This window comes from Procambarus clarkii, chromosome 41, assembly GCF_040958095.1.
Source record: "Procambarus clarkii isolate CNS0578487 chromosome 41, FALCON_Pclarkii_2.0, whole genome shotgun sequence".
NCBI classification, from domain to species: Eukaryota; Metazoa; Arthropoda; class Malacostraca; order Decapoda; family Cambaridae; genus Procambarus; species Procambarus clarkii.
The window spans coordinates 5,602,995-5,675,083 of record NC_091190.1 but is presented as its reverse complement, the minus strand read 5'-3'; the positions used below and the strand labels follow the sequence as shown (position 1 = coordinate 5,675,083).

Sequence of the window (72,089 nt, the reverse complement as noted above, 5' to 3'; positions counted from 1 at the left end):
TGGGGTGTGAGTTTTCAGTTGCATATTCTCCTGGGGACCATTCAGGCTTGTTCGCATTTGTGTTCCTCACGTGTGCCCCAAAGAATGAGGTGATTTGGTAAAATGCTATGCCCAAGATTACTATCCGAGTGCCGGCGGTGGGGTGGTTCAAATAGCCTCGGCTATCACCTCATTATGTCCGGTCGTGATGGTCAAGTGGATTAAGGCGTCTTGTACATACCAGTTGCGTGGCATCTGGGAGTATGGGTTCGAGTCACTTCTGGGGTGTGAGTTTTCAGTTGCATATTGTCCTGGGGACCATTCAGGCTTGTTCGCATTTGTGTTCCTCACGTGTGCCCCAAAGAATGAGGTGATTTGGTAAAATGCTATGCCCAAGATTACTATCCGAGTGCCGGCGGTGGGGTGGTTCAAATAGCCTCGGCTATCACCTCATTATGTCCGGTCGTGATGGTCAAGTGGATTAAGGCGTCTTGTACATACCAGTTGCGTGGCATCTGGGAGTATGGGTTCGAGTCACTTCTGGGGTGTGAGTTTTCAGTTGCATATTGTCCTGGGGACCATTCAGGCTTGTTCGCATTTGTGTTCCTCACGTGTGCCCCAAAGAATGAGGTGATTTGGTAAAATGCTATGCCCAAGATTACTATCCGAGTGCCGGCGGTGGGGTGGTTCAAATAGCCTCGGCTATCACCTCATTATGTCCGGTCGTGATGGTCAAGTGGATTAAGGCGTCTTGTACATACCAGTTGCGTGGCATCTGGGAGTATGGGTTCGAGTCACTTCTGGGGTGTGAGTTTTCAGTTGCATATTGTCCTGGGGACCATTCAGGCTTGTTCGCATTTGTGTTCCTCACGTGTTCCCCAAAGAATGAGGTGATTTGGTAAAATGCTATGCCCAAGATTACTATCCGAGTGCCGGCGGTGGGGTGGTTCAAATAGCCTCGGCTATCACCTCATTATGTCCGGTCGTGATGGTCAAGTGGATTAAGGCGTCTTGTACATACCAGTTGCGTGGCATCTGGGAGTATAGGTTCGAGTCACTTCTGGGGTGTGAGTTTTCAGTTGCATATTGTCCTGGGGACCATTCAGGCTTGTTCGCATTTGTGTTCCTCATGTGTGCCCCAAAGAATGAGGTGATTTGGTAAAATGCTATGCCCAAGATTACTATCCGAGTGCCGGCGGTGGGGTGGTTCAAATAGCCTCGGCTATCACCTCATTATGTCCGGTCGTGATGGTCAAGTGGATTAAGGCGTCTTGTACATACCAGTTGCGTGGCATCTGGGAGTATGGGTTCGAGTCACTTCTGGGGTGTGAGTTTTCAGTTGCATATTGTCCTGGGGACCATTCAGGCTTGTTCGCATTTGTGTTCCTCACGTGTTCCCCAAAGAATGAGGTGATTTGGTAAAATGCTATGCCCAAGATTACTATCCGAGTGCCGGCGGTGGGGTGGTTCAAATAGCCTCGGCTATCACCTCATTATGTCCGGTCGTGATGGTCAAGTGGATTAAGGCGTCTTGTACATACCAGTTGCGTGGCATCTGGGAGTATGGGTTCGAGTCACTTCTGGGGTGTGAGTTTTCAGTTGCATATTGTCCTGGGGACCATTCAGGCTTGTTCGCATTTGTGTTCCTCATGTGTGCCCCAAAGAATGAGGTGATTTGGTAAAATGCTATGCCCAAGATTACTATCTGAGTGCCGGCGGTGGGGTGGTTCAAATAGCCTCGGCTATCACCTCATTATGTCCGGTCGTGATGGTCAAGTGGATTAAGGCGTCTTGTACATACCAGTTGCGTGGCATCTGGGAGTATGGGTTCGAGTCACTTCTGGGGTGTGAGTTTTCAGTTGCATATTGTCCTGGGGACCATTCAGGCTTGTTCGCATTTGTGTTCCTCACGTGTGCCCCAAAGAATGAGGTGATTTGGTAAAATGCTATGCCCAAGATTACTATCCGAGTGCCGGCGGTGGGGTGGTTCAAATAGCCTCGGCTATCACCTCATTATGTCCGGTCGTGATGGTCAAGTGGATTAAGGCGTCTTGTACATACCAGTTGCGTGGCATCTGGGAGTATGGGTTCGAGTCACTTCTGGGGTGTGAGTTTTCAGTTGCATATTGTCCTGGGGACCATTCAGGCTTGTTCGCATTTGTGTTCCTCACGTGTTCCCCAAAGAATGAGGTGATTTGGTAAAATGCTATGCCCAAGATTACTATCCGAGTGCCGGCGGTGGGGTGGTTCAAATAGCCTCGGCTATCACCTCATTATGTCCGGTCGTGATGGTCAAGTGGATTAAGGCGTCTTGTACATACCAGTTGCGTGGCATCTGGGAGTATGGGTTCGAGTCACTTCTGGGGTGTGAGTTTTCAGTTGCATATTCTCCTGGGGACCATTCAGGCTTGTTCGCATTTGTGTTCCTCACGTGTGCCCCAAAGAATGAGGTGATTTGGTAAAATGCTATGCCCAAGATTACTATCCGAGTGCCGGCGGTGGGGTGGTTCAAATAGCCTCGGCTATCACCTCATTATGTCCGGTCGTGATGGTCAAGTGGATTAAGGCGTCTTGTACATACCAGTTGCGTGGCATCTGGGAGTATGGGTTCGAGTCACTTCTGGGGTGTGAGTTTTCAGTTGCATATTGTCCTGGGGACCATTCAGGCTTGTTCGCATTTGTGTTCCTCACGTGTTCCCCAAAGAATGAGGTGATTTGGTAAAATGCTATGCCCAAGATTACTATCCGAGTGCCGGCGGTGGGGTGGTTCAAATAGCCTCGGCTATCACCTCATTATGTCCGGTCGTGATGGTCAAGTGGATTAAGGCGTCTTGTACATACCAGTTGCGTGGCATCTGGGAGTATAGGTTCGAGTCACTTCTGGGGTGTGAGTTTTCAGTTGCATATTGTCCTGGGGACCATTCAGGCTTGTTCGCATTTGTGTTCCTCATGTGTGCCCCAAAGAATGAGGTGATTTGGTAAAATGCTATGCCCAAGATTACTATCCGAGTGCCGGCGGTGGGGTGGTTCAAATAGCCTCGGCTATCACCTCATTATGTCCGGTCGTGATGGTCAAGTGGATTACGGCGTCTTGTACATACCAGTTGCGTGGCATCTGGGAGTATGGGTTCGAGTCACTTCTGGGGTGTGAGTTTTCAGTTGCATATTGTCCTGGGGACCATTCAGGCTTGTTCGCATTTGTGTTCCTCACGTGTGCCCCAAAGAATGAGGTGATTTGGTAAAATGCTATGCCCAAGATTACTATCTGAGTGCCGGCGGTGGGGTGGTTCAAATAGCCTCGGCTATCACCTCATTATGTCCGGTCGTGATGGTCAAGTGGATTAAGGCGTCTTGTACATACCAGTTGCGTGGCATCTGGGAGTATGGGTTCGAGTCACTTCTGGGGTGTGAGTTTTCAGTTGCATATTGTCCTGGGGACCATTCAGGCTTGTTCGCATTTGTGTTCCTCACGTGTGCCCCAAAGAATGAGGTGATTTGGTAAAATGCTATGCCCAAGATTACTATCCGAGTGCCGGCGGTGGGGTGGTTCAAATAGCCTCGGCTATCACCTCATTATGTCCGGTCGTGATGGTCAAGTGGATTAAGGCGTCTTGTACATACCAGTTGCGTGGCATCTGGGAGTATGGGTTCGAGTCACTTCTGGGGTGTGAGTTTTCAGTTGCATATTGTCCAGGGGACCATTCAGGCTTGTTCGCATTTGTGTTCCTCACGTGTTCCCCAAAGAATGAGGTGATTTGGTAAAATGCTATGCCCAAGATTACTATCCGAGTGCCGGCGGTGGGGTGGTTCAAATAGCCTCGGCTATCACCTCATTATGTCCGGTCGTGATGGTCAAGTGGATTAAGGCGTCTTGTACATACCAGTTGCGTGGCATCTGGGAGTATGGGTTCGAGTCACTTCTGGGGTGTGAGTTTTCAGTTGCATATTCTCCTGGGGACCATTCAGGCTTGTTCGCATTTGTGTTCCTCACGTGTGCCCCAAAGATGAGGTGATTTGGTAAAATGCTATGCCCAAGATTACTATCCGAGTGCCGGCGGTGGGGTGGTTCAAATAGCCTCGGCTATCACCTCATTATGTCCGGTCGTGATGGTCAAGTGGATTAAGGCGTCTTGTACATACCAGTTGCGTGGCATCTGGGAGTATGGGTTCGAGTCACTTCTGGGGTGTGAGTTTTCAGTTGCATATTGTCCTGGGGACCATTCAGGCTTGTTCGCATTTGTGTTCCTCACGTGTGCCCCAAAGAATGAGGTGATTTGGTAAAATGCTATGCCCAAGATTACTATCCGAGTGCCGGCGGTGGGGTGGTTCAAATAGCCTCGGCTATCACCTCATTATGTCCGGTCGTGATGGTCAAGTGGATTAAGGCGTCTTGTACATACCAGTTGCGTGGCATCTGGGAGTATGGGTTCGAGTCACTTCTGGGGTGTGAGTTTTCAGTTGCATATTGTCCTGGGGACCATTCAGGCTTGTTCGCATTTGTGTTCCTCACGTGTGCCCCAAAGAATGAGGTGATTTGGTAAAATGCTATGCCCAAGATTACTATCCGAGTGCCGGCGGTGGGGTGGTTCAAATAGCCTCGGCTATCACCTCATTATGTCCGGTCGTGATGGTCAAGTGGATTAAGGCGTCTTGTACATACCAGTTGCGTGGCATCTGGGAGTATGGGTTCGAGTCACTTCTGGGGTGTGAGTTTTCAGTTGCATATTGTCCTGGGGACCATTCAGGCTTGTTCGCATTTGTGTTCCTCACGTGTTCCCCAAAGAATGAGGTGATTTGGTAAAATGCTATGCCCAAGATTACTATCCGAGTGCCGGCGGTGGGGTGGTTCAAATAGCCTCGGCTATCACCTCATTATGTCCGGTCGTGATGGTCAAGTGGATTAAGGCGTCTTGTACATACCAGTTGCGTGGCATCTGGGAGTATAGGTTCGAGTCACTTCTGGGGTGTGAGTTTTCAGTTGCATATTGTCCTGGGGACCATTCAGGCTTGTTCGCATTTGTGTTCCTCATGTGTGCCCCAAAGAATGAGGTGATTTGGTAAAATGCTATGCCCAAGATTACTATCCGAGTGCCGGCGGTGGGGTGGTTCAAATAGCCTCGGCTATCACCTCATTATGTCCGGTCGTGATGGTCAAGTGGATTAAGGCGTCTTGTACATACCAGTTGCGTGGCATCTGGGAGTATGGGTTCGAGTCACTTCTGGGGTGTGAGTTTTCAGTTGCATATTGTCCTGGGGACCATTCAGGCTTGTTCGCATTTGTGTTCCTCACGTGTTCCCCAAAGAATGAGGTGATTTGGTAAAATGCTATGCCCAAGATTACTATCCGAGTGCCGGCGGTGGGGTGGTTCAAATAGCCTCGGCTATCACCTCATTATGTCCGGTCGTGATGGTCAAGTGGATTAAGGCGTCTTGTACATACCAGTTGCGTGGCATCTGGGAGTATGGGTTCGAGTCACTTCTGGGGTGTGAGTTTTCAGTTGCATATTGTCCTGGGGACCATTCAGGCTTGTTCGCATTTGTGTTCCTCATGTGTGCCCCAAAGAATGAGGTGATTTGGTAAAATGCTATGCCCAAGATTACTATCCGAGTGCCGGCGGTGGGGTGGTTCAAATAGCCTCGGCTATCACCTCATTATGTCTGGTCGTGATGGTCAAGTGGATTAAGGCGTCTTGTACATACCAGTTGCGTGGCATCTGGGAGTATGGGTTCGAGTCACTTCTGGGGTGTGAGTTTTCAGTTGCATATTGTCCTGGGGACCATTCAGGCTTGTTCGCATTTGTGTTCCTCATGTGTGCCCCAAAGAATGAGGTGATTTGGTAAAATGCTATGCCCAAGATTACTATCCGAGTGCCGGCGGTGGGGTGGTTCAAATAGCCTCGGCTATCACCTCATTATGTCTGGTCGTGATGGTCAAGTGGATTAAGGCGTCTTGTACATACCAGTTGCGTGGCATCTGGGAGTATGGGTTCGAGTCACTTCTGGGGTGTGAGTTTTCAGTTGCATATTGTCCTGGGGACCATTCAGGCTTGTTCGCATATATCTATATATATATATATATATATATATATATATATATATATATATATATATATATATATATATATATATATATAAATTGTGTCTTATGTACTAGGTTGTTTCCTTACTCCTTGTTTCCCTAAGCTCAAGTAAGATCATCTATTTCCCTAGACAATATTTAAAAATTTCATCCACCCTCCCCCCCCCCCCCCCCCCCCACCGAATTCCTAACAGAAATGGGTGGCCTGTCCAAAAGGAGCCTGATAAAACTGGGTTGCCTGTATGGGAAACCTGACATAAAAATTGTGTAGCCTATTTCTTCACTTTGACTTGTGTAGAAATTTAGATTATTTTTAATATTGGTATAATACGAGTTTATGTATTTTATTACTTATTTATGTACATTTTATTAATCTTTATGAAAAGTGTTTTAAATTTTGTTGTGTTCTCGAGTGCAAAAATTTACCAGTTGACAGGGCAGTCGAATAAACTAAGCACTGTCCTTATCAGTTTTCCTAACTAATTCTCAGCCGAAAAGTGAAAGTGTTGGAGTCTGCTGTATCTTAGCACACTAAATATGGATTTGGTAGCACAACAAATTGTCGACAATCCAAGTGTTGAGGCTTTAAAAGCGGCAAAAAAAGTATTATCCTAGTGGCTGTTGGCAAGCACTATGGACTATCATTGCACATGGGAATAGTGAAGACGGAACTGTTAAGAGAGATAATGATGCACTGGGTAGATGAGCAATTCTCCCACAGGAAATATTAGAGCAGTACCCGTCCACCAATGGTGCAAAAGTTGTAACTACAGAAAAGGTGGAGACTCAGATGGTGCAGGCAGAATTGGGACTAAAGAAGTTGCAGTTGTAGGCTGAACAAGCTCAGAAGAAGCTGGAGACAGAGCAAGCTCAGAAGAAATTAGAAATAGAACTAGCAATGAAGAGGTTAGAAGTGGAGCAAGCTCAGAAAAAAATTGAGTCAGAGACTAGGCTAGCAGTATTGGGAATTCGATTAGAAAACACTGGTGTTGTTGACTTAGGAACACCTGGGCAGTTAAAGGTTAATAAAAAATGTCAACTTTTCTCTATTCTGTGAGACAGACTCGGACCAGTTCTTCATTCATTTTGAAAAGTTGGCACAGAGTATGGAGTGGCATGAAACACAATGGGTATCCCTTCTGCAGGGTCAGTTGGTGGGAAAGGCACAGAGGATATTTGCAGCTTATGTCTTTGAGTAACAGTTTTGACTATGACAAGGTAAAGGCAGCCATCCTTACTGCTTATCAACTTGTTCCTGAGGCTTATAGGCAAAAGTTTAGACAACTGAGACGAGACCCAAGTCAAACTTTAGTAGAATTTGTACAAGAGAAATATAATATGTTTAATAAATGGATAGATGCTGAAAATTTGGGATCTAGACTCTCTTAAAAATTTATTCTTAGTAGAAGAATTTTTATCTTGTATACCTTCTAATGAGGCTTTATATTTGGCAGAGAAATTACCCAGAGATATTTATGAGTTGGCTAAATTAGCAGATGAATATGAGTTGATGCATAAAGTAACTTAAAAAAAAATAATTCAAATAGACAAGGTCGAACACTAAACTCCTCCGTTAGATTTGGGTCCCACATGTACCCAACAGCAGGTCAAGGAAACATCTTTTCAAAGGTGCCAGGTGGTAAAGAGAGTAATGTGAAACCCAAACAGGATCACACCAGTAATAAGCCTCACCCAGAGTTGAAACAGTGTTTCTACTGCCATAGGAAGGGTCATGTTGGTAAGAGTTGTTGGTTTCTTCACCCTGAAAAGAGGCCTATGGCACTCACAGTGTGTGATGGGAGGAAAACCAAATGTGTAGCAAAAATAATAGGAAAAAAAAGCTCTTGCTATTAATCATTTTGGAGAATTTATATCAAATAGGAAATTACAGTGTGCAAATGGTTTGTGGCATGATGATAAAATTTTGAGGGATACAGGAGCATCCTAATCTTTACTTGTAGAGAGTGTTACAATATATACAGTCTATAGAGACTGGGGAGGTAATAATTATACAGGGAATCACTGGAGATTTCCAGACTGTACCCTTGAGGGAAGTAAACCTTGAGTGTGATTTTATTAAAGGCAAAAGTTTAGTAGGTGTTAGTCCTAAATTACCAGTTCCTGGTATGTACAAGACGCCTTAATCCACTTGACCATCACGACCGGACATAATGAGGTGATAGCCGAGGATATTTGAACCACCCCACCGCCGGCACTCGGATAGTAATCTTGGGCATAGCATTTTACCAAATCACCTCATTCTTTGGGGAATACGTGAGGAACACAAATGCGAACAAGCCTGAAAGGTCCCCAGGACAATATGCAACTGAAAACTCACACCCCAGAAGTGACTCGAACCCATACTCCCAGATGCCACGCAACTGGTATGTACAAGACGCCTTAATCCACTTGACCATCACGACCGGACATAATGAGGTGATAGCCGAGGCTATTTGAACCACCCCACCGCCGGCACTCGGATAGTAATCTTGGGCATAGCATTTTACCAAATCACCTCATTCTTTGGGGCACACGTGAGGAACACAAATGCGAACAAGCCTGAATGGTCCCCAGGACAATATGCAACTGAAAACTCACACCCCAGAAGTGACTCGAACCCATACTCCCAGATGCCACACAACTGGTATGTACAAGATGCCTTAATCCACTTGACCATCACGACCGGACATAATGAGGTGATAGCCGAGGCTATTTGAACCACCCCACCGCCGGCACTCGGATAGTAATCTTGGGCATAGCATTTTACCAAATCACCTCATTCTTTGGGGCACACGTGAGGAACACAAATGCGAACAAGCCTGAATGGTCCCCAGGAGAATATGCAACTGAAAACTCACACCCCAGAAGTGACTCGAACCCATACTCCCAGATGCCACGCAACTGGTATGTACAAGACGCCTTAATCCACTTGACCATCACGACCGGACATAATGAGGTGATAGCCGAGGCTATTTGAACCACCCCACTGCCGGCACTCGGATAGTAATCTTGGGCATAGCATTTTACCAAATCACCTCATTCTTTGGGGCACACGTGAGGAACACAAATGCGAACAAGCCTGAATGGTCCCCAGGACAATATGCAACTGAAAACTCACACCCCAGAAGTGACTCGAACCCATACTCCCAGATGCCACGCAACTGGTATGTACAAGACGCCTTAATCCACTTGACCATCACGACCGGACATAATGAGGTGATAGCCGAGGCTATTTGAACCACCCCACCGCCGGCACTCAAATAGTAATCTTGGGCATAGCATTTTACCAAATCACCTCATTCTTTGGGGCACACGTGAGGAACACAAATGCGAACAAGCCTGAATGGTCCCCAGGACAATATGCAACTGAAAACTCACACCCCAGAAGTGACTCGAACCCATACTCCCAGATGCCACGCAACTGGTATGTACAAGACGCCTTAATCCACTTGACCATCACGACTGGACATAATGAGGTGATAGCCGAGGCTATTTGAACCACCCCACCGCCGGCACTCGGATAGTAATCTTGGGCATAGCATTTTACCAAATCGCCATATATATATATATATATATATATATATATATATATATATATATATATATATATATATATATATATATATATATATATATATATATATATATATATATATATATATACATATATATATATATATATATATATATATATATATATATATATATATATATATATATATATATATTATTAAATATGACCGAAAAAGTAAGATTAACAATTCTAACACGAATTTTCTCAATCTTTCGTACATTATGCTTCACTGTTGGAGGTAAATCAAAAATCACTTCTCCAAAATTCATTTTTATTTCTAGTCTGACGCGACACGGGCGCGTTTCGTAAAACTTATTACATTTTCAAAGACTTCACAAATACACAACTGATTAGAACTTGCGTTTCTCTGATTTTATATCTACATTTGAGTGAGGTGGGAAGGGTGATGTGGCATTAATACAAGACAGAACAATAGGGGATATTAATAGGGTATTAAAAGTATCAACACAAGACAGAACAGAAACAATGGGTATTGAATAGAAGTGTTTGTAGAATGCCTATTGGTCCATATTTCTTGATGCTTCTATATTGGAGCGGAGTCTTGAGGTGGGTAGAATATAGTTGTGCAATAATTGGCTGTTGATTGCTGGTGTTGACTTCTTGATGTGTAGTGCCTCGCAAACGTCAAGCCGCCTGCTATCGCTGTATCTATCGATGATTTCTGTGTTGTTTACTAGGATTTCTCTGGCGATGGTTTGGTTATGGGAAGAGATTATATGTTCCTTAATGGAGCCCTGTTGCTTATGCATCGTTAAACGCCTAGAAAGAGATGTTGTTGTCTTGCCTATATACTGGTTTTTTTGGAGCTTACGGAGGAGATAAGTCAAACGGAGGCTACAGACCTTGGGCCGGATTCAGGAAGGTACTTACGAAGGTTTTTCCTCTTAGCTAAGAACGAATTCCTTCTTAGCGCCTTCGTGGCGGCTACGTCCGTATTCAAAGAGCTACCCTAAGTGGAAAAATCTTCGTAAGTTCATTCCGGGATTTAAGTGTGGTTTCGACCACTCATAGCTTTACGTAAACTGGATATAAGTCATTTTTTCTCTACTACATAACACTGGGATCGATTTATGATATTGGAACATGACCAAAACATTATAGCTGGTGAATCTATTGAAGAGGAATCCTTCGTGTTAGTTATATATGCATTCTCTGCTTGAAACTTGAAGTAAATGTGTGTTTGATGATAGTAGAATTAGTTTTATAATAGCAAGATATTATACCAGTCGTTATTAAGTAAATAAACACTGGTGAACATGAAATATGAGAGAAGGTGATGAGCCCTGCCTGATGGGATCATTTACTATCACCAAATGCCCCTGTTCACCTAGTAGTAAGGGTGTACCTTAGCTATACATACCCATTTCTAATTTATTTAGTTTGGTTTTATTTTTAAATTAAATCTGGGTGAGACATAAAATAAAAATATGCTGCACAAATGATGTTAGGTAAGGAAAAGGGTAAAAATGTCAAAAACTTTATTCATTGAATACTTAAAGCTATAATTATGACTATATAGATTATTAAAAAAGAGAGAGGGAAGTAGGGGTCCAAGACCTCTTCCTGTTATACAATTTGGGTGTGGAACAAGTAATTATCAAAAGAAGGCACCATGCCGGGAAGGCTATGTAGCAGTGAGGCAGCTACTTATTTGAGAAATGCTTATTTTATTTACCTTATAAGCTGAGGCAACTTATTTTATTTGAGGAATACTCAGCTGATTCCTCTACATTTAGCATGGAACAAATTTGTGTCCAAGACCTCTTCCTGTTACTCAATTTGGCTGTGTGTAACCAAACTAGAAGTGCTCTACAAATCAAGGGACCCAGAATGTGGAATGACCTCCCGAATCATGTCAACGGCTGTACCTCTCTCAACCAGTTTAAGAGTTAAACCAAGTACTGCCTAATTAACTCCATGTAACCTAACTTACCTCCTAAATGTCAACCCATGTCTTGCTATTTTTTAAACAACGCTGTTCACCAACATGTGCAATTGCTGATTTATGCTATGTTAACCCCCTTTTTGTATTTTTTATTCCTTCTTTCAACACAATTTATACCTAATCCCGATTACTATTAAGTTTTAGTCTGTTTTTTTCCCCCCACACCTTGCCCGAAATGCTAGAGTATTAGTGGCTTTAGGTATTGTATGTACTAGCTCTGCCTATAAATCCAACATTATGTTTGTAAATCAACTGTATGTACTTTTCCTGAATAAAATGTATTTATTATTTATTTTTTAATCAGTAAGTATTAAAAGAAGGCACCAAGCTGGGAAGGCTATGTAGCACCATTGTGTGTAACAATAAACCAAATTTTTTTAACAAATAATGCACCTGTATGGGAAAACAAATCCTGTCAGCTGTAAAAATATTGATGCAGTTATTTAAATGAAAAATATAATGAAAGAAATATTACTGGTTTATTTTTTCCTATCTTTTTGTACTGTACAGTATATCCAAGGAAGTGAAAAATTGAGACATAATGCACAATTTAATGAATGATTAGCATGGATTAGCAGTTCAAAAGAAATATGACTTGTATTACATATCAACATGAGATCTTAATGATCCATGGTCAACATGATTTAATAAGGATAATACAGTACTGTATTTGTAATAATACAAACTATAATTTAAAATCTTTATTACTGATTTTTTTTATTAAGAAGATTAGGTATACACAGCAATGTGCTGCTACCCTATTCTATATGGAATATTACACAGTGTAGATAAAAAACTAGCTATAAGTTTATCTAATACTCCCATCTCACAGGATGGTTAGACATACTGTACATGGAATCAAGTTAGAAAATACCAGCCTCAATACAAAAAACAAATCAACTCTGACTAAACAACTCTAAGCAATTTTCACAAGAGGTAAGCACTGAATCATGGAAACATTATATTATAATTACTCTTACCAGTTTCTACAAAACTCCTCTCAAACAATGTATTTTTAAACATGTTTAGGTATACACAGCAATGTGCTGCTTCCCTATTCTGTCTAAAGGACCACACAGTGTAGATCAAAAACCAGCTACAAGCTCACCTCACAGGATGGCCAGTCATACATGGAATTAGGAGAGAACAAAATACTTAATGCTGATCTATTAGCCTCCACTGGCAAAATCTGGGTGCAGCACAAGAATATCTTCCAATATTCCTGAGTGTATGAAGTAATTACAGAGCTCAAAATACCTCATACCATTTGGTATGAAGTCACTGATAACAGGACAATCACAGATATAGTGTTGGAGAGTATGTTCTCTCAAGTAGGACTGAAAACAGATGTTTTTTTTCCACCAAGAGGGCTATAAACCCATGGAACCGCCTACCCGCTGAAGCCGTAAATGCCAAATTCCAGCTAAAAAATATAATTAAGACAATTGGCGGGCCCTTCAACAAGCCGCCGGCTTTCTGTCCTCTTCGAGGTCACTAGATAGTTAGTGGCCCTTGGGTAAATTCAGTAAATATATACAATAATTGTCAGCGCATCTTCCGAGCAACAAGGACAGCTACACAGTATCTCTTAGAATTACGTAGGTAAACAACAAATGTAACATATTTGTTTACTACAATGTCGGTGCTGGCTGTAGAAGTTGAAAAAACATTGTTTTACTTCGAAATATACTAATTTTATAAGAAAATTCGACGTAAATAGGAGGCAGTAGAGCTGCGATAAGCCAGCGCTAAATCTTCAATATGAAGAATGTTGCTGCTCTCTGATTGGCCAAACGAAACACAGTAGTGACCTCTATCGGCACGCAGGTGAACCAAAAATTTTTCTTCCTAAGTATACCTTATTGAATCGCACCTAAGCATCTTCTTAGGGCGCACTTAGGAACCTTCGTAGCAAACCCACTTACGAAGAAATACACAGAGCTTCCTGAATCTAGGTCCTGTCTCCTTAATATCCTGCTTTTGTAAAATGATGGAAAGGATTTTGTTAAATAGGCTACTCTACCTTGTAGGTGATAACATGTCCAGTAATCTCTTTGGTTTTATCAAAGGCAAAAGTACTGCGGATTGTCTCTTAAAGTGTTTGTCTAATGTGGATGACAATTGTAGAGTTTTTGTTGATCTACAAGGAGCATTTGATAAAGCCAATGGGGAAGTAATCTTATACGAATTAGCTAATCTGGGAATAACAGGGAGATTGCTACACTGGATAAGGGATTATCTACAAGGCAGAAAAGGTCAGGTGTATTACCAGGGATACATGTCTGAGGAACGGAGGTTTCAGTTAGGTACCCCACAAGGGGAAGTATTAAGTCCCACCTTATTCAATGTATTAATGAACAGATTAGCATCAGAGATGTATCCTCCAGGGGTCACGACGATCATATATGCTGATGACATTCTTATACAAGGCACTTCTGGGAACAAAATTCAAACTGCTCTTAACATACTTGGTACAACCTGTCACAAGTTAGGCTTAGTTATAAATGCAGATAAAACCAAATACGAGTATAGGAAACGAAGAAATATAACACTTACTCTAAATGGTGTGGAACTGAGCCGTGTTCAGAAGTACAAGTATCTGGGCATGTATGTTGGATACACATGTGAGAGTAAAAATGCTGAAATAAATCATATCAGCACCTTATGTAAAGCCCGTCTGCATCCTCTAAAAGCACTGGCTTTTTCTGGTAAAGGTGTTGGGGTACCTATCTTGCGGATGTTATACATAAGCACTGTTCGGTCCCTGATAGACTACGCAGCACCCGTATTGTCTTACACAGGCCAAGGCAGAATTCAAAAAATAGAGCTGATACAGAACGAGGCTACGAGGATTATTCTTGGATGTCAAAGAAATGCAATGATTGAAATAATGAGAATGGAATTAAATTTACAGAGTGTGTGTGATAGAGTCCGTGACATTAACACTAGAGTATCTATTCGTTTCATGCGGAGAAAAGGAGGGGATAAGCTGTTTGAGAGCGTTCAGACCTGCTTGAGTGACGTACACACTTCCAGGAAACTGAGGGAGACACGCTACACGAGAGGATTAGCCCATGACCTCAGGGAATACGACGTACTTGACTGCTGTAAACCCTTTCGACAGTGTAATATGTCTGCTCCCTGGAAAGTACAGAAAATAGACGTCGAAATTGCACCCCTCAAGGTGAAAAAGATTCATCATGAACCGGGACAATTACGGTGTTTGTATGGAAGCATGATATCTCGGTTACCAAGAGGCAACAGTTTACATGTATATTGCGACAGGTCGGTGGCGGAGGATGGCAGGGCCGGGTGTGGTGTCCTAATAAGGGATTATACGGAGTTTGGGACTGTGGACAGGATAATTGAACTCCGGCTTAGTAATTATATATCATCCACACAAGCTGAACTGCAGGCCATTCTGGCATGTTTGGAGGAAGTACGTCATGACGACAAAAATGTTTTTGTATTTGTCGATAGCCGAGGAGCACTGGAGTCCTTAAACAGTTGAAACCCAGTCTTCATGTCTATAGTTGAGGACTGTAAGAGAAGAATAACTGAGATACAGCTGAAAGGTTATAGTGTGAAATTCATGTGGATTCCATCTCATGTTGGAATAGTGCTCAACGAGGTGGCGGATGACTTGGCCAAACGTGCCACATCAAAACCACAAGTTGACATTGAATGTGAATTCACAATGAGACAAATAAGAAGCAAAATCAGAAATATTCAGGCACAGGCGGGAGTGGAGAGGAGAGAGATAATGTATGAGAGTAGTCAAACCATGCAACACTACATGTATGTGAGTCAAAACACCCATTTCACTTATGGTAAAAGGAGAAATGCTTGGAGTGACTCTGTGTACATGCGGCTCAGGCTTGGGTACAAATATTACTGGGAATATGGGATAGATGTTCATGATAATGACACGAAGTGTAAACTATGTGGTATGTTAAGGTCTCACACCCTTGCCCATTATGTTCTTGATTGTCCGTTGATTAATGTATATAGAAACACTGAGATAAGGACTGTTCCTGAACAAATAGCCTGGATGTGTCACAACGGAAAGGTTGATGATATTCTTGAGAGATATAAGAATTTTGCACCAAGATTGTAATATTTTGTTGAATTATCTGCAGGTGTCTTGCAAATTGTCTATACAGTATACCTAGGTCATAAAAGTATTTGTGTGTACGTCTGATACCATACTACTTGTGAAGGAGGAAATGTATATGTTTACCTCTCAGAATGTTTGGTAATATGTTTATTTGTGATGTGTGTCTATGTATATATTAACACGTTGTACTGAATGGGGTGAGAATAGCTTGAGCTACCTCATCCCTTTGTGTGTATTTTACCTCAATAAACTTATTTCAATTTCAATTTCAATTCAATCCCTAGGGAAAGAATTAACCAGAAACAGGTATAGCTTAGCTTAGAATGGTCAAAGAGGATTACGCGGTCAGAGAATAAGGATGAAAGGTAAAGAAAAGCCTCATGAACACACACTATATGAATATAAAATTATAATGAGACATTGTAAGCCTCTATATCAGAGTTTTTTCTTAAACTGTTGTGCAATATTATAACTTAAAAATGGATCAAGTTTGTACATTCCAGTATTAACATTAAGATGATTTGAACACTGACTGATTAGAGCAGACTCAATTAAATTCCGTTCCACGAAATCCCCACAATTGGTAATGCTTTTTGCCCCATTCCAGTTAATATTGTGATCGCATAAACTCGTATGTAGATACAATGCATTAGACGTTTGGGCAGTTCTAATACTATAAGCATGTTGTGACAACCGCAATTGTAAGGGCTTTCCTGTTTGTCCAAGGTACACAGAATCACAATCATTGCAGGGAATCGAATACACACAACCTGCTGTATCGGGGGAGTTTTTTATTAAATTGGATTTGATCGTACTATTAGTGAACACCAAATTTATATTAAGTTTCTTAAAAATCAGAGACAACTTTTCAAGTCCACTCGCATAGGGTACCACCAATGAGTTAATAATTTCTGGTTTCGCCTTAGGGACGTGATTATAAAACGTACGCTTGGCTTGTTCAAACAAGAAATCCAAAAGCCTCTTAGGATATTGTAAACTCTTCCCAATTTCATATATTTTAGCAATCTCTTCATCAAAAAACTCAGGGCTGCATACCCTCAAAGCTCGTAGAAACATTCCTGAAAATACTGCCTGTTTAACTTTAATATGATGATTCGAATAAAAGTGAACATACTACCCCACGTTGGTAGGTTTCCTATACACATTAAATTTGAACCTTCTATTGACTCTATGAATCATAATGTCCAAAAACTGAAGAGTTCCATTCTCCTCTGTCTCACAAGTGAACTTTATTGAAGGTACCAAAGAATTGAGTTCATTAAGAAAAACTATCTGGTCTTTGTAGCACGGCCATAAAATTTCATATTTCTCTTTGGATTTTCCGCATAAAATGATCAGTGTTTTGTGATCGTCAATTGCATATATATATATATATATATATATATATATATATATATATATATATATATATATATATATATATATATATATATATATATATATATATATATATATATATGTATATATATATATATATATATATATATATATATATATATATATATATATATATATATATATATATATATATATATATATATATATATATATATGTGGTACCTAGTAGCCAGAACGCACTTCTCAGCCTACTATGCAAGGCCCGATTTGCCTAATAAGCCAAGTTTTCATGAATTAATTGTTTTTCGACTACCTAACCTACCTAACCTAACCTAACCTAACTTTTTCGGCTACCTAACCTAACCTAACCTATAAAGATAGGTTAGGTTAGGTTAGGTAGGGTTGGTTAGGTTCGGTCATATATCTACGTTAATTTTAACTCCAATAAAAAAAAAATTGACCTCACACATAATGAAATGGGTAGCTTTATCATTTCATAAGAAAAAAATTAGAGAAAATATATTAATTCAGGAAAACTTGGCTTATTAGGCAAATCGGGCCTTGCATAGTAGGCCAAAAAGTGCGTTCTGGCTAATAGGTACGACATATATATATATATATATATATATATATATATATATATATATATATATATATATATATATATATATATATATATATATATATGTCGTACCTAGTAGCCAGAAAGCACTTCTCAGCCTACTATGTAAGGCCCGATTTGCCTAATAAGCCAAGTTTTCATGAATTAATGTTTTTTCGACTATCTAACCTACCTAACCTAACCTAACCTAACGTTTTCGGCTACCTAACCTAACCTATAAAGATAGGGTAGGGTTGGTTAGGTTCGGTCATATATCTATGTTAATTTTAACTCCAATGAAAAAAAATCGACCTCATACATAATGAAATGGGTAGCTTTATCATTTCATAAGAAAAAAAATTGAGAAAATATATTAATTCAGGAAAACTTGGCTTATTAGGCAAATCGGGCCTTGCATTGTAGGCTGAGAAGTGCGTTCTGGCTACTAGGTACCACATATATATATATATATATATATATATATATATATATATATATATATATATATATATATATATAATCTTTGGACAACACCCACCAGTGGGACTCGAACCCAGAAAGCACAACTACCTTCCAGTAGCAGGCATAACTAGTATGCTTTAACCCACTACACCATCAGACCTTTCAAAAGAAGTAGATAGTTCGAGATATATATATCTCAAACATCTCTACTTCCCGAAGGCACCAGATGAGTGTGGGGTCAGTCTGCATTTTCCATCAAGCCACTGTCAATGTGAGAGAACTCGTGTCCAGCTTATAAGCCTATACTTGCATAAACCACAAGTGAAGATTAAATAATCTTTGGACAACACCCACCAGTGGGACTCGAACCCAGAAAGCACAACTACCTTCCAGTAGCAGGCATAACTAGTATGCTTTAACCCACTACACCATCAGACCTTTCAAAAGAAGTAGATAGTTCGAGATATATATATCTCAAACATCTCTACTTCCCGAAGGCACCAGATGAGTGTGGGGTCAGTCTGCATTTTCCATCAAGCCACTGTCAATGTGAGAGAACTCGTGTCCAGCTTATAAGCCTATACTTGCATAAACCACAAGTGAAGATTAAATAATCTTTGGACAACACCCACCAGTGGGACTCGAACCCAGAAAGCACAACTACCTTCCAGTAGCAGGCATAACTAGTATGCTTTAACCCACTACACCATCAGACCTTTCAAAAGAAGTAGATAGTTCGAGATATATATATCTCAAACATCTCTACTTCCCGAAGGCACCAGATGAGTGTGGGGTCAGTCTGCATTTTCCATCAAGCCACTGTCAATGTGAGAGAACTCGTGTCCAGCTTATAAGCCTATACTTGCATAAACCACAAGTGAAGATTAAATAATCTTTGGACAACACCCACCAGTGGGACTCGAACCCAGAAAGCACAACTACCTTCCAGTAGCAGGCATAACTAGTATGCTTTAACCCACTACACCATCAGACCTTTCAAAAGAAGTAGATAGTTCGAGATATATATATCTCAAACATCTCTACTTCCCGAAGGCACCAGATGAGTGTGGGGTCAGTCTGCATTTTCCATCAAGCCACTGTCAATGTGAGAGAACTCGTGTCCAGCTTATAAGCCTATACTTGCATAAACCACAAGTGAAGATTAAATAATCTTTGGACAACACCCACCAGTGGGACTCGAACCCAGAAAGCACAACTACCTTCCAGTAGCAGGCATAACTAGTATGCTTTAACCCACTACACCATCAGACCTTTCAAAAGAAGTAGATAGTTCGAGATATATATATCTCAAACATCTCTACTTTCCGAAGGCACCAGATGAGTGTGGGGTCAGTCTGCATTTTCCATCAAGCCACTGTCAATGTGAGAGAACTCGTGTCCAGCTTATAAGCCTATACTTGCATAAACCACAAGTGAAGATTAAATAATCTTTGGACAACACCCACCAGTGGGACTCGAACCCAGAAAGCACAACTACCTTCCAGTAGCAGGCATAACTAGTATGCTTTAACCCACTACACCATCAGACCTTTCAAAAGAAGTAGATAGTTCGAGATATATATATCTCAAACATCTCTACTTCCCGAAGGCACCAGATGAGTGTGGGGTCAGTCTGCATTTTCCATCAAGCCACTGTCAATGTGAGAGAACTCGTGTCCAGCTTATAAGCCTATACTTGCATAAACCACAAGTGAAGATTAAATAATCTTTGGACAACACCCACCAGTGGGACTCGAACCCAGAAAGCACAACTACCTTCCAGTAGCAGGCATAACTAGTATGCTTTAACCCACTACACCATCAGACCTTTCAAAAGAAGTAGATAGTTCGAGATATATATATCTCAAACATCTCTACTTCCCGAAGGCACCAGATGAGTGTGGGGTCAGTCTGCATTTTCCATCAAGCCACTGTCAATGTGAGAGAACTCGTGTCCAGCTTATAAGCCTATACTTGCATAAACCACAAGTGAAGATTAAATAATCTTTGGACAACACCCACCAGTGGGACTCGAACCCAGAAAGCACAACTACCTTCCAGTAGCAGGCATAACTAGTATGCTTTAACCCACTACACCATCAGACCTTTCAAAAGAAGTAGATAGTTTGAGATATATATATCTCAAACATCTCTACTTCCCGAAGGCACCAGATGAGTGTGGGGTCAGTCTGCATTTTCCAACAAGCCACTGTCAATGTGAGAGAACTCGTGTCCAGCTTATAAGCCTATACTTGCATAAACCACAAGTGAAGATTAAATAATCTTTGGACAACACCCACCAGTGGGACTCGAACCCAGAAAGCACAACTACCTTCCAGTAGCAGGCATAACTAGTATGCTTTAACCCACTACACTATCAGACCTTTCAAAAGAAGTAGATAGTTCGAGATATATATATCTCAAACATCTCTACTTCCCGAAGGCACCAGATGAGTGTGGGGTCAGTCTGCATTTTCCATCAAGCCACTGTCAATGTGAGAGAACTCGTGTCCAGCTTATAAGCCTATACTTGCATAAACCACAAGTGAAGATTAAATAATCTTTGGACAACACCCACCAGTGGGACTCGAACCCAGAAAGCACAACTACCTTCCAGTAGCATATATATATATATATATATATATATATATATATATATATATATATATATATATATATATATTTATATATATATATGTCGTACCTAGTAGCCAGAATGCACTTCTCAGCCTACTATGCAAGGCCCGATTTGCCTAATAAGGGTAGTTAGGTAAGGTAAGGGTAGTTAGAAGACAGAGTATCAAATATGGGCGAGCTAAAAGGCCCGGCCCCCAAAATAAACTATCCACAGTAGTAATAACTTGCTACTAGACCATATATGTTAGTCTAAGGGTTGATCAATGCACTCCCACACCGGAAGAAGGGATACTCTGTAATTCATGTACTTATTTATTAACCCCTTAACAACCCCCCATATACACTCACACCAATAACAATAATAATAATAACTTTACCACACCATCTTACGTTAAAAGCCTTGGTCCACATAGGCAGGATACAAGGTTTACACTAATAACAAGCTAGGGTAAAGTACTACTGGATAAGCACTGAAGCTGGATGCAGCTTAGGGTAGAGACACCACGTGGTACCCTAATACAAAACACAACACTTAGGGTTACCCAAAACACTTGCAACTACTACCCCCAGGTCTCCACCAATCGTTGCTACCAGAGTAGGTACACTTAGAAATCATACAATACTTAACTTAAGGGTACAGGAACTTAAGGTAAGGGAAATAAGTAAGAGGAGAAGGGAGGAGATTAGGGGTGCAGCCACAGAGTAGGTCTCGTCCGCACGAGCGCCAGCCAGAGAAGAGCCTCCTAGTGACCAGCTCGGCCTCCCATGTCATGGTGCCGGAAGGAGCCTAATTGATCGTGCAGCTAAGCACATTAAAGATCTTCCCCTATGCAACGTATTGTTACTTTACAAATGATTAGAAAGTATTAGTAAGCAAAGTTGGTGCCTATGTTATTATTTAATAATCAACCCCCAGCTCAGTCTTTAAATGCTCTTTGAGAAACAATAATAGTCTTACGTCTGGCAGGGAAGATACAAACAATTGCCGTTCGTGATGCACTCAACTGTACTACCAGAAAGTTTAATAGCTCAAGTTTTGACCTCTGGTTTCCACTGGAAAACCCAGGGTCGTAACACTCCTCCCCCCTTCAGAGAAAAAAATATGTGACTACTAGAATAGTAGTCATATTTTTTTGTAAGAGTATACAGAGAATAAAAAGAAAAAACATATGACAAACAAAAAATCAATCAAAAACAACAATTTCTCTGCAAGAAAAATACAAAGGAGTTCTCTGAAAACAAAAAAAAAACATACACAAAAAATAAAAGAACAGGGAAGTAAATAAATTGGACACGGAATATTTAATGTCACAGGAGAACCTAAAAAAAAATAACTAAAGCATGACAGTTGGTAAATGGCTTCCTGTGGCCTAGATGAATGTTATTCCGGCAACCTGGACAAAGCGTCGGCCATCATGTTGAGTCGGCCCGGTAGGTGGGTAATGGAAAGATTGATGTCCTGTAGGTACAACGCCCACCTGAGGATGCGTTTATTCTTACCCTTCATCCGAGTCAGGAAGACTAGTGGGTTATGGTCCGTGTACACTTCCACTATATTACCTGTGAGGTAAACTTCGAACTTTTTACATGTTAACACTAGCGCCAACGCCTCTTTTTCTACCACTGAATAATTGCGTTGCGCCTTGTCGAATTTCACAGAGTAATAATATACTGGGTGTTCCACTTGATCATCCCCAGTTTGCAACAACACTGCACCAGCACCCGAGTCAGACTCGTCCACATGAATTTTAAATGGTCGATCGAACCTTGGACTAGCAAGCACTGGGGCGGAAGCTAAGATCAATTTCAAATTTTAAAATGCCTCTGCACAGTCTGATGACCACTTAAATTTAACGGCTTTCCGCAACAAGTCTGTGAGAGGAGTGGCAACACTGGAAAAGTTCTGACAAAAACGTCGATAGTACGCACACATACCGATAAATCTTTGAACGTCCTTTTTAGACTTTAGTACTGGATACTCCAGAATGGCACTGATTTTATCTTGCCGAGGTAACACTTTTCCTTGGCCCACTTCATAACCGAGGTACGTCACTGTGCCTTGGCCAAAATGACACTTTTTAGTATTTAACACTTTCGCGCTTTCGATTAGAGATAACTCGTCACTGGTTTTTCTTACGATTCCGCATAACTGCCTACTTTTCTCGTCAATCGAAAAAATATTTCTATAAATTCCATTTTTTAACCGAAATGGATGGGGATACTCTCAGATTGTTCTCCATGAAATTCCCGTTCTCCCTCACCGAACACATGGCATCTCGGCCTACCCGGTCACGTGGTATACCACATGTTCCCGACATAGATGCCAGCGCAGCTCCTCCTGCTGACGCGGCAGTTTAAACACCCGGGCCCATCTGGTGCGAGGCGTCCTCTGTTCACCTCAACACCTCAAGCCCACTCATCAACCACAAATTCTGAAATGGACATTGAGGACATAGAACCACTTGATGTTTCTGATTTCATAGAAGATTCTACTACAAGTTTGGTGGTTCCTGTAGAAGACAATATTCCTCCAGTGCATCCAAGAAATACAAGAATTATAGATTCAGAACAACGTCTCAACTACAAGTTGACGCATGAACTCGTGCACTTGGCTAAAAAAAGAAGATGCCGTGTTTGTTTCAAGTCTGGCGAAAGGAGGGACGTGATATATGGATGTAAAACTTGTGATGTGGCACTGTGCGCTGCGCCTTGCTACACAAGGTACCACCGAAGAAAGATATTTTGGGTGGAGAAAAATAACCACCGGCAACAGCTTCTCTCCACCTAAGAAACATCAGATGAGCAACTTCAGGATCAGAAGCCTGAAGATGGTGGAGTGAAGAAAAAATGCTCAACTGTTGATCTTCAATCAACATAGACAGGGTAAGTACACCTATTTGGAATTTTTTATCATCTATAAGAAGTTATATTATATTATATACGTTTTGTAGAGAATTTATTTGCGAATTTTTTGGTACCAGAATGAATATTATATCACATAAACTTCTATGAGTAAAAAAAAAAAACCACAAAGTATGTTTGGGGGTGTGGCGGGTGTGGCTCTGGGTGTGGCGGCCGTGTGGCAGTGGGTTCCCTTTAGCCGTTGATATATCCAACACGTGGGAAATATTTGTATGTGTTATGTATATGTCTGTGTAGGGAATTTTACTGCGATCACTGTCATACAAATTATAAAATGTTTCAACAAGTATAAACATGACAAACATCAAACGAACGAAAACAATGCGTTCGTTTCTGCCGCGAACGCATATTGAGCGACGTGGTTCTATATTTGGCGCTTCTCTTACACATGCTTTGTACAAATGTTATACATTTCATCTTATAGAAAATTTTATTGCGAACACATTGGTATAAAAAAGAAATACGTACATAGAAAAGTAGGGTCAGGAAACGTATAAATGTATAAACTTTCCAAGCATGATTTCCCCCCTGTGTTTTCGCCAGTGCGCTCGCTGCTAACTACTCTCCACTTCACACACTCTTGCGGGTGGGCAATTACCTATATTAAACATTCATATGCATATGTCCGTGTAGAGAATTTTATTGCGATTCCAATAATACCAAAATTAGCGATGTAGGACAACTGTAGGCTTCGCAACCATTAAGAGAGTGGAAACATTTTGTTGCTGTTTGGCGCTCTCGGCGAGTGATCTGCATAGTTTTTTATTTGGTGTTGATACTCCTTATGCTTGGGCGGCATTTTATAGGTATGCTCTTATAGACAATTTCATTGCGAACACAGTGATACCAAATTTAAATACGTGCGCCTTCAATTATTGTCAGGACAGTCAAAAGAGTGTACACTTTTTCGGTTTTACCGCGTAGGCGCGCGAAGTGCCGAAAGCATCTGGGGTATTGATTTTTTTTGAGCGCCGAGAGCGCGAAAGTGTTAAGGTAAGATTTGCCCTTTTCAAGATTGCAAACAACTGGTGTAACCTAGCTATGTGGTCAGCCCAATTACTGTCAAAAAGCACGATATCATCTAAATACGCCCGACAATTTGGCACCTTAGCGAGCAGAGAGTTCATGAGTCTCTGGAACGTGGCAGGGGCATTACGCAAGCCGAACGGTAACACTTGATACTCAAAAACACCCTCGGGTGTCACAAACGCAGTTAGTTGTTTAGCACGTTCAGTGAGGGGGATTTGATAATACCCCCTCGAGAGGTCAAATTTCGAGACGTACTTGGCATTTCCCAGCTCGTCGATGCAGTCCTCGAGGAGGGGCAGCAGATAGGCATCCACAATGGTCACCTTGTTGAGCTGCCGATAGTCGGTGCATAATCGCCAGGAGCCGTCTGGTTTGGGGACCAAAAGGCAGGGCGAGCACCAAGAGCCCTGGCTCGGCCGGATGAGGTCGTGCTGGAGCAAGAAGTCGACCTCCTTCCGTACGATGGCCTTCTTTTCTGGACTCATCCGATAGGGTTGAAGGCGAATGGGAGTGTCGTCCGTCAACTCGACATCATGGCAAATGGCATCTGTCTGGGTCGGGACCTCCCCGAACAGACTGGAAAATTCATCAACCAACGACTGCACCTCTTCACGTTGGGCCATCTGCAAATGGGACAGTCTCTCCTCCACAGCATTCACAGAACTAGAATTATTAAAAATGAGATTAGTTGGGTCCCCAGAACAATCATCCCCTCTCTCACTGGAAATGGAAACATTGGTTAGTGCAATGGGCCTGGGGCCCTGGAACTTCTTCAGTCGATTTACATGTATGAGCATTACCTGGTTACGTTTGTCAGAGTGCCTCACTTTGTACGTGAGGTCCCCAGTCTTTTCTGTCACAATGTAGGGGCCTTCGTACTTGTGGGACATAGTGTTCCCTAGTCGAGGCTTTAATACCAGGACAGGGTCGCCAGGCTGAAATACCCGTAACTTAGATTTAGCATCATTACGTTCTTTCATCTTTTCTTGGGCCTTGCCAAGATACTTTAATGCAGCCGCCTTGCAGTCCTTGAGTCTCTGGTGGTGTTGCACAAAGAAAGCCGAACCTTCGGTTAACGTTACGTTCCCTAACAGATTCTCCTGTAACATTTGCAAGGGTCCACGAACTTTATGGCCAAAGACTAACTCAAAAGGAGAACAACCCAGTGAACTTTGTAATCCCTCTCTAGCCGCAAACAAAACATACGGTAAATTCTCATCCCAGAAGGTGTGGGAACTCTCGCACGATGTCTTCAACATCTGCTTCAGAGTTAGATGGAAACTTTCAATTACCCCCTGACTCTGTGGATGGTATGGGCTGGAAACCTTATGAGTTATTCCATGTTCCTTACAAAATTTCTCAAAAATATCGGACTTAAAATTAGTACCATTGTCAGTTTGCACGACCCGAGGCAGTCCAAAAGTGGAAAAAAATTACAACATACGAGCAACAACAGTTTTTGCTCGGATGTTCCTAACAGCAAAAGCCTCTGGGTAACGAGTAGTGATACACATCATTGTGATTAGGTAAATATTACCAGACTTAGTTCTAGGTAAGGGTCCAACACAGTCCATTACCACATGAGAAAATGGTTCCTCTGGCACGACAATAGGCCTTAGAGGAGCTTTAGGTGGAGTCTGGTTTGGTTTCCCAACCAGTTGACAAACAAGACACGCATTACAAAATTTTGCCACATCGCTTTTCAGCTTGGGCCAGAAAAAATACTTTAAAATTTTGTGATACGTAATATTTATACCTTGATGTCCCCCCATAGGATCCTCATGAGCAGCTGCCAAAACTCTTTCTCTATAGCAGGTCGGCAACATAACCTGGTGGACTACTCCCACTCATTTGACAAGGGAGCACTCTGTGGTCTCCATTTTCTCATCAAAATCTGATCATTGTAGTAGTACCCAGTTGCTGCGTCTACAATTTCCTCCATAGAGACGGCTGTCTCATGACAATCTGCAAGAGTGGGGTCAGCTTTCTGTAACTCACTCAAGGAGGCATCTAGGCCTTGGTCAGATGCCATTGGCCGAGGCTCAACAGTGTTCTCCTCCACCTCCCCACTACTCTCGGTAGATGGCGGTGGCAGGCTCTCCACAATGTCCTCGGCCACGTCATCGAGTCGGGCCATGAATGTGTCCGCAAAGTCCACTTGGTTTTCACCACTCGGAAAGCTCCTCGTGTCCTCGGGATTTACCACCTTGGCAAGCACAGGGCTGCCCTTACATTTAAGTCCCATAGACCTGGTCACCGCGCACGCAGGGTACACAACATTATCCTCTGTGGCGGGTGGATCCAGGCAAACCTTAGGGGTAGGCAACATGATAGGCAGTCTGGAGTCCCCTACCTTATCCCCTGCTAAATCATTACCAACTATTACATCAACATTAGGGAAAGGTAGGTATGAAGTGACTCCGACTGTACAAACACCCTTGTGGAAATCAGATTCCAGGGTAACCTTATGGAGGGGTACTGCTCGAGTATCACTAGTGACACCCTCGACCAGTACCACCTCTCCAGTGTCGAGAGTGTTGGCACCTTGCAACGCACTCTCTAAAATTAAAGTCTGGATGGCACCGGTGTCTCGGAAGATCACCACGTCCTTCCAGGAAGAACCCTCAGACAAAAGTAGTCTCCCTTTCGATAAGAATGGGGTAAGCAAGTCCAACCACTGTGGGTTGGAGGTCTTACTCCCTAACCCTTCCGAAGGCCTCAAGCCCTGTGTCACAACTAGAGCATTGGGTCTTTTTTCCGGGTACAGTTGCCAACAACGGCTAATAGTGTGGTTTGGACGATTACAGTGACCACAAAAACGTCGGGGAGAAGAGACATTACTAACAGAATTACCCTTCGGTTCACCCTTAGGTGCCGTGGGGCTAGACACTTTAACAGGGTTAGTTATGTCAGAAACAGAAGGTGCATTAGTTAAAGGGTTAGAATGATCTGGTCTGGACTGGCTGTGGGTATAAGTTTTGCTACTCTGTGGGGTACCATTATTTTTATTGGGCCTTTTGCCCGCCAATTGGTAGTTTTCTGCCAACTTGGCCAAATCCCCTATTTTAGAATTTACCTCTACCCTTTCTCTAATGTGCTGTGAAACATTCTCTGGCATAATATCTATAAAATGCTCCATTAAAACTAAGTTCCTGAGAGCCTCGTATGTTTCGGCTTTCGCCGAGCGAATCCATCTATCAAACAATCTAATTTGATCACTAACAAATTCAGTGAGCGGTTGGTTGTGAGTAGGCCTAAGGTTGCGATAAACTTGGCGGCGAGCTTCAGGAGTAATTTCATATGCCCGCAAAATACATTCCCTGACTTTATCATATTCAAAACACTCGTCGTCAGGCATGTTTATAAAAATATCTTGTGCTTTACCCATAAGTCTTCCCTGTAGGATTTTCACCCACTCTTCCTTTGGCCAGTTCATGGACATGGCCAATTTCTGAAAATGGTTGAAAAACCTTTCAGGGTCCGACTCGGAAAATTCAGGCAAATTATGCTTTTTCTCATAATGCCTGGGGTTTGAATCCCCGGCAGGTGGAGGTCCAGTGGCATTCGCTCTAATTCTAGCCTCCTCGGTTTTGAGTCTTTGCTCCTCTAATTTTATTTTTGCTAACTCTCTATCCCTATGAGTTGCACTTTCTGCTTGGCTAGGCTGGCATAAAGGTGTATCACTTGCCAATAGTTCTTCATCAATACAATGTTGTAATATTTCATTCACCAAAGTCCACTTTTTATCCGCGTCATTTAATTCTAGGCCAAATTCCTTGCCTAACAATACTAAATTAGACTTTTTAAGTTTCTTTATCTCTACCACTGAAGGCTCCATTGCCAGTCTCTGCATTTCAGATGACATCACTAACAATTTTAGCTCCCAGCCAAAGAAAAAATTAAAAAATAAAAATTGGAAAAAAACAAAAATTTGCACGGCCCCTAACACAAGGCCACACTAACCTTAATCGTGAAGGGATCCAGCTGGGTGTCCAGTCAGTGCAAGAATGTCCTTTGCTAGAAGAGCTGGACCCTAGGCTAGCTCACAACCGTTCTGCGGAAACAAAAAATTTTAGTTTTGGCACTCAAGAATCTAATTTTTTACACTTATAATGTTCCTCCTGGACAGGCCCCCACTTGTTATAAATAATGGTGTGTGGGCTTCTATGGGGGTCTGGTACTATTAAGAGGTAAGGGTAGTTAGTAGACAGAGTATCAAATATGGGAGAGCTAAAAGGCCCGGCCCCCAAAATAAACTATCCACAGTAGTAATAACTTGCTACTAGACCATATATGTTAGTCTAAGGGTTGATCAATGCACTCCCACACCGGAAGAAGGGATACTCTGTAATTCATGTACTTATTTATTAACCCCTTAACAACCCCCCATATACACTCACACCAATAACAATAATAATAATCACTTTACCACACCATCTTACGTTAAAAGCCTTGGTCCACATAGGCAGGATACAAGGTTTACACTAATAACAAGCTAGGGTAAAGTACTACTGGAGAAGCACTGAAGCTGGATGCAGCTTAGGGTAGAGACACCACGTGGTACCCTAATACAAAACACAACACTTAGGGTTACCCAAAACACTGGCAACTACTACCCCCAGGTCTCCACCAATCGTTGCTACCAGAGTAGGTACACTTAGAAATCATACAATACTTAACTTAAGGGTACAGGAACTTAAGGTAAGGGAAATAAGTAAGAGGAGAAGGGAGGAGATTAGGGGTGCAGCCACAGAGTAGGTCTCGTCCGCACGAACGCCAGCCAGAGAAGAACCTCCTAGCGACCAGCTTGGCCTCCCATGTCGTGGTGCCGGAAGGAGCCTAATTGATCGTGCAGCTAAGCACATTAAAGATTTTCCCCTATGCAACGTATTGTTACTTTACAAATGATTAGAAAGTATTAGTAAGCAAAGTTGGTGCCTATGTTATTATTTAATAATCAACCCCCAGCTCAGTCTTTAAATGCTCTTTGAGAAACAATAATAGTCTTACGTCTGGCAGGGAAGATACAAACAATTGCCGTTCGTGATGCACTCAACTGTACTACCAGAAAGTTTAATAGCTCAAGTTTTGACTTCTGGTTTCCACTGGAGAACCCAGGGTCGTAACAAGCATCAAGAAATATGGACCAATAGGCTTTCTACAATCACTTCTATTCAATACCCATTGTTTCATGTTTTGGCTTGTGTTGATGAAATTAATACCTTATTAAATACCACCTCACCCCATCCACCTCACTCAAATGTAGATATAAACAAAATCGGAGATGTGTAAGTTCTATTCAGTTGTGTATGTGTTAACTAAAAGTCTTTGAAAATGTAATAAGTTTTACGAAACGCGCTCAAGTGTCGCGTCAGACTAGAAATAAAAATGAATTTTGGAGAATTGATTTTTTAATTACCTCCAACAGTGAAAAGAAATGTACGAAAGATTCAGAAAATTCGTGTTAGAATTATTAATCTTACTTTTTCGGTCATATTTAATAATATATGTCTACAGGAAAGACTGCTACCAAAATATACTAATATATATATATATTATTAAATATGACCGAAAAAGTAAGATTAATAATTCTAACACGAATTTTCTCAATCTTTCGTACATTACGCTTCACTGTTGGAGGTAAATCAAAAATCACTTCTCCAAAATTCATTTTTATTTCTAGTCTGACGCGACACGGGCGCGTTTCGTAAAACTTATTACATTTTCAAAGACTTCACAAATACACAACTGATTAGAAATTGCGTTTCCCTGATTTTATATCTACATTTGAGTGAGGTGGGAAGGGTGATGTGGCATTAACACAAGACAGAACACTAGGGGATATTAATAGGGTATTAAAAGTATCAACACAAGACAGAACAGAAACAATGGGTATTGAATAGAAGTGTTTGTAGAAAGCCTATTGGTCCATATTTCTTGATGCTTCTATATTGGAGCGGAGTCTTGAGGTGGGTAGAATATAGTTGTGCAATAATTGGCTGTTGATTGCTGGTGTTGACTTCTTGATGTGTAGTGCCTCGCAAACGTCAAGCCGCCTGCTATCGCTGTATCTATCGATGATTTCTGTGTTGTTTACTAGGATTTCTCTGGCGATGGTTTGGTTATGGGAAGAGATTATATGTTCCTCAATGGAGCCCTGTTGCTTATGCATCGTTAAACGCCTAGAAAGAGATGTTGTTGTCTTGCCTATATACTGGGTTTTTTGGAGCTTACAGTCCCCAAGTGGGCATTTGAAGGCATAGACGACGTTAGTCTCTTTTAAAGCGTTCTGTTTTGTGTCTGGAGAGTTTCTCATGAGTAGGCTGGCCGTTTTTCTGGTTTTATAGTAAATCGTCAGTTGTATCCTCTGATTTTTGTCTGTAGGGATAACGTTTCTATTAACAATATCTTTCAGGACCCTTTCCTCCGTTTTATGAGCTGTGGAAAAGAAGTTCCTGTAAAATAGTCTAATAGGGGGTATAGGTGTTGTGTTAGTTGTCTCTTCGGAGGTTGCATGGCTTTTCACTTTCCTTCTTATGATGTCTTCGATGAAACCATTGGAGAAGCCGTTATTGACTAGGACCTGCCTTACCCTACAGAGTTCTTCGTCGACTTGCTTCCATTCTGAGCTGTGGCTGAGAGCATGGTCGACGTATGCGTTAACAACACTCCTCTTGTACCTATCAGGGCAGTCGCTGTTGGCATTTAGGCACATTCCTATGTTTGTTTCCTTTGTGTAGACTGCAGTGTGGAAACCTCCGCCCTTTTCCATGACTGTTACATCTAGAAAAGGCAGCTTCCCATCCTTTTCCGTCTCGTAAGTGAAACGCAGCACGGAACTCTGCTCAAATGCCTCCTTCAGCTCCTGCAGATGTCTAACATCAGGTACCTGTGTAAAAATGTCTTCAACATACCTGCAGTATATGGCCGGTTTCAAGTTCATGTCGACTAAGACTTTTTGCTCGATGGTACCCATGTAGAAGTTTGCAAACAGGACACCTAGGGGAGAACCCATGGCGACCCCATCTACTTGCTTATACATGTGCCCATCCGGGCTCAAGAAGGGTGCCTCTTTAGTACAAGCTTGGAGTAGTTTCCTCAGAATACTTTCTGGCATGTCAAGAGGAGTACAGGCTGGATCACGATACACTCTGTCGGCTATCATTCCGATTGTCTCGTCCACAGGTACGTTGGTAAACAGCGATTCTACGTCCAACGAGGCTCTTATCCCTGTGGCCCGTGCGCCCCGCAGTAAGTCCACAAATTCCTTTGGAGACTTCAGGCTGAAGGCGCAAGGAACATAAGGAGTCAGCAGGCCGTTGAGTCGCTTCGCCAGTCTGTACGTGGGTGTGGGTATCTGGCTAATGATTGGCCGAAGTGGGTTTCCAGGCTTGTGCGTCTTGACATTTCCATACGCATATCCAGGTTTATATTCCCCAATGATCTTTGGCAGGTGGAGTCCGGATTTCTTGGCGTTCACAGTTTCGATCAGTTTGTTGACCTTTGCTTTTAATTCGGCTGTAGTGTCCTTCGTTACCCTTTGGAACTTAGTTTGGTCAGAGAGTATGATGTTCATTTTCGCCAGATATTCGTCTTTTTTAAGAATGACATATATTGGCGACTTGTCACCTCTCCTGACAACTATCTCCTTGTTCTCACGAAGGCTTTTAGCTGCCGCTTTAAGCTCGGGGGACAGTATGGTGCTTCTGTAGTTGCCTCGATTCTTTCCTCCTTCTGCAATAAGTTCTGCTTGTAAGGTATCTTTGGTAGTGACCTTCTGGTAGTGACTAAATCTGGGCATAAACTGTCATGTTATGTCCAGACCGAGTGAAATGGCCCGGAAAGTAGAGTTGGAAATTCTGTTGGACGACATATTCGACCTCGAGACACAAAAGAAGGTCACTACCAAAGATACCTTACAAGCAGAACTTATTGCAGAAGGAGGAAAGAATCGAGGCAACTACAGAAGCACCATACTGTCCCCCGAGCTTAAAGCGGCAGCTAAAAGCCTTCGTGAGAACAAGGAGATAGTTGTCAGGAGAGGTGACAAGTCGCCAATATATGTCATTCTTAAAAAAGACGAATATCTGGCGAAAATGAACATCATACTCTCTGACCAAACTAAGTTCCAAAGGGTAACGAAGGACACTACAGCCGAATTAAAAGCAAAGGTCAACAAACTGATCGAAACTGTGAACGCCAAGAAATCCGGACTCCACCTGCCAAAGATCATTGGGGAATATAAACCTGGATATGCGTATGGAAATGTCAAGACGCACAAGCCTGGAAACCCACTTCGGCCAATCATTAGCCAGATACCCACACCCACGTACAGACTGGCGAAGCGACTCAACGGCCTGCTGACTCCTTATGTTCCTTGCGCCTTCAGCCTGAAGTCTCCAAAGGAATTTGTGGACTTACTGCGGGGCGCACGGGCCACAGGGATAAGAGCCTCGTTGGACGTAGAATCGCTGTTTACCAACGTACCTGTGGACGAGACAATCGGAATGATAGCCGACAGAGTGTATCGTGATCCAGCCTGTACTCCTCTTGACATGCCAGAAAGTATTCTGAGGAAACTACTCCAAGCTTGTACTAAAGAGGCACCCTTCTTGAGCCCGGATGGGCACATGTATAAGCAAGTAGATGGGGTCGCCATGGGTTCTCCCCTAGGTGTCCTGTTTGCAAACTTCTACATGGGTACCATCGAGCAAAAAGTCTTAGTCGACATGAACTTGAAACCGGCCATATACTGCAGGTATGTTGACGACATTTTTACACAGGTACCTGATGTCAGACATCTGCAGGAGCTGAAGGAGGCATTTGAGCAGAGTTCCGTGCTGCGTTTCACTTACGAGACGGAAAAGGATGGGAAGCTGCCTTTTCTAGATGTAACAGTCATGGAAAAGGGCGGAGGTTTCCACACTGCAGTCTACACAAAGGAAACAAACATAGGAATGTGCCTAAATGCCAACAGCGACTGCCCTGACAGGTACAAGAGGAGTGTTGTTAACGCATACGTCGACCGTGCTCTCAGCCACAGCTCAGAATGGAAGCAAGTCGACGAAGAACTCTGTAGGGTAAGGCAAGTCCTAGTCAATAACGGCTTCTCCAATGGTTTCATCGAAGACATCATAAGAAGGAAAGTGAAAAGCCATGCAACCTCCGAAGAGACAACTAACACAACACCTATACCCCCTATTAGACTATTTTACAGGAACTTCTTTTCCACAGCTCATAAAACGGAGGAAAGGGTCCTGAAAGATATTGTTAATAGAAACGTTATCCCTACAGACAAAAATCAGAGGATACAACTGACGATTTACTATAAAACCAGAAAAACGGCCAGCCTACTCATGAGAAACTCTCCAGACACAAAACAGAACGCTTTAAAAGAGACTAACGTCGTCTATGCCTTCAAATGCCCACTTGGGGACTGTAAGCTCCAAAAAACCCAGTATATAGGCAAGACAACAACATCTCTTTCTAGGCGTTTAACGATGCATAAGCAACAGGGCTCCATTAAGGAACATATAATCTCTTCCCATAACCAAACCATCGCCAGAGAAATCCTAGTAAACAACACAGAAATCATCGATAGATACAGCGATAGCAGGCGGCTTGACGTTTGCGAGGCACTACACATCAAGAAGTCAACACCAGCAATCAACAGCCAATTATTGCACAACTATATTCTACCCACCTCAAGACTCCGCTCCAATATAGAAGCATCAAGAAATATGGACCAATAGGCTTTCTACAAACACTTCTATTCAATACCCATTGTTTCTGTTCTGTCTTGTGTTGATACTTTTAATACCCTATTAATATCCCCTAGTGTTCTGTCTTGTGTTAATGCCACATCACCCTTCCCACCTCACTCAAATGTAGATATAAAATCAGGGAAACGCAAGTTCTAATCAGTTGTGTATTTGTGAAGTCTTTGAAAATGTAATAAGTTTTACGAAACGCGCCCGTGTCGCGTCAGACTAGAAATAAAAATGAATTTTGGAGAAGTGATTTTTGATTTACCTCCAACAGTGAAGCGTAATGTACGAAAGATTGAGAAAATTCGTGTTAGAATTATTAATCTTACTTTTTCGGTCATATTTAATAATACATGTCTACAGGAAAGACTGCTACCATAATATATATATATATATATATATATATATATATATATATATATATATATATATATATATATATATATATATATATATATATATATATATATATATATATATATATATATTTATATATATATATATATATAACTAAGTTTTCAGTGAGTTTTCAGTTGCATATTGTCCTGGGGACCATTCAGGCTTGTTCGCATATATATATATATATATATATATATATATATATATATATATATATATATATATATATATATATATATATATATATATATATATATATATATAAATTGTACATATTTCTATAACCTGGTGTTATATATTTCTTGTCTTATAAGGAATCACGGGGCACTCTGATATCATATATAGATACAGTCATTGTCCCTAGACCATACTTAACACTGTACCAGATATTACGAGCTGTGCATATGAACCGTAACATCCTCATTGATAACAAGCTGAATTTCCAGGGACATCTTCTAAATATATGAAAAAAAAGTTTCTAAAACTGTTGGCATTCTTTCTAAGATCAGATTTTATGTATCTCGCCCTGCCCTGGTGACGCTCTATTACTCTCTCATCCATCCTTATCTCAACTATAGTATTTGTGCTTGGGGTTCTTCTACCCAAAATCATTTACGACCTCTAATTACCCAACACAAAGCTTCTATTAGAACAATATCTAACTCTGGCCCCAGACAGCACTCGGTACCCTTACTCAAATCTTTGAATATGCTAGATATTAAGTCACTGCACATCCTCTCATGTGTACACAATATATTTAAAACTCTGAATTGTAATGTCAATCCTGACATTAAAAGCTTCTTAGAAGGTTGTAACTGAACCCATGGGCACCACACCAGAAAACAAATACCTATTTGATATTCCAAGAGTATGACTTAATCAAACTAGAAATGCTTTTTAAATCAAGGAACCCAGAATGTGGAGTGACCTTCCCAATCATGTCAAAGGCTGTACCTCTCTCAACCAGTTTAGGATGAAAACTAAGTACTACCTAATTAACTCCATGTAACCTACTGTCATGTTCACAGAAAATGGTACCATCCGTTTTCTATGTGCGGCGGCTGAGACGCCAGAGGAAGGTAAACAATAGAGCGTACAGGACGCCCGCCAAGCTTGGTAGCTACTAGTCATGTAATCATATTAAGTATTAAAGTCAGTAACCAAGTCATGACTTTACATCAACCCTACAACCAAGACTTCCTCAGTAACACACAAACACCACACCTACCTTACCCCTAAATGTCAACCCATGTCTAACTATTTTTAAACAATGCTGTTTGTTTGTAACACAGGGGGGGGGAGGGTGGTTCCAATAATTCTAATGCTCTCTTCCCCTCCTTTCTCTCTCTCTTTCTCTGCCTGTATTTTATCTTTGTTCTCTGTACCAAGGGACCCCAAAACTTTCACTTGAGCCGACCCCATGCCACGTGGTCTTAAGACGATTGAACGACTTAAGATTCTACAACCTGTATGACGTGACAGACTTGTAGCAAAACCCTAGGGTCACCTTTTCGCTGCCACCACCAGACCTGCAACACTGAGCAATGATCGAGGTCTGGATCGATCATGCTAATCAATAACTTTGGGGCTTGATCCCCACTAGTAACATATAACCTTGGATCTTAAGTGTGGAATTAAAAATCAACGGGAATGATAATTCTGATTCGGTGTTAGAATCGGCGCCCAATTCAAATCGGCCTCGTGGAGACAACGTGACAAGGACAAATTCACATAAATATAGCACACACATGGAATTAATGACAATGCAGATTACAAGCTAATTAATTTATTCCAAAACTAAACAAAATCTAAAACAAGATCACTCCCTGATTTGAACACTCCCTGACTTTACATTTAATGGCAATGAGTTGACCTATACCTATAAGACTCTGAGCAACTTTACCTTCTATAGACTAGCTAGATGTTGGTGCTGTCTTGGGGCCGATGATGGAAGGCCACCTGCTCGAGCTGCTCCTCAAACCACACTGATCTCTGCTCGTCTGGTCTTCCTCAGACCAGAGCATTGTATTGTTCCGCTTAGTATCTAAATTACTTGCAAGACTTAAGTTTAACAATTAACCTCTGTTGCACTGAATGATCCAGATTGGTTGAATTATTTTAACTGACCCCCCCCTCCCCGCTCAGCTCGTTGATGCCGTGAGGGGGGGCTTAGTGGGCAGCTGCCGGAGTGTGATGCTCCTTGGGACAGTCCTCTGTCCTTTTCTGGCCTTGTGCTCCTGCTGCCGTCCTCTCCAATTGTGCTGAGCACCTTTTCCTTTTCCTTCTGTTTCGTTTTTCTCTCCCCTCTTCTCCTATCTGCTTGTCGTTTCCTGCCGACCTTTTGCTTGTTTTGGTTCTTTCTTTGGACTTCTTCTATTTTGACGCCTGGGTGATTGAGGAGGCATACTCTTGCATCCGTAGAACTGTTGTACCCGACGTCTCGAGCGAGGGGAACCTTTTATTGTCAATCCCCCTTTCGTCGCTGAACCCGATCTCGACGGACTGACGGTTCTTAAGGTGGCGTTTGTGGGGCGTATACTCACGACGCACCCCTAGGGGGCCCCAGCATGATCGGCGATAGCTTCCTGTTTGGTGTCCTGCCTCTAATTGTGGCTCCATGGTGGGTATGGGGGCACATTCGTGGATGAATTTCTTTCTCTTCGTCTCTATGTCGATAAATGTTTCCGTTGTACCCTCTCAGGCTCGTGGGGTGGGCGACCAAGCCCCCGAGTCGGCCTGTATTGGAAGACCAGGCTCTGTAGTTCCCGCTGCGTTGGGCCCCGACCTTGCTCCTCCTTTGACCGTCTTGACTTCGTCCCCTAGCTTCCCTCCCTCCTCTGTGGTTGGGTTGAGCCTCCAGCCCCCAGTGGTGACCACTTCGTCCCCTGGTGCGGCTAAGGGGCCATGTCACCGAAAGTCCGATGAAAAATGGAATATTTACGAAAAATTACGAAAAATACTACAACGTTCTGGCAACACTGTGGTCCAAACCGTTTAATGATATCTTGAAAAATAACGTAATTAGAGTCAAATTTCCCGCTGCAACTTTCGTGAATCTGGTCCTCGCGCCGTGAGTACGCCGCGGGGTATTGTATCTTACGTTGTAGATGTCTTATTTTTCGTAATAGCGTTGAAAATAACATGTTATGCATAAAATGTATATAAACTAACCATATGGCAACACAACATATGGTCTGACACGAGGGTGGTGCAGTCAGTGACTGCGTGTCTCTCATGGAGAGAGGATGTATGCTGACGCGCTCACACAATATCTCCCAGAACATGCTATTTTTGGATTTTTAGCTATTTTTAGCTATTAGCAAAAACCACATCTAGTATCGGGCCCCTGCGAAAGGGAGATGGAACTTTCACCGATGACAACAAAGAAATGAGCGAGCTACTGAGGAAGTACGACTCTGTTTTCAGCGAGCCATTAAACACACTAAAGATTGATAATCCAAATGAATTTTTCATGGATACGATACCAACATCAAATCATATATCAGACGTCACCCTATCCCAACTGGATTTTGAAGAAGCCATAAACAGTATGCCTATGCACTCTGCACCAGGCCCGGATTCTTGGAACTCCATATTCATAAAGAACTGTAAAAAACCACTATCGCAGGCCCTCCACATTCTGTTTAGACAAAGCCTAGATACTGGCGTTATTCCTGATATACTAAAAACAGCAGAGATAGCACCACTTCATAAAGGAGGAAATAAGGCAGAGGCAAAAAATTACAGACCAATAGCACTAACATCGCACATCATAAAATTTTTTGAGAAAGTGCTAAGAAGTAAGATCACAAAATACATGGAATCACAGCAACTCCATAACCCTGGACAACATAGTTTCAGAACAGGGCGCTCTTGCCTGTCGCAGTTGCTGGACCACTATGATATGGCATTAGATGCTATGGAAGACAAACAAAACGCTGATGTAATTTACACAGATTTCGCAAAAGCTTTTGATAAATGTGACCATAGTGTTATTGCACATAAAATGCGTTCAAAAGGAATTACCGGAAAAATAGGCAGATGGATCTACAATTTCCTGACCAACAGAACCCAATCTGTAATAGTCAACAAAATAAAATCCAGCCCATCAACCGTGAAGAGCTCAGTTCCCCAGGGTACTGTGCTTACTCCAGTACTTTTTCTCATCCTCATATCGGACGTAGACAAGAACACAACCTATAGCACTGTATCATCCTTTGCAGATGACACTAGGATCTTCATGAGAGTAGGCAACATAGAGGACACGGCAAACCTCCAGTCAGATGTAGATCAGGTCTTTCTATGGGCAACAGAAAATAATATGGTGTTTAACGAAGATAAGTTCCAGCTCATGCGCTATGGAAAAAATGAAAATATAAAAACGGAAACCACGTACAAAACTCAGGCAAATCATAACATAGAACGAAACGGCAATGTAAAGGATCTGGGTGTACTCATGTCGGAAGACCTTACCTTTAAAGAACACAATAAAGTAGCTATCACAACTGCAAGAAAAATGACAGGTTGGATAACAAGAACTTTTCACACTAGAGATGCTATACCGATGATGATACTTTTCAAAACGCTTGTGCTCTCTAGAGTGGAGTACTGCTGCACAATGACAGCACCTTTCAAAGCTGGAGAAATTGCTGACCTGGAGAGCGTGCAGAGATCCTTTACTGCTAGAATCCACTCAGTAAAACATCTAAACTATTGGGACCGACTAAAGAGCCTAAAACTGTACTCCCTTGAGCGCAGGCGGGAGAGGTACATAATAATTTACACGTGGAAAATATTAGAGGAGCTGGTCCAAAACCTGCACACAGAAATAACATCACATGAGACCAGAAGACATGGCAGGATGTGCAGAATACCCCCGTTGAAAAACAGAGGTGCAACTGGTACTCTGAGAGAGAACTCTATCAACATCAGAGGTCCGAGACTGTTCAACACGCTTCCACTACACATAAGGGGCATAACTGGCCGACCCCTCACAGTGTTCAAGAGAGAACTGGATAAGCACCTCCAAAAGATACCTGATCAACCAGGCTGTGACTCATACGTCAGGCTGCGAGCAGCCGCGTCCAACAGCCTGATTGATCAGTCCGGCAACCAGGAGGCCTGGTCGACGACCGGGCCGCGGGGACGTTAAGCCCCGGAAGCACCTCAAGGTAACCTCAAGGTAAGGTTGGCGAGATCCCTGTTCGGGTCTCCAAGAATGTTCAGATGAATGACAGTGTTGGCACTATTCTCCTCCCGCCCCATGTTGCAACCGGTGTTCGGAATCTGCAGGATTGCCACGATGATATTCGGCATATCCTTGATGCCCAAGGCCATTCTGTCCTCCAGGCTGACTCGTTTACTCGTCCCCCTCGTGGTCGTCGCGGTCAACCCCTTCGTGTTGTGAAGATCACCTTTGATGGTAGGACCCTTCCATCCTCTGTCATTCTTGCTGGTGCTAGGTGCTCTGTCCAGGAGTATATTCCTTCTCCTCGGCTTTGTAACAAGTGCTGGAGGTTTGGGCATGGTGCCCTCCACTGCTCTGGGACTGTCTCTCTCTGCCCTTTATGTGGGGATGAAGGTCACTCTTAGTCGGAGTGCACTTCTCCCCAAGCTCGCTGCCTCAACTGCGGTGAGGCCCATCCTACCTTCTCCCGTGCCTGTATTCATTACAAGCTTGAGGCGGCCGTCCTCAACTTGAAGCACCGGGAGCGTTTATCTTTTCCTGAGGCGAGGCGCCAGGTTCGCCGGCTCCAGCCTTATGCTAACGTCTCTTATGCTCACGTGTTGCGCTCTTCCTCTCCTCGTCCTTCCCCCCTTCCTCAGACTCACAACCGTTTCCGGGCCTTGGACCCTGATACGCCCACTGCCCCCTCCTCTGTTCCTTTGAGTTCTGTCCCGAAGGGTCTCCCTCCTGGTCCTCTGTCTGGGGTTCCCCTTCTTTCTACCCGGTCTGTCATGTCTCCTGTGTCTTCTTCCTCGTCTCCCTCTGATCCTCCTTCATATCCTCTTCCTCCATCTATTGGCTCTCCCCGCCGCCTGTCGGTGCAGGCGGATGTCCATCGCTCTCCTAACGGCCGTCGTGTGTGCTTCTCCTGTTGAGACACTGGAATCCGTTGCCCGTTACGTAGTTGCTGGGACACCGGTCTCTTTAAGTCAGAAGCGTAAGCCTGGCTCCTCTCCTTCCTCCTCCCCGGCAGGTTAGAAGGCTTCGCTTTCTTCCTCAGCTCCTACTTCTGGCTCTGTTGCTCCTTCCCCTCCCATTTCTGTGCTTGCGCCCCCTATTCCTGCTATGGAGGTTTCTTTGGCCCCTGCTTCCCTTTCGGTTGCTGCTCTTGCTGAGGTGTACTCCCCTCTTTCTACATCCCCTCTTCTTGCTGCTGCCCTTGACTGCTCCTCTCCGTTGTCTCCTCCTCTTCCTCCTCCTCCTCCTCCTCCTCCTCCTTCGAACCCCGCCCGCAAACCTCTGGTCTGTTCTTCCGCTTCCTTCCCTTCGTCTTTGCTCAGTTTACCCATGCCCCCTAACCCTGACTTTGCTGACCCTGATCCCGACCCTGATATTCTTTAACGTGCTGTGTTGCTCTTTCGCCTTTGTTTCTTCATTGTTCTCTGTTGTTGTCCTTTCCCTTCTCGTCGATGTCTATTCTTCAATGGAACGTTCGAGGTTATTACGCCAATTTCCTCGAACTCCAACTTCTGATTTCGCGGTTTTCGCCCCTTTGTGTCTGTCTCCAGGAGCCGATGCTTGGTGCTCGTCCTGGTCGTTTTCGTGGCTATTTCTTTCTCTTCCCCCCCCCCCCCCAGCCGTTGCTGGGGCTCCTAATTCTTCTGCTCTCTTGATCCGCGCTGATGTTCCCTTTGTTCCTTTACTTTTTCCTTCGCCTCTCCATTGTTCTGCTGCTCGTATCTTTGTGGGGAAATGGTACACAGTTTGTTCCATTTATCTCCCCCCGAGTGTTCCGCTTTCTCTTCCTGATTTGAAACACCTCTTGGACTCCTTGCCGGAGCCTGTGCTCCTGCTGGGTGACTTCAATTGTCGTCATTCTCTTTGGGGTGATGTTCTGACGAATACCCGGGGTCACCTTCTTGAGCCGTTTCTCCTCTCTTCTTCCCTGTCTCTTCTGAATTCTGGTGAGCCCACTCATTTGGACTCTCGGACTCGCACCCTTTCCTGTGTTGATCTTTCTCTCTGCTCTTCTTCTCTTTACTTAGATTTCACGTGGCAGGTTCTTGATGACCTCCATGGCAGTGATCATTTCCCTATCCTTGTTTCCTTTTTCTCGTCTCGCCCTTCCCTCTCTTTTCCTAGGTGGCAGTTTGCTAAAGTGGACTGGAACCTATTTACCCTCAGTGCTGCTCTCTCTGACCTCTCCCTCGCACTCTCCTCCTTTTTCATGACACTGTCTTCGACGCTGCCCTCCGCTCTATTCCTCGCTCTTCCTCTCGGGGTCCACGGAAGTGCGTTCCCTGGTGGAATGCGGACTGTGCTCAGGCTGTTCGCTGTAAGCGTGCAGCCTGGAAGAAGCACCGCCGTAGGCAGACGACCGATTCTTTTCTTTTCTTTCGGAAAGCGAGTGCGGTGGCCCGTAGGGCCATCCGTATGGCTAAACGTGAATGTTGGACTTCTTATGTCTCCAGAATTACGTCCGAAACTCCCCTGCCACAGATCTGGAAGCGTATCCACAAGATTGCGGGTAAGTTCGTTTCCGATGTTTCCCCGGTCTTTGACCTCCGTGGTACTTTTGTGGCAGACCCATTGCAGGTCGCTACCGAACTGGGTTCTCACTTTTCTTCTGTTAGCTCTGGTCTTCATCTTCCCCAATCTTTCTTTCTTCGTAAACCTGTCCTTGAGTTTCGTCCTTTAGATTTCTGCACTCGTCTTCGACTTTCCTATAACGATCCCTTCTCTCTCTCTGAACTTCGTTCTGCCCTGGCTCTCTGCGGTTCTACGGCGGCGGGCTCCGATGGTATTCATTATGAGATGCTTCGCCATCTCCCTCCGTGCACGTCTCAGTATTTACTGAGTCTGTATAATCGGATCTGGGAGTCGTCGTCAGTTCCCTGAGGACTGGCTCGATGCCGTTGTCCTCCCTGTTCGCAAACCAGGGTCTCTGGGAACTTCCCCCTAAGGACTTTCGCCCTATTTCCCTCACAAGTTGTGTCTGCAAACTCTTTGAACGTATGGTTAATGTTCGTCTGATGTGGTTCCTGGAATACCATCACCTCCTGCCTCCCTTCTCAATTTGGTTTCCGCAAGTGCTGCAGCATGACAGATGTCCTGGTGAACTTGGAGGTCTATATTCGTACTGCTTTTGCTGCGAGGACCTCTGTTGTTGCCGTCCTTTTTGAGCTGGAAAAGGCTTAGGACACCACTTGGCGATATTATATTCTGTCCCAGTTTCATTCTTTTGGCCTTCGTGGTCATCTCCCTCACTTTTTCCGCAGCTTCCTCTCTCGTCGTTCCTTTCGGGTGCGCCTTGGTACCGCTCTCTCTGCCTCTTTTCAGCAGTACGAAGGTGTGCCCCAGGGTAGTGTTCTGAGCACTACTCTTTTTTTGGTTGCCCTCAATGGTCTTCTTTCCTCTCTTCCTTCAGGTGTCTTCTCCGCTCTCTATGTCGATGATCTTACCCTTTGCTGTCAGGGTGATGATTCGCATCTCCTTCAGCGCCGACTTCAAATTGCGATTGATGCCGTGTCGTCTTGGGCCATCGATCATGGCTTCAAGTTCTCTACTTCTAAGACTTGTGCCATGTCTTTTACTAGGAAACGGGTCGTTCTTCGTCCCTCTTCGTCACTTTATGGTCATCTCCTTCAGTACAAAGATTCCGCGAAGCTTTTAGGGGTTATTCCTTGACACTCGTTTGTCTTGGTCTCCCCATATCTCTTACCTCCGTGTTGAGTGCTCTAAGGCCCTTGCCCTCCTTTGGGTATTGTCCCATACTTCTTGGGGAGCGGATAGGCGCACTCTCCTTGCTTTACATTCCTCTCTCGTCCTGTCTAAGCTCGATTATGGTTGCCCTGCTTACTCGTCTGCTTCTCCTTCTACTCTTCACCGTCTTGATGCTTTGCACCATGCTGGGTTGCGCCTCAGTTCTGGTGCCTTTCGTTCGACTCCCGTCCTTAGCTTGTATGTTGACACTGGATTCCTGTCTCTCCAGGACCGCCGTGATCGCTACTGTCTTCGCTATCTTGCACGATCCTTACAACATCCTTCCTCTCGATTCTGTCGTGCATTAACTTTTACCCCTCCTGCGGTTCCTGTTCCTCTTCACCACCTCCCTCTTTCTGTCCAGTTATCTCGCTTACAGGATTCTCTTTCCGTTCGTGTTTCAAATGTTTCTCCTCATGTTGTTCCTTCTTTGCTCCCTGCTCCCGTGGAGAGTCCCCCTTCCGCAGTTTTGTACATCCTTGACCCGCATCACTAAAGCTTTTACCCCTCCTACGGTTCTAAAACGCCTTTTCCTTGAGCACTTTTCTTCTCACTCCCGCTCCGTTTCTGTCTTCACTGATGGGTCTAAGTCTGCGGATGGTGTTGGCTACTCTGTTGTTTTTCCTGATCGCACTTATATGTGTCGCTTACCTCCGGAGACTAGCATCTTTACAGCGGAGCTTTATGCTATTCTCTATGCTCTTCGTCTCCTGCTTTCTCGTTGTCAGTCTTCCTTTGTAGTTTTGTAGTTGTTGTTGACTCGCGTAGTGCCCTCATGGCTCTCGGGTCCTTTAATCCGGTTCATCCAGTAGTTGTCGAGATCCAGCGTTGGCCGTTTCTTGTCCACAGTAAATTTAAGTCGGTTGAGTTTTGTTGGGTTCCCAGCCATATTGGTATGTCTTTAAATGAGCGTGCGGATGCTGCCAGCCAAGGAAGCTGTCCGCTCTTGTCCCATCTCTCATAAAGGTATTCTATATTCCGACTTTTACCCGGTTATCCATTCCTCCATTCTTACCCGTTGGCAGGCTTCTTGGTCGTCTGTTACTGGTAACAAACTTCGTACTCTTAAATGTTGTGTTTCCTCGTGGCCGTCCTCCTGCCACTGTAACCGGCGTTGGGAAACAGCTCTGGCGAGGTTGCGTATTGGCCATACTCGCTTAACCCATGGTCACTTGATGGAGCACCGCCCTGCTCCTTATTGTCCTAATTGTATTGTCTCTCTTACGGTCGTGCATGTCCTTCTTGAATGTCCTGACTTCCAGGACGAGCGTGTGTCTTGCTTTCTGACCGCCCCTCGCGGTCGCCTGTCCCTCAATGGAATTCTTGGTGACTCGGATACTTTTGATATCGTTCGCCTTATGCGTTTTTGTTCTCGTATTGGCATCCTTGGTGATATTTAGCGCCCTCTGATTATTCTGCACATTTGATGGTGCTACATAGCCTTCCCGGTTTGGTGCCTTCTTTTGATAATTACTTACTTACTTATTTTAACTGAAGTTAAATTACACAAGCATCTTAAGGAAGAGCTATTCCCGATCACGAAATGGCTATTTGACCTTTGAGAAATAGTGACATGGAAACCTCTGGTGACCTGTGACCGCCAGGTCACTCCGCTATACGGCCTAGTCGTAGCTCGTGACGTCACTGATGGTGACTTAACTCAATTCTCCTAATAATTAGAATACTCCTGATTCTATAACAATGAATATTATACAATACAATTTTAATACAAAATGAATGAAGGCTAATTTCTCTAAATAAGTGAATACTATAGAATGATTCATTATACGAAACTTGTGGACAAAGGCGTCAATTATTTTCACCACGAATTCCCTGGGGTCAGGACCCGGGTCAATACACGTGGGTCCAGCTTCCCATTCTCCCTTGTACATAAAACATTCTGGATAATTCCTACAACAAACCTAGTTTGCTACATGTTGACCAACTTGTATATTGGCAATTTTCTACCATGTTCCCCCCCCCCTTTTTTATCTTTTTTTTCAACGCAATTTATACTTTAAGCTCAGTTACTATTAAGTTTTAGTCCAAGTGTTTTTCCCCACCTCACCTTGCCCGAAACGCTATGCATACTAGTGGCTTTAGGTATTGGATGTACTAGCTCTATATTTAAATCCAACATTATGTTTGTAACTAATCCTCTATGTATGTACTTTTACCTGAATAAAAATCTGATTTGATTTGATTTGATGTGAAGATGGATACAGTTGGACGAATGAAAAGGACCCTTACAGGTCTGAAAGGTCACTTGACCAGGCAGTCCAACAAATGTCATGATCTGTCTCAACAGTCACCCATTGACTGTGTAGAGCTAGAAAGCATCTTCAAGTTGCCAAAGACAAGTTTGAGCAAATTAAAGAACATATGAATTTATATTTGTCTGAACTTAACAAGACACCAATTGACGGAACAGAATTAGATGATATAGTGCGAGATTTAGCCCAGTACGAAGATGATGTACAAGTTAAAGTGCAACACTTTGCCAAGTTGATTACTGGAACAAAATAGTCACAACTTCTACAAATCTTCAACAAACTGAAGTCAAATTACCCCGGATTAGTCTACCCACATTCTTTGGAAGTGAGAATTAAAGTTGGGACAATTTCTGGAATAAATTTGTAGACTCAGACTTGTAGAATAAACAGTAGACTCAAACTAATATTCCTAAAACTTCAAAGTTCACCTATTTACAAGGTCAACTACGAGATGAAGCCTTGAAGGTAATCTCAAACTTAAACCTGACCAGTGAATGGCTACTACCTATCTGTTCAATTGCTTAAAAGCAACTATGACAACAACGAAAGGAATATTACTATTTTAGTCCAAAAATTGCTGGATCTACAAGCTACCAATAATTCTACTGATTCTCTTCAAACCTTTAGGTTAGAACTAGAATCCTTATTCAAGGCCTTAAGTCTTACAGTCAACCTTCAGACTGCTGAATGGATGACACGAGTAGTTTGTAAAGCGCAAGTTATCAGGTGAAACACTGGATAAACTGTGTACTTCGTACAATAACACCTCTCTGACTATGACACAAATCACAGAAAGTTTACGCTCCATAGTCGAATGACAAAGAGCCAGTCAAGATGGGAAAAGTATTTCAACCCATTCTACTAATACTCATCGTAAAACCCAAGGTATTGTGACTACTACAGCAAAACCAAACATAACTAAATCATCTCTCAAGTGGAAAACCAATAACGTGGGTACTTGTACAGTGAATCCCTCACAACCAGTAGTGAGTGTAACTTCTAAAACTCCTTCTACAATGGAGAAATGTTTGTTCTGTCAAGAACACAACGCTCATAAATTTCATAATTACTTAACTCGCAGTATGAGAATCAAACGTCTCAAAGAAGTGCACAGATGCAATAAATGCATGGGATCTCATGACCCCAACAAATGTACTGTTGTCCTACATGTGTGCAACAAATGCCATAAAGGTCAACATCAGTCTACACTGTGTGGAGACACCCACCAAAGGTTATCAAATCCTCATGTAGATTCAAGTAATTCCACCACTGTACAATATTGCAAGGTACATCAGGAGTTGAATGTACTTGCTACAGAATCAGGTAATACTACCACGTTACCTACAGCTCAACTGAGACTAACTAACAAGAAGTCTAGGATCACCACTCGAGGTTTTTTTTGACCAAGGTTCTCAAAAGACCTTTATTACTCAACAACTGGCTGATCAGTTAAAGCTGAAAACTTTTAGTCAAATGAAACTGAATATTTCAGGATTCTTGACCAATTCCGGACCTCATGATTACAAAGCTGTAAGAGTTTTGGTACGCCTAGGAGGCTATACTAACCCAATACAAGCCATCATCGTTGACAAGATCCCATCTGACCTATATGTATCAGGTCTTGGGCATACAACCAAGCTTCTAAAACAGCATCATGAAGTTGGCTGAATATAAGATAAATTCTGGCCACCTCACCGATGTCGGTATTCTTGTAGGGGCAGATTATTTTTACAGGTTTATTACTAGATGCACTAAGCAACGTGGAATGAATTTGTTGCTGTCTGCTGGAGGAAAATTACTTACAGTACCGGTGTTATGCCAGAACAAATCTACACCCACAATTAACCAACAAAATAATTCAATCATATTGGAGTGACTAGGCTTGAAACAGTCACCACTACAACTTAGCATTCTCTTAGCACTACAACCACTACATTCTCATGGCTGAGAATGATTCTGATCCCCCTTTGTGTAAATTATGGGATTTAGACACCTTAGGTATTGTCCCTGAACATCCATGCCAACTGTGTCTCAACTCAGTGATCTATCAAGATAACCAATACTGGGTTAAATTGCCATTGAAGCTGAATCATCCACAGCAATTTAAATTATTTCATGGCATTCACACAATTAAATCACAGATAGTTAGGTTACACAAACAACCTGACAAACTACGATTGTATAACGAGTTGATACAGCGACAACATGCAAACAAATTTATAGAAGTTGTTGAACAAGATAATAACAAACTAGGGCATTATTTGCCTCACCACGCTATTTTGTAAGATTCAGTTACGACACCAATTAGAATTGTGTTTAACTGTAGCGCCAAAGTAATGGTAGATAGTGTGTCCCTTAATGATTGCCTACAAACTGGGCCGAGTCTAACTCAACAACTCAGCCTTTTTGAGGGCAGGTTTGCAAGAGGAAGCCCGTGAATTTACTAATTTTTTCTGGATAAAGGATCCTTGTGATCCTAATAGTGAAATCATCATATATAGATTCGCTTCATTCCTATTCGGAGTTACATCTTCACCATTTTTACTCCAAGACACCTTGGAAACCAATTTGAAGAAATCTGATAGTCCATTCAAGACTGAAATTAGTAACAACCTATATGTCGATAACTTCCAGGAACTACCAATGATGAAACCAAATTAGTGGAAATTTATCATGAGGCTAACAGCAAGTTACTGGGAGCCAATAAGCCTTTCCAGTTATGGGCCTCTAATAATCAATAACTGAATCAAATAATCGAGGATGAATTTCCCGAGTATCAAGTACCACATAAATTGAAAGTTCCTGGCATGGAATGTTATACTTCCACTGATGAATTAAATATTAAGTCTGTGGAAACTAATAATTCTCCCTTAACCATGAAAAAGTTACTCTCGTATGTCAGTAAACTATTTGATCCATTAGGCTTACTTAGATCTATTTTAATTAAGGGTAAACTCCTCATACAAGAGTGCTGGCAGACTAATATGGGTTGGGGCAATCCGTTACCTAATGATCTGCAAGATAAATGGCAGCAATTATCTACGGATTTCAATAACTTAGTTTTCTGAAATTTCCTCGTAATGCTTTAGGACAGAATTTACACACAAATTTGCAAGCGTTTTGCGATGCCTCATGCAAAGCATATGGCGCAGTAGCCTATTTATTAAACACTCAACAATCATTTTTACTCACTTCTAAGGCAAGAGTGGCCCCAATTAATAAATGGTCCTTTCCCCAAATGGAGTTAACTGCTTTATTCGTAGGTGTAAGTCTGGCTCATTGCTTGATTAAGACATTCGGTAATATTCACTTTGGTGAGATAGTAGTGTGGTCAGACAATGAGGCAATCTTACAATGGGTAAAAAGCAACAATAACAACAAAGCTCCCTACGTCAGTAACAGAGTTAGGGAAATACGAGAACTAGCAGGTGACTATAAATTGAGACATGTCCCGACCAAGGACAATCCAGCTGATTACTTATCAAGAGGATTAACCTTGAAACAACTAGTTAAAACCGAAATGTGGTTTACAGGACCCCAATTTTCAGTGGTTAGTGGCCCAAACAGAAGCCACAAGTCATTGTGACCAATATCACTGTCCCCATTGAGGATCCAAAACCCCCTCGATCGATCTATTAATCCTAACCATTATTCTAGCTTATGAAAATTACTAGTAGTTACTCAAGTTGTATTTGATTTCTTTAATAAGATAGGAATTTAATATCAGTTTCCAAGTCCCCTCAAATACTGGGTCAAACAAGCTCAAATGGAGACTTATGGAAGAAAATATGAACATCTTCCAGACAAATTAACCAAGTCTCTGGGTATTTGGTTTGATTCTGACAATTACAACATCTTATGGTGTGGAGGATGTCTGTTTCATGCGGAAATTGACTTAGAAGCAAAGAATCCAATGCTTTTGTCTCGTCACCACATCATAACTAAAATTATAGTTTTACATCACCACGAACATAGAACATTGTACGGTTGAGTATTAGACACTCTGATTTACGACAAAAATTTAGGCTTCCTCAGAGTCGTCAAACTGTCTAGTCCCTTAATAAATCTTGTGTGATCTGCAGGAGGTATAATGCTCGAGTGTGTACCCAGGACCTCCACCACTTCCTTAAGAATTTCACCCGATAAAATTCGGGTGAAAGCCTATACAGGCTTCTTCACGTGTGCAACCACACGAGGCATACACTTAGAAGTAACTTCTGACGTGAGCGCAGAAGCCTTCCTACGAGCCTTTCGTAGGTCTGCAGCACGTCGATCTTGTCCCGAACTGATGATCTCTGATAATGTATTTAACTTTGTGACAGAAGAAGCTTGCTTAAGGGAAATATGGAAGCATCCAGAGGTACATGCAGTCTTAAAGCAAAGACAGTGCCACTGGAAATTTATACCTCCACGAGCACCGTGGCAGTGAGGATTTTACGAGCGCATGGTAGGCATGGTGAAGAAATGCTTAAGGAAGGTTTCACATCGACAGAAGATTAACCTTACCGAGTTGCAAACCTTTGTCACAGAAATAGAAGCACAAGTCAACAACAGACTATTAACCTATCTTTCAGATGACTTCTCCCAGAGAAATCCCCTGAGTCTCTCTCATCTGATTCATGGTAGCCTTCTGAGCCCTCTGATATCTCTAGAGGATGAGGATCTGGAAGGGCCTTCATGTGTTGGAAGAAGTGACTTAGTGGAAAGTTACAAACATCTTTCGAGAGTGATAGGCAGGTGGAATGAAGTGTGGACTCGTGAATATCTAACTGCTCTGAGAGAGTATCATTATGGAGCTGCAAGCCCATATAATGAAGTTCAATTAAAACCAGGTGATCTAGTCTTAGTTGATAGTGATGGACTCAGGCTAGATTGGCCTATTGGCAAAACTGTTGATGTACATCCTGATCACCAAGGTGTATTAAGAATAGTTAGGGTTCAGTGTCAAGGCATGACCACCCTAAAAACTCTAGAAAAATTAGTACCACTAGAACTAGCAAAACATGAATGTTTTTCAGAGGCAAATTCACCCCAAGTTTCAGAAAACAGTAAATCTGTCCACCTGAGTACACGTCCATCTAGAATGGCTGCTCAACAATGCAAGCTGAAACTCAAACAATACTTTGATTCTGCTTAAGTTGCCGATAATCATCTCCTGATGTTAAAAATATTTCTTGAATCTTCAGAATGATTCAATGATCAAGTTACTTAACCAGTAGAAGTCATTGAGACACAAATCATTGAATTTGCTGTAGATTTAGAGATTTCTTAATCTTAGAAGATTTAATTTTTAATATTTAAATTCTGATATGTTCCCATAAAGACTTTGTCACATCTGTTACACAGATACAGGATATCCGTCCTGTACATACTAACGTACTAACTTATTAACCTAATGAATATTACTTCAAGGTAGAGGGATAGGTACTTTAGTACTGAACCATAAACTGCGACCCGTGTTTCCTCCCCCCTGAGGTATATTGGAAATTTCCAACACTTTATTACTTCAGTACTTTAAGAAAAAAATTCCTGTACTGTGTAATATAATTTGCTAATACTACTAACTAGTAGAGTAGTGAAAATAACATCATTTAATTAATGGGTAATAATGCTTCATTTCCCAGAAATTCTAGTCGAGTGTTGCATCAGCACACATGATGAGAGGGAAAATTATTTAAGAGAATTGTCTTAAGATCTCTTTATTTCATATTACTTAATGAGAATTATTATTTAATAACTCTATTGTCACGAATATGCTCAGTGAATTAAAGCTGATAAAATGTTTATCTTCGTTTTAAATCATATTGTTTATTAGCTGGTAATAATTCCAGCAATTACGAATTGTCACTCAGAGCATTCATTGATAACAGAATTTCTATACAGCTCTCTCTCATATTGAGAGACAAACATGGAAGCGAGAAGTACCTAGGGAACAGGGAAAAGTTCATGTGACCAAATGAAGGAAATGTTTGCCCAGGTTTTGGAGGATATCAGGAGGGAGATACAGGAAATGAATAATACAATAAGCAACCTAAAAAGCGAGCTGACAGCAGCAAAGGAGGAGATTAAATCCCTCAAAGAGAACAATACTAAGGCTGAGACTCAAATAATTATCCAAAGACAAGATGGAAATGGTACATTGGAAGGTAATGCCATTGTACAAGCAACATTTGCAGAAATGCTAAAAAAGAACTCGGAAGTAATGTCCACAGTGAGGGAGGTATCCCTGAAGGTAGCCACCCCACAGGAAGCAGCAAGATCCACTAGTCAGCTGCTGGAAAGAAAAAGATCAGTGGTAGCTGTGGGTATTAAAGAGCAGGAAGGCTACAATAGAACAATGTAATGATAAGGACAGAGTGGCAGTGAATGAAATACTAAAGGGGCTAGAGATGGGAGTGGTTGAACATAGCATTGAGAAGGTTTTCAGGTTAGACTAGTACAACAAGGACAGAGACCGCATTTTAAAGATAGTGTTTGCAAACGAGACTACAAAGGAGAAGATTCTAACAAGGATATGAGGGATAACCTGCAATATGAGGGAGACTTAAGAAAAGTATTCCTTCAGAGGGACGTGACGAGGGAGGAGAGCCATGGTGGCAGAAGCAAGGAAGAAGCACAGGGCGAGAGGAGAAAACCAGGAAATCACAGCCCGCAACACAACATTCACAGAGGTGAGGGGGAACTAACAACCAGCAACCCAGTAACACCAGAGGAGAGAGCAACTCCTCCACCCTCCACTGCATAGAAACTCCCCCCTACCCTGAACCCTCCCTACCCCCACTCAAATGCTCAGTCAACTCTCCCTCCCCCTACCTGACTCCATTCCCACCTTGCTACCCCTCTCCAACTCCCACCATGTCCCCCTTCCCCTTTCAATCACTGTCCTCCCTTCTCCTTCATCCCATACCCTCCCTGTCCCCCTTTACTTGACCCATCACCCCTCACTCCAGTATCCTCTGAGAACCCTGTTATCCACCCCACAAATCCTTACATACTTGGAATAGCTTCCCCCATTAGCAGAACACTCACCAAGAAGGGGCCATGAGAAGTAGCAGAAGAAAGTGAGTTTCAAGGCAATGTACACTAACATAGATGGGATTACTAATAAAACAAATGAACTTGGAGAATAGGTACTTGAAGAAAACCTAGACATAATAGAACTCACAGAAACAAAGCTAACGAAAACCATAACAAATGCAATGTTTACACAGGACTACTATGTTGTGAGGAAAGAGAGAGAGAGAAGAAAGAGGAGGTGGTGGTGTAGCTCTGCTGGTAAGAAAAGGCTGGGATTTTGAGGAGATGGTTATGCAGGGTGTGAGGGTTTCAGTGATTACATAACAGGTACCACAGGAACTGGAGGACAAAAAATTAAAGTCGTAGTCTTATATAACCCACCACCAAATGACAGAAGCCCCAGACTGAAATATGATAGAAATACAATGGCCACAATTAACATACTAGAGAGAGCAACTTCTCTTGCTAGCAGGAATGGATTTAAACTACTAAACATGAGAGACCTCAACCATAGGAAAATAGACTGGGAGAACAGAGACCTACGTGGAGGACCAGATGCATGGAGAGCTAAGCTGCTGGACGCGCTAACAAGAAAATTTCTAAGACAACACATCAAGGGACCGTCAAGAATGAGAGGGGAAGATGAACCAACCATGCTTGATCTGATACTTACCCTAAATGGGTGAGATATAAGGGAAGTTAAGTTGGAAGCATCATCGTGAATGAGTAATCACAGTGAATTGATCTTTGAGTACCTGGTAGAACTAGGATTTATCTTCTCCAAAAAAGAACTAGGAAACAAAAGGCTAGCATACCGAAAACGAAATTATGAGGAGATGAGAAGTTTCCTAAGGGATATGCCATGGGACATAGACTTCAGAGCTAAGTCCGTACATGACATGATGGACTATGTCACCCAAAAGCATCAGAGGGCAGTAAACAGGTTCATCCAGGCCCAAAACAAAAAATCTGAGAAGCAAAAGAAGAAGCCATGGTTTAATAGGGCATGTATGGAAGCAAAGGGACTGAACAAAAGGGCATGGAGGAACTTCCGAAATAACAGAACACCAGAATGCACAAAGAGATACCAGAGAACCAGGAATGAGTATGTTAGTGTGAGAAGAGAAGCTGAGAAAAAGTATGAAAATGACATAGCAAACAAAGCCAAGACCAAAACAAAACTACTCCTTAGTCACATCAGGAGGAAAACAACAGTGAAAGAATAGGTAATGAAACTTAGAACAGGCGAGGACAGCTATGCAGAGAATGTCAAAGAGGTGTGGGAAGAGCTTAAAAAGAGGTTCCAGGAGGTCTTCACAATAGAACAAGGTCAGTTCACTGCACTAGGAGAGAGGCCAATATACCTGGCGGCCTTGGAAGGGTTCGAAATTACGAGAGATGAGGTCAAGAGACACCTGTTGGATCTGGATGTGAGAAAAGCTGTTGGTCCAGACGAGATCTCACCATGGGTATTGAAAGAGTGTGCAGAGGCACTTTGCTTGCCACTCTCCATAGTGTATAGTAGGTCAATGGAGATGGGAGACCTACCTGAAATATGGAATATGGCTAATGTGCTCCCAATATATAAAAAAGGTGACAAACAAGAGGCACTGAACTGCAGGCCAGTGTCCTTAACTTATATACTATGCAAGGTGATGGAGAAGATCGTGAGAAGAAATCTAACACATCTGTAGAGAAGGGATTTCGTGACAAATCGCCAACATGGGTTCAGGGAGGGTAAATCTTGCTTAACAGGCTTAATAGAATTGTACAACTAGGTGACAAAGATTAAGCAAGAAAGAGAAGGCTGGGTGAACTGTATTTTTCTGGACTGTCGGAAAGCCTTTGACATAGTACCCCATAAGAGTCTAGTACATAAGCTGGAGAGACAGACAGAAGTAACTGGTAAGATGCTCCAGTGGATAAGGGAGTACCTAAGCAATAGGAAGCAGAGAGTTAGAGTGAGGGGTGAGATCTCAAATTGTCGTGAAGTCACCAGCGGAGTCCGACAGGGATCTGTACTCGGTCCTATCCTGTTTCTGATAGACGCAAATGATCTCCCGGAGGGAATAGACTTATTCCTCTCAATGTTTGCGGACGATGCCAAAATTATGAGAAGGATTAAGACAGAGAAGCACAGCTTGAGGCTTCAAGAAGACCTGGACAAGCTGCAGGAATGGTCGAACAAACGCTTCTTATAGTTTAACCCAACGAAATGTAATGTAATGAAGATAGGTGTAGGGAGCAGGAGGCCAGATACAAGGTATCATTTGGGAGATGAAATTCTTCAAGAGTCAGAGAGAAAGACTTCGGGGTTGATATCACGCCAGACTATCCCCCTGAAGCCCATATCAAGAGAATAACATAAGCAGCATATGCCAGGTTGGCCAACATAAGAATGGCATTTATAAACTTGTGTAAGGAATCATTCAGAACTTTCTATGCCACCTATGTCAGACCAATCCTGGAGTACGCGTCCTCAGAATGGAGTCCATATGTAGTCAAGCATAAGACTAAACTGGATAAAGTCCAAAAGATTGCCACCAGATTAGTACAGTGGCTGAAAGGTATGAGCTTCGAAGAGAGACTACGGGAATTGAGCCTCACTTCGTTGGAAGACAGAAGAGTTAGGGGGGACATGATCACCACATTCAAGATTCTGAAGGGGATTGATAGGGTAGATAAAGACAGTCTATTTAACACAAGGGGAACACGCACAAGGGGACACAGGTGGAAACTGAGTGCCCAAATGAGCCACAGAGATATTAGAAAGAACTTTTTTAGTGTCAGAGTGGTTGACAAATGGAATGCATTAGGGGGTGATGTGGTGGAGGCTGACTCATACACAGTTTCAAGTGTAGATATGACAGAGCCCGATAGGCTCAGGAATCTGTACACCTGTTGATTGACGGTTGAGAGGCGGGACCAAAGAGCCAGAGCTCAACCCCCGCAAACACAACTAGGTGAGTACAACTAGGTGAGTACATACACACACACACCCACCTGCTCATCATGGGCGACTTCAATCATGGAAGGATTGACTGGGAGAACAAGGAACCGCATGGAGGCGAGAATACGTGGAGAGCCAAACTATTGGAGGTGGTGACTAGAAACTTTTTAACCCAGCATGTCAGAGAACCCACAAGGATGAGAGGCAATGACGAACCAGCGAGACTCGACCAAGTCTTCACTCTGAACGATTCCGACATAAGAGAAATCGGTTTTGAGAACCCAGTAGGAATGAGCGACCACAGTGTACTGGTGTTTGAGTACCTGATTGAAGAAGGGTTATTGAACTCGAGGAGGGATACCGAAACCAAAAGGTTAGCATAACGAGGGAAACTATGAAGGGATAAGAAAATTCCTAACATATATAGCATGGGAAACAGAGCTCAGGGGAAAGACGGCCCAGGATATGATGGACTACATCACGCAGAAGTGCAAGGACGCAGCAAACTAGTTTGTCCCAGTCCAAAAGGAAAACAGAGAAATGAAGATGAGAAACCCATGGTTTAATCAGAGATGTAGGCTAGCTAAGCAGCAAAGTAAAAGGACATGGAGAAACTATAGGATTAACAGGACACTGGAGAGCAGAGAAAGATACCAGAATGCCAGGAATGAATATGTCAGGATGAGAAGAGAGGCAGAAAGACAATACGAAAATGACATCGCAAGCAAGGCAAAGACTCAGCCTAAATTGTTACATAGCCACATCAGGAGAAAAACAACAGTAAAGGAACAGGTTATGAAATTAAAGATAGGGGCGGAAGGATTCACTACAAATGATAAGGAAGTGTGTGAGGAACTGAATAAGAAATTCCAGGAGGTCTTCACCTTAGAACAAGGAGAAATTCCAGAGATAAGAGAGGGAATAGCTAACCAGGAACCACTGGAAGAGTTTGAGATTACCAGCGGGGAAGTAAGGAAGTGTTTACTAGAGTTGGATGTGACAAAGGCTATAGGCCCAGATGGAATCTCCCCTTGGATACTAAAGGAAGGAGCAAAAGAACTGTGCCTACCACTCTCCATAGTGTGTAACAAATCACTGGCAACAGGGGAACTGCCAGATATTTGGAAAGCAGCTAACGTAGTACCGATATACAAGAAAAGGGGATAGACAGGAAGCACTGAACTACAGGCCTGTGTCCCTAACCTGCATACCATGCAAGCTGATGGAGAAGATTGTGCGAAAAAAGCTAGTGGAGCATCTGGAGAGAAGGAACTTTGTAACACAGCATCAACATGGGTTCAGGGATGGCAGGTCCTGCCTCACAGGGTTACTTGAATTCTACAACCAGGCAAGAAAGAGAAGGGTGGGCAGACTGCATATTTTTGGATTGTCAGAAAGCCTTTGATACAGTACCACACAAGAGGCTAGTGAAAAAGCTGGAGATGCAGGCTGGAGTGAAAGGGAAGGTACTCCATTGGATAAAGGAGTAAGCAACAGGAGACAACGAGTCTGTGTGAGGGGTGAGGTCTCAGATTGGCTAGACATTACAAGTGGAGTCCCGCAGGGGTCAGTCCTTGGACCTATACTGTTTCTGGTATATGTAAATGATCTCCCAGAGGGTATAGATTCGTTCCTCTTAATGTTTGCCAATGATGCAAAAATTATGAGGAGGATTGAAACAAAGGATCATAATAGGAGGCTACAAGATGACCTAGACAGACTGAGTGAATGGTCCAACAAATGGCTGTTGACGTTCAACCCGAGTAAATGCAAAGTAATGAAACTAGGCAGTGGAAACAGGAGGCCAGACACTGAATACAGAATAGGAGGTGAAGTACTTAATGAAACAGACAGAGAGAAAGATCTAGGAGTTGATATCACACCAAACCTGTCTCCTGAAGCCCACATAAAAAGAATAACGTCTGCGGCATATGCGAGTCTGGCTAACATCAGAACAGCGTTCAGGAACCTGTGTAAGGAATCATTCAGAATCTTGTACACCACATATGTAAGACCAATCCTGGAGTATGCAGCCCCAGCATGGAGCCAGTACCTTGTCAAGCACAAGATGAAGCTGGAAAAAGTCCAAAGGTATGCTACTAGACTAGTCCCAGAACTAAGAGGCATGAGTTATTAGGAAAGGCTGCGGGAAATGCACCTTACGACACTGGAAGACAGAAGAGTAAAAGGGGACATGATCACAACCTACAAAATCCTCAGGAGAATTGACCGGGTAAACAAAGATAAACTATTCAACACTGGCAGGACGCAAACAAGGGGACACAGGTGGAAACTGAGTACCCATATGAGCCACAGGGAGGTAAGAAGGAACTTTTTCAGTATCAGAGTAGTTAACAGATGGAATGCATTAGGCAGTGATGTGGTGGAGGCTGACTCCATACACAGTTTTAAATGTAGATATGATAGAGCCCAGTAGGCTCAGGAACTTGTACACCAGTTGATTGACAGTTGAGAGGCGGGACCAAAGAGCCAAAGCTCAACCCCCGCAAGCACAAATACGTGAGTACACACACACACACACACACACACACACACACACACACACACACATACACACACAGTAGTAGGCCGCCGACGGTAGGAGACACACACGATTAGGGAGGTCCGCAGAAATTCGTCAATTTCTCGCGACATTGAAGGAGTATAGAGGCTAGATCATAGTATTTGGCTTCTCCCAGTGTGTAGCTAGCAGGGTTCAACATAGTGAACCCTGCTAGCTACAGGGTTCTTGTTAAACCCTGGTTCTTGTTCTAGCTACATCAGTGAACTTGTTAAAAAATAGATGCCAAGAAGTAGAAAGAAAAGAGAGAGAATTAGATGACACATGCAGTAGAAAACCCCAGTATTGAATGTTATGAAATGCCAATTTATGGAGTAGCCCCAGTGGCTCCCTGAAGCTATCGTCCTGAGATTGCTTCATACTAAAAGGTCACATCAGCTTCGGAAGTTCTGTTTGCCTACCTGGGACCACAACCAGAATCTGTCTCCCCTCAATGAGGTGCAGAGAGAAGGTGACAACCTTACCAGAAAGCCTCCAGAAAGTTAGTGCAGCTTTACACGAGGGTACACAGAAATCTCACACAACCACCAAACAATCTCTGCAAACAACCCATACAGGAAAAGGATTCACTCAAACCAGCATGAACTCATTAGTTAGTACCAATGACCACCACCAGGTGGCCCTGACCCACCATCACCCAGCTCCCCCAGTCAGTTCTGGACTTGACGATGAACAAACCCCACTTTAAACCAACGAACCTGGAGGGAGGGTATCGGAGTCACTTGGGCTCCTCCAGAAATTGATGTTTCATTACATTCAACACTGGGATTCTGGATGGAGCCCTTTGTGGCTCCCTGGAGTTTAATATCCATGGAGAACATGAAGGGACTTAACAGGAAGGAGGAAAGGTGGCAGCATGCAGGACAAAAGAGAAATTAGGTCGGGCGACACAGCCCAAAGCCACACATGACTGACTGGGCCCAGGAACATTATTAATTACTAGGCTAATAGCACTCTTGTTAGAATGCAAAAAAAAACAAGCCCGTACATCATTCCAAGATATATTAGAAAAGATGTCTTGGATATAAACGAACATCACGGGCCCAAGGGTGAACTGCAGGTTGGCTAGATTGGATCACACTGCAGATAACCTGAGAAATGAGAGCCTTGGAACAGGAAACGAAGGAAACATGTGGCAAAGAGCATTCATTAGACATAACAGATCATGCACTCCCAGCATAACCATCCAAGCATCAATCACCAAAGAACCCTACCAAAAGCCCACCATCTCATTCTTCACCAGAAAAATACATGGTTGCAAATGAACAAACCAACCACTAGGGCCAAGAGAACAAAACCCCCTGCCTCTGGAGAAGTCTGAAGATTCCCAACCCAACAGCCGGAGGCGAGAGCCAACAAGAAAACCACTTTAACACATTATGAGCCAATAGGGAAACCATAAAGGCAAGGAAAGAAAAACCAAAACCTGGTCAAGCAACCAGGGATGTTCATTAGCAGCCTGGAGGTGGAAGAATGTCCGAGACAATTTGCCGAAAAGAGCCGAGGAGACATCGACACTAAACTCTTGCAACAGTGGCTCTACAAAAGCAGAACGACACGAGGAGACAGTATTTGGCATAATATGCCGATTGGGGAACAACCAAGAAGAAAAGGAGAGAACAAAGCAAATAGAGACTGACAACAAGCATTGCAGAGACAAATAGTAGCAAAAAAACAAAACAAAAAACAGCGTTGAATGTAATGAAACGCCATTTTCTGGGCAAGACCCGGAGGCTCCCCAGAGCTATCCAGGCTGATATGTTACTATTAGCTTTCAGGCATAACCCAAAGTGCTTGGAGTTCTTGCCTACCGGGGACCACGAGCCAGAACCTGGCCCTCCTCAGAGAGGCAAGGGGAGTAATGGCCTATACAAACCCCTGTGTGGTTGGAAGCATTCTATATCTGCCATTGACCGGGTCTGGCACCCAGAAAGTAAGGCGCCCTAAAACAAACCCCTATTCTGGTGAAAACATTGCTAAAGCCGAATGAGAGGACAGAACACAAATAAAAACTAGCAACTAGCATGACGTCATCATGTCACCTTGCCGCCATCTGCACACTCCTCCCCTTCCCTAGGAGAGGGAAGGGGGAGCCCCAGACCTCCATGCTGGCAATTTAACCTCTAGTTCTTAGACTGGATGTCAAAAACACTGCCGACCGGAGCAAGGGAGGGATGCCGGGGAGCCTCCGGGTCTTACCCAAAAAATTCCGTTTCATTACATTCAATGCTGGTTTTCTGGGAGGAGCCCCATTAGCTCCCCAGAGCTACCTCACCAAAGATAAGAAAAAGAGGGAAGGACCCGGGAGGCGGACACCGCACGCCCTAACTCAAAAACAAGACAACAGGCATAACCAAAGGACCCTGCAGACAACCCGGGAGATCTGATCCCCAGAACAGGAAAGAAGGAAGGGAACCCAGGCAAACCAAAGTGCGCCCACAGCCACAGAGGCCAAGACGCACAGAGAACAGCGAAAAGTCACAACTGAACACAACACATGAGGCACCCCAGGCTCCACCAACCAAGCATCAACAACCCAAGGACCCCTCCAGAAAACAGCAGACCCAAATATCACCAGAAAAGAAGGAGACTGCTGCAAACAAACTTACCACCAGGACCAAATGAGCAAAAAAACTTGTGCACCGGAGGAGAGCCGGAAGCTCCCTGACCCCACCCCCAGAGGCCAATGCCTCTGGGGATCAACAGGAAAATGAGACATAGAAAAACAAACGGGCTGAAGGGGCCCACGACAAACCAAGGAGAAGAAAGAAAAAGAGAGAACCCAGACCTACGACCAGGATAGCACCGGAAGCACATGAGAAGGCCGGAGATGAAGCAATGCATGCGACAGCTTGTGGAATAGAGCAGAAGTAACATCAACACTGAATGCAAGCTGGAGTTGCTCTGGCAAACTCGTATGATACGAGGCGACAGTATTCGGCATAAGATGACGGATCAGGAACAACCACGAAAGGAAGGACTAGACAACCCTATCAGAGACCAAAGTACACTTACGCAGGCATAGGAAAATCGGAAGGATCGCCAAGAAACTTCATACTGCCGCCGAAGGCAAAACACAATGGTAGGAGACCAACAACGAAGCCACCTGCACCCATACTAAGGACGATAAATCTCGAGACAAAAACCCCAAACACTAAGACTCGAGGAGAAGAACGAACAAGCTACATACCTGGCTAGACCGATTTGCAAAAAGAGGCGGAGCCATGGGAAGACCCTCGGGTTTGGACATAGCGCAAACAGAGCTTGAATTAAGGCTGGGTCGGCCATCAAAGAGCCAGAGAACAACACAATTTCAGAAGGCTCCAAGGGAGCCAGGACGTAAGACACCCCTCGAACGTGAAACACCAGGAGAGCCAACCCCAAGAACTCGGCAGACGAGTCACCCGAAGCGACCATACCAAAAGAGCCAAGGACTACACCAAATTCTCACGGTTCAGGCAAGGAACCACCGACATACAGTCCGAATGGAGCCGGATCGTCGAACCGCAAGCGACCCGAAACCTCCGAAACAACATCCACACAGCTGCGAACCCCCGCACCATGCCATGAGCCTGACGGAAGGACGGACCGCACTGTCCCAGGCCGGCCTGGCGAGCACAAGTCACAAAGCCCCAGCCAAGAAACGACACATCCCGTGGAGGCAGAACCCAACGGTCACAATAGAGAGGTGGAAGGGACGTCCCCGAAGGAACCAGAATAGCCGACGAAGCCACTCCCGAACCGGCGGGAAGACCATCACGGCAAAGTTCAGGCACTCCGCATAACCCACAAGCAACTGTTGCGTGACCCGAGAGCACCTCAGGAACAGATAAAGGCGGGAGTGCAGGGAAAGCAGAGCCGCTGGAGGAAGAGACAAGGAAGCGGTCTGATAGCCCCACACAAGACCGAACCGGAGAGGGAACTAGATGGGACTTCCCCCAGTTCACATGGAAACCAATCCTCGGAGAGCCGGAAAAGAACCAATCCCCGGGGAGCCAGGAAAGAACCAATCCCCGGTGAACCGGGAAAGAACCGAAATCCCCTACAGAGGTTACCTTGAGGTGCTTCCGGGGCTCACAGCCTGACGTATGAGTCACAGCCTGGTTGATCAGGTATCCTTTGGAGGTGCTTATCTAGTTTTCTCTTGAACACTGTGAGGGGTCGGCCAGTTATGCCCCTTATGTGTAGTGGAAGCGTGTTGAACAGTCCCAGGCCTCTGATGTTGATAGAGTTCTCTCTCAGAGCACCTGTTGCACCTCTGCTTTTCAATGGGGGTATTCTGCACATCCTGCCATGTCTTCTGGTCTCATGTGATGTTATTTCTGTGTGCAGGTTTGGGACCAGCCCCTCAATTATTTTCCACGTGTAAATTATTATGTATCTCTCCCGCCTGCGCTCAAGGGAGTACAGATTTAGGCTCTTTAGTCGGTTCCAGTAATTTAGATGTTTTACTGAGTGGATTCTAGCAGTAAAGGATCTCTGCACGCTCTCCAGGTCAGCAATTTCTCCAGCTTTGAAAGGGGCTGTCATTGTGCAGCAGTATTCCACTCTAGAGAGCACAAGCGTTTTGAAAAGTATCATCATCGGTATAGCATCTCTAGTGTGAAAAGTTCTTGTTATCCAACCTGTCATTTTTCTTGCAGTTGTGTCGGCTACTTTATTGTGTTCTTTAAAGGTAAGGTCTTCCGACATGAGTACACCCAGATCCTTTACATTGCCTTTTCGTTCTATGTTATGATTTGCCTGAGTTTTGTACATGGTTTCTGTTTTTATATTGTCAATTTTTCCTGTAGCGAATGAGCTGGAACTTATTCTCGTTAAACACCATATTATTTTCTGTAGCCCATAGAAAGACCTGATCTACATCTGATTGGAGGTTTGCTGTGTCCTCTATGTTGCCAACTCTCATGAAAATCCTAGTGTCATCTGCAAAGGATGATACAGTGCTATAGGTTGTGTTATTGTCTATGTCCGATATGAGGATGATAAAAAGTACTGGAGCAAGCACAGTACCCTGGGGGACTGAGCTCTTCACGGTTGATGGGCTGGATTTTATTTTGTTGACTATTACACATTGGGTTCTGTTAGTCAGGAAATTGTTGATCCATCTGCCTATTTTCCCGGTAATTCCTTTTGAACGCATTTTATGTGCAATAACACCATGGTCACATTTATCAAAAGCTTTTGCGAAATCTGTGTAAATTACATCAGCGTTTTGTTTGTCTTCCATAGCATCTATTGCCATATCATAGTGGTCCAGCAACTGCGACAGGCAAGAGCGCCCTGTTCTGAAACCATGTTGTCCGGGGTTATGGAGATGCTGTGATTCCATGTATTCACGGAAGTGAAAACCCGAACGCTCATCTTATCTTGAGGTAATCTTGAGATGATTTCAGGGCTTAGCATCCCTGTGGCCCAGTCCTTGACCAGACCTGTTTTTTGTTACCCCCCCTCCCTCCCAGGAAGCAGCCCGTAGCAGCTGTCAACTCCCAGGTACCTATTTACTGCTAGGTGAACAGAGCATCAGGGTGAAAGAAACTGCCCGTTTGTTTCCACCTCCGCCGGGGAACGAACCCGGAACCTTAGGATTACGAATCCGAAGCACTGTCCATTCGGCTGTCAGGCCCCTTTCTCTATGGAGAAATTGCTGACCTAGAGAAAGTGCAAAGTTCCTTTACTGATATAATCCACTCTTATAAGTTATCTTGATTATTGGGACCAATTAACCTTTTAATCCCCCAATTAATTATTGGGACCGATTAACCCACCCCACGTCTTGGGTGCTCTACGCGCCTCCAGGTATTTGTATTTTTCACGTTCCATTCAAAACTCCCGTGGCTACATGGGATTCACATCAGTTTCTTCAGGGCTCTTGTAAACAGACGCCATCTTTAAAAAAAATTCATAGTCCACATTCCTGGGTGTGAGAGCCTCAGTAATCAGTGAGCAACCAAGGCTGGCGTTCGCAGCATGAACGCACAGCACTGCTGTTCAGCGTGTGACCATAGTGAAATAACAGCAACAGGAGCATGTTGAGTGGAGCTATTTTGGTGAGGGAGGGGAACGTCGTAATCGTAGCGTCGTATGCTGTCTGCTGTGTGATTTCTCATGCAGTGTATGGTGGCCACTGTACTGGTTGGACACAATACCGACTTATTTGCATAGTTCTGGTAAATAAAACATGTAGAGAGGTATATATAACATGTGTAAATGGTGTAATAAAAACAATAACAGTATGGTGGGAGGAGCAATGTTGGCGAGTATAAGATGTTGGAGTAAGGGAGGGCTGTCTGGGTGTGGCTGCTCACACTCGCGATGTTCTGAATGAGTTGATGGTAAATGTATATAGTGTGTGACAGTGTATAGTGTGTACATATGTTGTAAATATACATAAATGAACATGAAACATTGGTGTGAATAACTGAATGATGGGAGGAGCAATGTTGGCGAATACAATGTTGGAGGATTGAGGGAGGGCTGGCTGGGTGTGACAGCTCACACTCGCGGTGTTCTGAATGTGCTGATGGTGAATGTATATAGTCTGTAAACAGATTGTATATATACATAAATTAGCATGATACATGGTAAATACGTGCAACATATGTGTACATAAGTGTCATGCACGTAACACAGTGTCCTCGAACAGTACGGATGTTTTACTGCCATAATATAGTGTATGTGTTCATTATACATAGGATTAGCACATAAAAACAAATAAAATGTGTTTGGAACTGTGCGCAAAAATATGAACATAAATATATTCACGGCAACTCGCATGCCCCGCCTCGGGCGCCCTAAGGGCCCCGGGAACGTACATCACGGGCGAACAGGGAATGCATGATGACGTCACGCGGCAACTTACGGACCCCATAGCAGCCAAAGTAAGTACAATTTCGAAATTTTGTTGACATACCCATACTGAGGGAAGGGTTTTTGACACTTAAAAAAAATAAAAGAATTTGTTCAAGAGAATTTATTTCCTTCGCACTGGGGGGGGGGGGTCTTAGTTGGAGGCGGCACAGTTAAGGGTTAAAAGTCTTAAGTCTGTATTCTCTAGAGCGAAAGTAAGAGAGATGCATAATAATCTAATAATCTACATGTGGAAGATATTAGAGGGACAGGTTCCAAATCTAAACATGGAGATAACATCACATGAAATCAGTAGGCATGGCAGAATGTGCAAAATATCCCTGTTGAAAATCAGAGGTGCAATAGGTACTCAGAGAGAACTCCATCAACATCAAGGGCCCAAGACTTTTCATCACTCTCCTGCTAAATATAAGAGGCATAACTGGTCGGTCTCTCACGATGTTCAAGAAAGAACTCGACAAACACCTCTGAAGAACGCCTGATCAACTAGGCTGTGATTCTTATGTCAGGCTGTGAGCAGCCACGTCCAACAGCCTGGTTGGCAAATTGTAAGGTCTAGTCGGAAACCGGGCCATGGGGCCGCTGTTCCCTGGAAGCTACACATGGTATGTATGGTGGAAATTAGAAACTTTAACACAATACTGTACAGGGTACAAGACACAATCAGACTTATTCATAGAAGGAAAGCAACATGTAAAAGATCTGGGAATTAAGCTAGTCTGATGACCTGACATTTAGTGAACATAACCAAGCAAATATAGGTGCAGCCAGGAAAATGATAGGATGGACTATGAGAATGATCAAGTCCAGAGATCCCATAGCAATGTTAATACTATTTTAATCACTGGTATTGTCCTGTCTCGAGTACTGCTCAGTACTCATTTCCTCATTCAGAGCAGGGGATTTTCCTGAAATACAGAGAACCTATTCGGCACGCATAGAAACGATAAAACATTAAATTTTTAGGACCGATTTAAAGCTCTCAAAATGTAAAGGAAAACTCTTTGTCTCTGGAAAGAAGACATAAGGGGTATCAAAAAATATTATACATGGAAGATACTGGAGGGCCAGGTTCCAAATTTGCACAGTAGAATAACATACTGGAGCAAAAGATACGAAAGGAATAGCAGAATAAAACAAGTGAGGAGTAGAGGTGCCATAGGCACAATTAGAGAGCATTGACTAAACTTTAGATGTCCACGGCTGTTCAATACTCTCCCAGCAACTATTATAAATAATGCCAGAACAAAGGTGAAGTCTTCAAGAAGAATTTAGATAAGTTCTTGCAAGAAGTGCCAGACCAACCGGATCGTAGTTGATATGCGGGCCTGTGGACTGCTCCAAGCAACAGCCTGTTGGACCAAGTTATAAGTTGAGCTTGGCCCCAGCCTGGGCTCGGGGGAGTACAAGAATTCCCAAAAGAATTCCCTCTCCAGATATGTCAAAATATGTCAAAGCTGGATGTCAAAATATGCAAAAACCGCCGACCAGAAGGAGGGAGGGTTGCCGGGGAGCCGCTTCCGGGACTCATCCAGATAATGGCGTTTCACTACATTCAATGCTGGTTTTCTGGGGGGGGGGGAGCCCCTACGGCTCCCCAGAGCTGCTACTTCAAAGACGAAAAAGAAAGGAGAGAGGCAGCTGGCACTCACATCTCATCTCAAAGTCAAGACAACTGGCTTCAACCGCCGACCCAAAGCGACACAGGTCCGACTAGGCTCAGGAACATTCACAAGGTTGCGTGCAGCCAGGACCCTGTTCGACCGCCAAAAACCCTGTACCCGATGTCAGCCCAAGACATGTTACCAAAGACGGCAGCAAGAGCAGCAAACTTATGAATGTGATGGGCACTAGGATAGACCGCAGGCTGGCTAGACTTAATAACCTTGCGAACGACCTCAGAGATTCGTACCCGCGAACAGGGAAGAAGGAAAACTGGATCAACCCAAAGAACGTCCCCGGACACACAAGCTGTGGTGCACAAATAATGGAGTGATCATTCTGTGAATTGTTGGATATACTGTATCTGCACAACAAGAACATCCGTGCACCATTTCGGCTCCAAATGCACGCATTGTGTCGGTGATGGCTGACTGGTGGGTGGATGGGCAGGCTGGCAGGGAGGGTAGGTCTTGGAGAAATGAGATGGCTGGCAGGCAGGGTTAGCAGGTGGGTGAGCAGAACATATGGATGGATTGGTGGCTGACTGGTGGGCAGGCTAGCTAGCAGGCGGGTGGGTGGGCAGTTTTGGGCGGGTATGTGGATGAGTTGGTGACCCACTGGAAAGCAGGCAGGGTGGGTAGGTACATGGGCAGGGAGGATGGCTGGTTTGACGGACTGGCTGGGTGAGTGGGCGGGCAGTGTGGATGGATGGATTGGTGGGCAGGCTGGGTTGGTGGGTACGTTATTGAGTGGGTGAGCTAGGTGGGGTTGGTGGATGAACTGGTGGGAAAAACTTTTGGTGGGCAAGCAGGCTGGCTGGGTGGGTGGGTTCAGAGGGGGCGGTCTGGGTTCAGTGGGTTCAAGCGAGCGGACTTGGGTGGGGTTTCGGGCAGATAGGCAGGCTTGGGTGGACTCGAGTAGGTAGATGGGCTTGGGTGGGTAGGCGGGCTTGGGCGGGTGGATAGGCTCAGGCGGGTGGGTGGGTAGGCAGGCTTGGGTGGGCTCGGTGGGTAGGCCGGCTTAGATGGGTTCGGGCAGGTAGGCAAGCTTGGGTGGGTTTGGGTGGGTTCGGGTGGGCTTGGGTGGGTTTGGGAAGGCTTGGGTGGTTTAGGTGGGTAGGCAGGCTTGGGTGGGTTTGGGTGGGTAGGGAGGCTTGGGTGGGTTCGGGCGGGTAGGAAGGATTGGGTGGGTTCGGGCGGATAGGAAGGATTGGGTGGGTTGGGCGGGTAGGAAGGATTGGGTGGGTTCGGGCGGGTAGGAAGGATTGGCGTGGGATTCGGGCGAGTAGGAAGAATTGGGTGGGTTCGGGCGGGCAGGCGGACTATCACAGACTGGCTGTGGTCACACCACATCCCCTCAGCTCCCCCCTCTCCATCCCCCCCACCCTTCTAAGTGCAAGTAGACGGGTATTAATACAGTCCAGATTCTCTGCAACCTTCCTACCAGATGGTGGCCTTAGAGGCAGACTGCCCTGACTGACATACATGCATACAAAAAGGTACATTGGGTTTGCGAGAGTACACCATGTTTGTGTTCTGCAAACCTCGGACTCATGTTGTTTATAAACTGTGACTGGTTGCTGCCACAACTGTGAATGCCTAACAGCCTTTGACTGGTAATGACTGACTGACTTGTGACTGAATGCTTGACAGTCAGAAGTATAACTGTACTGACTGACCAGTATGATCTGTATATGAAGTTTTTGAAAATAAGATAAATGGGAATGAAACAAATAACAATTAAAGAGTCTTTTGCAAAGGTTTCCAAGAAAGCTTGCATTGCCTCACCTGCACCTGACTCATCACATGTTGACCCAAATGCGTCAACATCTGAGGTTACCTTAACACCATTCTTCTCCACTTCAGTCAACCCAACATCATCAACATCCACCACCACCTCTTCCATGGTAAATAACTATGCTACATCAACAAAGATCAACATAAGTGGATCAGGACTTCTTTTCTTGGCGAGTACAAACAAAATACTGTCGCATTTATGCTATGAACCTGTCAAATTTCCCCTTAGATTTCATTCCTACACTTCTCGTATATATTTTTTCCTACATTTCACGTTTATGAACTTACAGGGGTAACCAACAGGTCTCATCCCCCGAGGGGCTTGCAAAGCCCGTGGTCCTCTGTATTAAGATTAACTAAATGCAAATTGTATCATGTTTCATGTCTTACTGTACATGATTTATATGAAAAGCTTTTAGAGACACAATATTCAAATGGCATTTATGCTGTATGAATCCTGATGTGCTTTAATAGACTTGCTTTTGTTGAAAAGATTTTTTTACACTCTGAACAGTGATATGGTTTCTCTCTTGAATGAATACTCATGTGTCTTATTAGATGTGATTTTGTCGAAAAATCTTTTTGACACACTGTACAGTGATATTGTTTCTCTCCTGTATGAATGTTCATGTGTGATATTAGAGTTGATTTTGTTGAAAAATCTTTTTGATACACTGAACAGTTAAATGGTTTCTCTCCTGTATGAATCCTCATGTGTGATATTAGATGCGATTTTTTGGAAAAGTCTTTCTGACACTCTGAACAGCGATATGGTTTCTCTCCTGTATGAATCCTCATATGTCTTATTAGATATGATTTTGATGAAACGTTTTTATGACACTCTGAACAGTGATACGGTTTCTCTCCTGTATGAATCCTTATGTGTGATATTAGATCTGATTTATATGAAGTCTTTTTGACACTCTGAACAGTGATACAGTCTCTCTCCTGTATGACTCCTCATGTGTTTTATTAGATTTTATTTTTGGGAAAACTTTTTTTGACACACTGCACAGTGATATGGTTTCTCTCCTGTATGAATTCTCATGTGTAATATTAGACGTGATTTTGTTGAAAAGTCTTTTTGACACTCTGAACAGTGATATGGTTTCTCTCCTGTATGAATCCTCATGTGTTTTATTAGATTTGATTTTTGGTTAAAGTCTTTTTGACACACTGCACAGCGATATGATTTCTCTCCTGCATGAATCCTCATGTGTCTTATTAGATTTGCTTTTGTTGAAAAGACATTTTGACACTCTGAGCAGTAATATATTTTTCCTCCGGTATGATTCCTCATGTGCATTATTAACAATGATTCCTATTTAAAGCCTTTTAGACATACTCTACAGTGATATGGCTCTTCTCCTGAATGGGTATTCATATTTAAAGTTTTATATTTTTAAAGTAGTTTAGACAATGAACATTTAATATTAATTTTCTTCTCTATGTTTTTGTATGCTATTATGCAAGATGTTTTCATGAAATAATTTTGGACATTCAACACTGGTGACATTTTGCTTTTGAATAAATATTTGTACAGTTTTCTATGATTAACTAAATGCAAATTCTATCATGTTTCATATGTTTTACTGTACCTGATTTACATGAAAAGCATTTACATTATAAGTCTTTTTGACAATCTGAACTGTGATATAGTTTCTCTCCTGTACGAATCCTCAAATGCCTTATTAGACTTCCTTTTGTTGAAAATACTTTTTTAAATACTTTTTTTAGAATTAAATAAATGTATTTACCTTTAAGCTAAATTTACGTGATCCAAAAACCTAAGTATTGTCTAATGACTTATCCTACATTTCATTAGTTAAGTCATATAGACAATTATTATTGGTATTTCTCTCCTAAATACATTTTTGTTTTATTGAAAAAATATTATAGAAAATTCTTAGTTACATATTCGTGATGACTTAAAAAGGATGAGCTTTTGTTCATTACTAAAACAAATATTCTTAAAAGATGCATAAAACACTTGGACTGTCAGATGCATAAATAATACAAGTTACTACATGACAATCAGTATGGAGCAAACAGCTCAGTATAGAGTACCATCAACAGATGGTACTCAGTATCAAATAAGCAATTGAAATAATCTAATTCTATTTTGTAGGCATATAAAATAATTTAATAACATGTCAAAGACACAAGAGAATGGAAATATTTTACAATATGTAAACCACCTGTAATTAATAAATAGTAAGATAATACTGTGCTTATTATATTAGAAAATATGCTAGACATAAAATATACACTATAATATTTCCCATGAATTGGCAAGTGCAAAAGCAAACATCCAAATGTACTTTTCCAGATGCGTTCACCAGCAGGAAAGTTAGTGTCTGTGTACAACTTTTTTACCAAGCAAAACAAACCCTGTGGCAATTTTTTTGGGGTCAGATTTAACTAAATGTAAAAAAAAATACAATATTATATTATATTAATACCTAAAATACCAAATACCTTTAAAATACCTAATAAAAGACAAACAAACAAAAATGGACGGGGGTGGTAGAATAAAAGAACAGAAACAATATTCGAGGGGACCTAAAACTTCCCTGTAATGTGTCATGTGTGCTTTCCTCCGAGGCTAAGGGTCTTTTTCTGCCAGAGATGGTACTCCCTTATGTTATATATAAATATATTATGTCTTATTATAAATAGAGCTCCAGCACTGAAGGATGTTTCATTATACATATAGGAAGAGCAGTGAGGGCTGTCTTATTATAAATATAGCCACAGTACTGAAATGTCTCATTATAAACAAAACTACAGAACTGAGTTCTGTAGTCTAATTATGAAAATAATCATAGAATTTGAGATATCTTATTACAAGTATAACCACAGAACTGATTGATGTCTTATTATAAATACCCACAGAACTGAGGGATGTCTTATTATAAATACCCACAGAACTGAGGGATGTCTTATTATAAATACCCACAGAACTGAGGGATGTCTTATTATAAATACCCACAGAACTGAGGGATGTCTTATTATAAATACCCACAGAACTGAGGGAAGTCTTATTACAAATACCCACAGAACTGAGGGATGTCTTATTATAAATACCCACAGAACTGAGGGATGTCTTATTATAAATAC

At 43.0% G+C, this 72,089-nt stretch overlaps 3 protein-coding genes across 3 annotated transcripts; 2 read left to right on the top strand and 1 right to left on the bottom strand.

Moving 5' to 3' along the window:
- Positions 1-50,183: 50,183 nt before the first annotated feature.
- Positions 50,184-50,522, top strand: LOC138373062 (uncharacterized). The gene has a single exon (XM_069339087.1). It carries the CDS (start codon positions 50,184-50,186, stop codon positions 50,520-50,522), a length of 339 nt encoding a protein of 112 aa, XP_069195188.1.
- Positions 50,523-50,537: 15 nt separating this feature from the next.
- Positions 50,538-51,230, top strand: LOC123761186 (uncharacterized). The gene has a single exon (XM_045747129.2). The coding sequence runs from the start codon at positions 50,538-50,540 to the stop codon at positions 51,228-51,230; it is 693 nt and encodes a 230-aa protein (XP_045603085.1).
- An 18,180-nt stretch (positions 51,231-69,410) lies between these two features.
- On the bottom strand, positions 69,411-70,185 carry LOC123761187 (zinc finger protein 271-like). Its single transcript, XM_069339085.1, has 2 exons — positions 69,984-70,185; positions 69,411-69,865 (listed from the first exon to the last, which is right to left on the bottom strand). The coding sequence occupies exons 1-2, from the start codon at positions 70,183-70,185 to the stop codon at positions 69,411-69,413; spliced, it is 657 nt and encodes a 218-aa protein (XP_069195186.1).
- Between the last annotated feature and the right edge of the window lie 1,904 nt (positions 70,186-72,089).

What these genes read in the sequence shown, in the direction of transcription:
- LOC138373062 (XM_069339087.1), top strand. Translation starts at nt 50,184, where the DNA reads ATGCTCGAGTGTGTACCCAGGACCTCCACCACTTCCTTAAGAATTTCA.
- LOC123761186 (XM_045747129.2), top strand. Translation starts at nt 50,538, where the DNA reads ATGGTAGGCATGGTGAAGAAATGCTTAAGGAAGGTTTCACATCGACAG.
- LOC123761187 (XM_069339085.1), bottom strand. Translation starts at nt 70,185, where the DNA reads ATGAGGATTCATGCAGGAGAGAAATCATATCGCTGTGCAGTGTGTCAA. An exon ending in AGGAGAGAAACCATATCACT is followed by an intron (nt 69,866 to 69,983) that starts GTGCAGTGTGTC and finishes CATATAAATCAG; the next exon opens with ATCTAATATCACACATAAGG.